This window comes from Vidua macroura, chromosome 18 (genome assembly GCF_024509145.1).
Source record: "Vidua macroura isolate BioBank_ID:100142 chromosome 18, ASM2450914v1, whole genome shotgun sequence".
In the NCBI taxonomy this organism is placed as follows: Eukaryota; Metazoa; Chordata; class Aves; order Passeriformes; family Viduidae; genus Vidua; species Vidua macroura.
This window is the reverse complement of record NC_071588.1, coordinates 14,805,498-14,877,586: the sequence shown is the minus strand read 5'-3', so window position 1 is coordinate 14,877,586 and position 72,089 is coordinate 14,805,498.

Sequence of the window (72,089 nt, the reverse complement as noted above, 5' to 3'; positions counted from 1 at the left end):
CTAATCTCCGTTCTTAAGCCCAATGAACTTTTGGGGTGACTCTCGCGGTCCTTCACTGAAGACCCCTCATCTGCCTCGTTACCACTGTGACAAAGAAAGAATGAGAACCCTCCTCCCAAGGACTGAGACTGAGACCCCTGCTATAGGGAGGAGGGGAAATTGGTGGTCTGACCACTAATGACATGACCTGTTTCCCTTCAGTGATTCAAATGGACTTATTCTTCATTGGATTCGTCTTGCTTTGGTGGTTTCTGTGGACTCACCCGTTCCCTCGGGGCGATTACAATGGACTTTCATTATTACACTTGTTCCCCCCCTCTCTCCTCTGTGGACTATAATTGGAGCCCCGAGTCGACCAGAACTTCGAAGACTCCCCCGACACGACAGACGGATCCCCATCGTCCGGAGCACTGAGGATCTCGCCTGTGTTGGTAGCTATTCCCATAGCCCTGTTCTCTCTCTAACCTTTTATCTCCTTTCAGATCCCCACTATCGCGTTTACTGTTTTGGCCCCTACTAAAGGTGCATTTGTTGTGATTAACTGATAGTCCCTTGTTGTTTGCCTTTGTTGCACTTTTGGGATGGGTGAAAAGAACCATCACGACACCCCGCAAGAAACGGATCGTGACATTAAAATTGGCGTCACGGACAGGATTTCTGTCTAGACAGAAGGGTTGCAGCTGAAAAGGCACCCATACTGTCTTTGGCAATTCATAAAGGATCCCTTAGTGCAAAGGGCGGGACACTGTTGTTTTGTTGTTGTTGTGTGTATGTGGTCTGGGAAGGAAGGGACAACTTGAAGCAACTAAGCAGAGCCTCCCAGGCAGATGATTGTCCTTTCACCCAGCCAGGGAAGCGAAGGGCGACACAGCGAGGGCTGTGTAGTTTTGTGGAACTTAAGTTTGTAGCTCCCTGTCGTGGTTTTGGTCCCTTCACAAAATGAGTGACAATCTTAGCCTTGAAATTAAAGCTGAATTTTATGCACTACTAGCCAAACACAATGCCAAACCTTCTACAGAAGGAGAAAAATGGGCACAGAGTAATTGGTTGAACTTAGAAAATGTTATTGATAGAATGTGTTCATTACAACATGAAACAAAATTCAAACTGGGCAAAAATAAAACTATCTTCTGCTCAGTTTTGGGAGCTTGTCTTATGGCAGCTATAGAAAATGGCTTCCAGCGAAGAAGTGAGGAACATGCTATAATAGACTCCCTTCAAAATCTAGTTGAAATTTTGCAAAAACAGTTCTATGAAGCAAAAAAATGTGATCTATGCATTGCGAGCTGCCTTAACAGAGGAACATATGAACAAATCACATCATGCTGATTCCTCTACAGAGCTTGAGGAGAAGGAAACTCCTCACATTAAACAAATCTATCCTCATCAAGAACTTGAAGCAGCAAGTAATTGTGGGGAACATTGCTGCCATCACTTGAGACCCTTGATTAAAACAGAGTAGAACTATCTCAGTGATGATGATCTGGAACCTCACATCACAACCAAACGCATACCATCACAACTAAACACGGCCACCGAGCTAGCTAAGCTTAAAAGGGAATACGGACAGCCTCCACATGAATCAGAAACAGAATATGTTTTCCGGGTGTCCCTCACTGGTGGTGATCAAATTCAATTCACTGAACAGGAAGCCAGTGGGTATTGGGGACATGGTGTCTTCTTAACAACAGGAGAGAAAGGTGACACATGGTCCCTGACACAGCGTGCAGCTTTTTGGGCCGGGGGAACAAGCCCCTTGGAAAGGGGAGATCCCATAGCTAGAATTAGTACCCCCGACCAGCTCTTGGAAAATGTGCACAAAGCTGCTTGCCTGCAAATGACTCACCAAAAGAAATGAATTCCTGGCTTTGAATCCCTGATGCAATTACCTGTGAAGCCCAAGATAATGACCCCTTGAATTTGTGGGCTTCCAGAATCACTCAAACCTACAGCAATTCTCCTTCCAAAAACGATAGCAGCTGTATCTCCTGTAGAAAGACCAGACAGATTTCCTAGTCACTGGAACGACCCATTTGTTCCCCTTTATGACTTGTTGAGGAAAGGGGTGAAATGGGATTGGAGTCTTTCTCAGGAGTCAGCATTGCAATTGCTGATTTTTGAAGCAACAGCTCATCAAGCACTGGGCCCTATCCATCCTACAGATCCTTTCCAGGTGGAATGGGCATTTGCCTCCTCAGGGCTGTCAGTACACATATGGCAGCGGGGTCCTGAGGCTCCGACAAGACCTGTTGGTTTTGATTCCCGTGGTTCCAAAGATGCTGAGAAAAGATACACTACCTGGGAAAAAGGATTGTTGATGGTTATCTTAGCTTTCCTAGAAGTAGAAAAAATTGCACAAAAACAACCAATTGTATTGAGAGGCCCCTTCAAGGTTATTAAGACAGTCACTAGTGGGACCCCCCCTCCTGACGGGGTGGCCCAGAGGGCCTCAGTGAGAAAGTGGTATGCTCAGGTTGAACATTACTGTAACTTCTTCTCAATGACAGAAGGAGCTGTAAAAACTTTAGCAATCCAAGAAACTGAGAGCTTGGACAAACCTGCCTCTGTAATCAAAGTAACCCCTCCTTTCTGCCCCGAACAATCAGCAAACTCTTGGTTTACTGATGCTTTTGCTAAAGGGGAAGGAAAAGTATGGAAATCTAGGGCAGAAGCCCTCCACTTTTCCTCTGGTGAGCAAATGATTACAGAGGGAGAAGGTAGTACACACAGTGGGGAGCTGATAGCTGTCTGGAGTGTTTTTCAACGAGAAGCACAGAATTCCTCTTTGGTCTGCATCTACACTGACTCCTATGCTCTGTACCAAATGATCCTAATAATCCAGCTCATGACCCTGGCCAACCTGTTCTGGTGGACCTCTCTTACTATAGGACTAGTAGCACTTGTGCTAAAACCCCCTCTGAAGAAATATGCATGGGAATCCTCTGGTGCTCTAGGGAAAGAGCATTGGACAAATACATGCTGGATAATTCCATCATTCTAACTTTTCTGCCTCTCGGCGGCAGAATTCTGTTGTGTTTACTTTCTCAGAAGAACTCCGAGGGACATGAAGACCACCTAATCCATGATAAAACTGGTAATACTTTTCTGCATCCTACCGCAACCCCATGGCCAGAAAGCAGCTGAGTGACCGTGGTCTGAACTAATTGTGGTAGCATGCAGAAAAAGTGAAAGGATCTCTTGAAGCACAAAAAGGTTTGTACGCAGCCAAGCATACAGGATTGTTGGCACAATTTCACATGAACACAAACTGTAGAAGTAGTTTGGTTTTGGTCCAAAAATACTGAAGCACTTTTTTTTTGTTTTGTTTTGTTTTTGTTTTTGTTTTTGTTTTTTAAGTTGAAAGTATTGATTCAAATACTGGAGTAGGACTTGATGTTAATGTTGTGACACCTACCACCCAACCACTGGTTACACTTAGCCCGAAAATTTTTGAAATTGGACCATATAGAATCAGGAAAACTGGCCAACAACAGATATTGTTTAATCTGTTATGGTCTCTTAAACAAGTCAAATTGCTGATGCAAAACAATATCTGAGAAATACAACCAGCTTGTTCACCCTTTTTGCAGACCTCTTTTCAGGCTTGGACAACCTGGCTGCGACAGTGGAAGCCTCCTAAAAACCGCGTGCCAAGAGACATAACTGGTCTTGTGGGAACAGGATTGGGAATCCTAAATAGTATTGATTCAGAAGTATGAATGAATAAATTGGCTTCCACAACTAAAGATTTAACCAAAATACAACAACCACTGCAATCATCCTTATCAGCCTTGGGAACACATCAGTGGTTGCTATCAAACATTCTAGCAAATTGGGAAAAGATAAATGTAAATAATAGCAAATTGATCATTGATGCACTTAATGCCGCACAAAGCAACGTTTCCTTAGCTCTTAGCCGTATCCAGGCTCAATGATGGATGCAGTCAGTTGCTGCCTCAATTATAAGAGAAGGTGAAGAAGGCACTTTTCCCACTGAAATTAGGAAAATAGTCTGGGACAGTGCCACTGACTTTGAAAGAGATTTCCAATCCTGGTGGAATTTAGTGAATTTTACCTATGACCCTAACACAAACACAGCCACAGCATTTGCGTTGACCATAAGAAATGCCTGGGTGCATTTGATATTCCCTATCATTGCACTAGGATTAAATCATGATGGACCCACTTTCTATCCTTCTGAACATAGAGAATGGGCCCGTCAAATTGATGACAAATGGCAAACTGTCAATTTAGAGTCCTGTACCATCTGAGAACAACTAGGGTTTATCTGTGAAGGTAATGCAATTGTAGCTCAAGATATTTGTCTGGAGACAGAACAAAATAGCTGTCATTTTGATATTCATCCTAACGAGACTTCTGAAACAGTCCTTGTATCTACAGACAATGGGTGTGCCTGCTTCAGAACCGCTTGGGATACTGTGTTTATAGAAAGTACAGTAGTAGCTACTAAAAATCATTCAAATATTTGTGCTTGCAACTTTACTAAAATTGCAGGATGTGATTTTTCTTTTGTAGCTCCAGTTACTTCACATGAACTTTTAGAATCCAATCTCACGTTGATTCACAAGCTACTGCCTACTCCCATTGGGATGAACCTTTCTCTGGTAAAGCAATTATTACTTCATCAAGATCTAATAGAGATCCTAGGAAAAATCAAGGGGAATGGACAGAAAACTCTGGTAACTGTTCATCATCATGTGCAAGAAATACATCGTGTTGTAGAAAGGGTGAAAAGTGATGCCGAGCACAAGTGGTGGGATACCCTTTTCGGGTGGTCACCCACCGCCACCGGTATCCTGAAGAAATTGTGTCATCCCATTGTTGTTCTTCTGATTTTAGTTATGATTGGTTTTGTTTTATCAGTAATCTTGCTTATTGTAAATTGGAGAATGATGAAACGATTAACAAAATTAACGTCTATAATTAATGCACACCACTTGGCCGACATCCTTTACACTAGAGATGTTCCCAGGACAGTAGACACAAGAAGATGATAAGGTTAGAAGATATGTTTTACATCATTTTCTTTTATGATTTGTTCTAATCGCTGTTTTAATTATTTTTGTTTATTGTTTATAAAATTGTACTGAGTAATATCGATTATACTAGGTTTATTACTTTACTGTTTAATATTGATGATACTGGTTTATTATTTGATCAATTTATTGTTTAATTGATTCATATTGATTATTATTTAAATAACTATTATTGATTTACTAATTGTATTTTGCTTATTGTTTAATTATAATTTGTTGTGATTACTAATATGTTGTGATTGTTTTAGTTTTCCCGTTTTCTCTTTCTTTCCCTTTTCCTCTTCTCTTTTCCCTGGGACCTGCTGCCAACACTTGACGAGTCCTGAAGACTCCACGACGACACCATGGAATCCTGCTGATGAAGATCTTTCGAGGGCAATCGTCAGTCACGGGGTGGTGTAAGAGCCCGTCAGAAGCCCCTCATTTTCCATTCTGCCTTCCGATTGCCACAAGAAAGAATCCCTTCCCCCACTGTAGTTCCGGCTTAGAACAGGACACAGCACAGGTGGGACCACTGAACCGTCATACTGGCTGTTCCCAACAAGGCCTGGTAAGAACTTGGCAAGGAGTTGGCAAGGACTTGGCAAAGACCTGACATGGAGCCAGCACGGGACAGCCTGATGCGCGGCCTGCTTCTAATCTCCGTTCTTAAGCCCAATGAACTTTTGGGGTGACTCTCGCGGTCCTTCACTGAAGACCCCTCATCTGCCTCGTTACCACTGTGACAAAGAAAGAATGAGAACCCTCCTCCCAAGGACTGAGACTGAGACCCCTGCTATAGGGAGGAGGGGAAATTGGTGGTCTGACCACTAATGACATGACCTGTTTCCCTTCAGTGATTCAAATGGACTTATTCTTCATTGGATTCGTCTTGCTTTGGTGGTTTCTGTGGACTCACCCGTTCCCTCGGGGCGATTACAATGGACTTTCATTATTACACTTGTTCCCCCCCTCTCTCCTCTGTGGACTATAATTGGAGCCCCGAGTCGACCAGAACTTCGAAGACTCCCCCGACACGACAGACGGATCCCCATCGTCCGGAGCACGGAGGATCTCGCCTGTGTTGGTAGCTATTCCCATATCCCTCTTCTCTCTCTAACCTTTTATCTCCTTTCAGATCCCCACTATCGCGTTTACTGTTTTGGCCCCTACTAAAGGTGCATTTGTTGTGATTAACTGATAGTCCCTTGTTGTTTGCCTTTGTTGCACTTTTGGGATGGGTGAAAAGAACCATCACGACACCCCGCAAGAAGCGGATCGTGACAGAGGCGGGCTGGTTACCCCAGACCTGCTAAGCGAGAGCGGCAGTCTCCCATGCTGCGTTTCCGTCTTTTTCGCGAGAAAAGCGGCCAGTAAAGAGACGAAGCAAGTAATAGAAAGAGTGAGAGAACCCCCCCTGGGACTGGGTCTCAGAGAAAGAGTGGGACCCCTTAGTGGGGGGGGGGGGGGGCGGAGTAAAAGGTAATTAATTAGAAAAAAAAATTAATGAAAAGGTAAAAAGAGGGTTTTCTTGGCATAATCTATTGGGGAAAAATAAAAGGTAAAATGTGTAGGAGGGGCCCCTAAAAATTCTGCTGGATTGAGGGATAAGAATGCCCGAGAACATCCAAGATCAAACCTGCTGGATTGAGGGATTAATATTCCAAGAGCATCCAGGGTTGATTCAAACCTGCTGGATTGAGGGATTAATGTTCCAAGAGCATCCAGGGTTGATTCAAACCTGCTGGATTGAGGGATTAATGTTCCAAGAGCATCCAGGGTTAAGTCAAACCTGCTGGGTTGAGGGATTAACATTCCAAGAGCACCCAGAATTAAGTTTGCTGGGTTGTTGAGAGCAGCCAAGATTGAGTAAAAATTTTGCCAGTTTGAAGAGAAGTCTGACAGGATCTAGAGTTGGGAACCACACAGCTAGATTGAGGGGTATCCAAGAACACTGGGACTAGCCAGGGACACCTACAAGTGTAATAGGTGTGTTGAAAAAGAAAAGGTACCTTGTTGTTGTGGTTGTTTTGTTATGTGTAAGAGTAAGTAAAATAAAGTTAAGTGAATGTAGACGAAGGAAAGTATATGTATGCATCCTGCCCTGTTAAGCAGCCTCACTGTGCTTCCCTGCTGTCACCGACAAACACAAGTTACGAACCCTCAGAACTGAAAAAGTTCCATCAAATATTGCTTCCATTGATGACCATGATATTGTCTATAATACCTTGTTCCAACTTATGTTATGTAAGTGTTAATACCCCTATCCTACCAGTTGGTAAACCTGATGGGTCATACCGGTTAGTACAGGATCTGCGGGCCATAAACAAGGTCACTGAGGATCTGTATCCTGTGGTGGCCAATCCCTACACGTTATTAACTTGCTTAACCCCCGAGCTAACTTGGTTTACCGTTTTAGATTTAAAAGATGCCTTCTTTTGCCTTCCTATCCACGAAGCCAGAAAATTTTTGCATTTGAATGGGAAAATCCTAAGAGCGGGCCAAGAACTCAACTGACATGGACCAGACTCCCACAAGGATTCAAAAACTCACCCACTTTGTTTGGAGAACAACTTGCAAAAGAATTAGAGACCTGAGAAGCCCCTCCAGAGGAAGGGAAGTTGCTAGAGTACGTAGATGACATCCTGATAGCCACACGGACAAGGGAAGCATGCACGGCCTGGACGATAAGCCTCTTGAACTTTTTGGGGCTCCAAGGGTACCGAGTATCAAAGAAAAAAGTCCAAGTAGTAAAACAGAAAGTAACTTATCTGGGTTACGAAGTCAGTGCTAGACAACGTACCTTGGGCCAAAGCCGGAAGGAGGCAATATGCCAGACCCCAAAACCTCAGACGGTAAAGGAACTACGAACTTTCCTGAGGATGACAGGGTGGTGCAGGTTATGGATCTGTAACTATGGACTGTTTGTTAAGCCCTTCTATGAACTGATTGCAATTGAAAGCAGGAACATCCAAGAGACAAAGGAAGCTACGCAAGCTTTCAACCAGCTGAAAAAAGCCCTCATGTCAGCTCCAGCCCTGAGATTGCCAGACGTGAGTAAGCCTTTCCTTTTATTCTCCCATGAGAAGCAAGGAATCGCCTTAGGAATACTAGCACAGGACCTGGGCCCATATCGGAGAGCAGTGGCTTACTTCTCTAAGCAATTGGATACAGCAGCTAAAGGGTGGCCTGGGTGCCTCAGAGCTGTTGCAGCAGTCGTCCTGAACATCCAAGAGGCACACAAATTCACCCTAGGCCAGAAAAGAACTGTGCTAGTGTCTCACACAGTGTCTGCAGTGCTAGAGGTAAAAGGTGGGCATTGGCTTTCCCCACAACGGCTCCTGAGATACCAAGCTATCATAGCGGAGCAAGATGATGTAGAGATAGTAGTGGCTAACATTGTCAATCCAGCCTCCTTCCTCAGTAGAAACCAAGGGATACCAGTGGAACATGACTGCCTGGAGACCATTGAAGCCACCTACTCCAGCTGCCCTGACTCGAAGGACACCCCTCTCGAGAATGCAGAAGTCTCGTTTACTGATGGAAGCAGTTATATCATCAGTGGAAAACGGCACGCCGGCTAGGCAGTTCCAACGTGCAAGGAAGTAATATCATCTGGGCCCCTGCCAACAAATACCTCTGCACAGAAGGCCGAGATAATTGCTCTAACTCGGGCCCTAGAATTGGCAAGAGGGAAAGAAATAAACATATACACGGACTCGAAGTATGCATTTGGAGTAGTGCATGCTCACAGAGCCATTTAGAAAGAGAGAGGACTGCTGAAGTCTCAAGGGAAAAATATTAAAGATGCATCAGAAGTACTGCGACTTCTAGCAGCAGTCCAGTTGCCAGAGAAAGTAGCGATCATGCACATTAAGGCACATCAGAAGATCAACTCCGAATTGGAAGAAGGAAACGAGCTGGCAGATAGGGAAGCAAAAGAAGCAGCAAGACGGGCAAATTTCCCCTAAAGGTAAGCCAAGATACAACAAACCAGAAAAAAAATTAATCTATGAGCAAAAAGGAGACTATAACCAAGAGGGATGGGCCACCATAGAAGGAAAATTAGTTCTACCCTCCTATTTATGATGGTCCCTAATAAAGGAAGAACACCAGAAAACCATTGGGGTATTGATGCTCTAGCATAACTAGACATTTACAACTCGACAATGTGACCTTTGCCTCCAGACCAACCCCAAAAATACTCCCAAACCAAAGCTTAGCCAGATTCGGAAGGGTCATGGGCCGGAGCAGCAATGGCAGATTGATTGTACAGAATTGCCAAGAAAAGGGGGGTATAAGTTTTTCCTGGTGCTAACAGATACCTTTTCAGGATGGCCAGAAGCATTCCCCACCAGGACTTCTAAAGCTCAAGAAGTAACTAAGGTATTGGTACAAGAAAACATACCACGCTTTAGAGTCCTGGCCACAATCTCCTCAAATAGAGGACCACATTTTATTGTAAAATTCGTGCAACAAGTTAGCCAATACTTGAACATAGACTGAGAACTTCGCACCCCATATAACCCACAATCAAGTGGTCAGGTAAAAAAAATGAATCATTTGATCAAACAACAAATTGTACAATTGGGACAAGAAGCTAATTTGTCATGGACTCAATCCCTCCCATTAGCACTACTGCAGATCCGAACCAAACCCAAGACTAAAGAAAAGCTAAACCACTTTGAATTGCTTTATGAAAAACCATATGGGGTGCGAAAGAGAATGTCTACCCAAGACATGTCACTAACCTCCTGTATGTTAAGTCTCTTAACTTGGTGTATCCAGCACCAATCACTAGCTAATAAACACAAGTCATAACTAGTGAAATACACTGTTTAGAAGACTTTATGTCACCCAATTATAATCCTATTAATTTTAGTTACTGTAAGTTTAATGATGTCTACTTTAACACTCATGTAGAATTCGAGGATGTTAAAACACATGGCCAGTCTGACATCACTCTCTAGAACTCCTAGAATCTTACTGAAAGAGGACGGTCATGATAGTAGATCAGAATTTAAATCAAGACCCCTGTAGTAAAAGAATTTAATCTATTTTAAGAAAAGGGGGGACTGAAGCAGAGATTTTTAGAGTTAGGTTAACAAAATGAATGAAGCATTTCTAATTTAGCTTGTAGAGTTATCTGTTCAATTTTCAACCTTTTACTTAAGAAACCTCTGCCTAGTACAAAGGGCATAGGAAAATGCAAATTTCTGAAGCTTCTTGCATAGAGAACAATACCAGAAGAAGGAAAGAACCCAGATAAAGAAGCTCCTCTGTCTCCAAGCCTATCAAGACTGACAGACGTACTCAGATAAGCACCAAAGGACCAAAGGCGCACGCGCAGAGAGGAAAAGTTAAAAAGTTCAATCATGAGGAAGACCACAATCTTCAGCCTCAGGACCACCAAGAGACCCCCGTACGACCACCACAGCAAACCACGCATGCCCAGAAGGGCGTGGACTTACTTCGCATGAGAAGCGAGGACAGGCGGGGCCAGGGGTGGAAGATGCATGAAAATGTTGTGCAATGTATTGCATATGGAACGCCTTTAAGAATAAAAGTGTGGGTCAGACTGAGGCTCGGGGCACAAGTTTTGGAGAGCTATCTCACTTGTGCCGGGCGCTGACATACGTACCCACTTCATAACTACCCCAGGTTATGGAGTCTATTGATTTCTTCCGCGTATCGTTTCAGAGGTTTCTTGCCTTCGCCAGGCTGCAACGTGCCCGCTAGTACCAAGAACTGGGCAGGAGTGGGCAGAGAGCACGGCCATCTGCCAGCAGGTTGCAGCTTGCCCAGGAAAATGCAGTGTCCTTGGAATGTGCAGCAAATCCTATTTCCTGGCAAGGTCGGGCTAAATGAGCAGTGCTGGGACACTTTCTCCTTGAGAACTGGAGCGGAAAAGCTTTGCGCTAAGATGTAGGCGACTAGAGAGGCAGAATACGGAGCTCCGCAGCTGGCCGAAAGCAAGTGCCGCTTCCCGGCGTCTTTCGGCAAAAGCGGCGCTTCGGAGCGCACCGCTGCCGCTCCAGTCATCTGTGCGCGAAGTTGCCGCTTCTTCGCCTCCGGCAGCCGGAGATCGCGGTAGCTTGCAAGAGGCGAAGAACGAAGCCGCGAAGAAGCCGGCTTGTGTGCGAAGCTCGCAGACTGCTGCAGGACGGTGGCTGCCGCTCTCCTGCCTGTTGAATTCACTCTTGGCATGCCAATGGGAGGTGTTCCAGGACAACCTTCCTGAGTTTTTATTTTAGTTTTCATGCATCCCACCTTGGAAATTCTTGTTGCTCCCCTGAGGCTCCGAGATGCAGAGAACACGGTGGCAGCTGCTGAGAAGAAGGGCAACTGTGAGTTGGTCAAGAAGCAAGAACACAGGCAGTTGACTGTGCTTGGCTAGGAGCAGCTGCTGGATTCTTGCAATTGCCTTCAGTGCGCACAGAAGCCCGCTGCTCTGCTGCTTGGTTTTTCGCCTTCAGTCAATTACACACTGCTGAAGTTGAGGCAGGCAGTTCAGCTTTGCTGCTTTTCAGCATCTCAGCTGCCCTTCTGCTCTGTGACAGCTCTCGAGGTTTCTTGCCTTCGCCAGGCTGCAACGTGCCCGCTACTACCCAGAGCTGGGATGGAGTGGGCAGAGAGCACGGCCATTTGCCAGCAGGTTGCAGCTTGCCCAGGAAAATGCAGTGTCCTTGGAATGTGCAGCAAATCTTATTTCCTGGCAAGGTCGGGCTAAGTGAGCAGTGCTGGGACACTTTCTCCTTGAGAACTGGAGCGGAAAAGCTTTGCGCTAAGATGTAGGCGACTCGAGAGGCAGAATACGCAGCTCCGCAGCTGGCCGAAAGCAAGTGCCGCTTCCCGGCGTCTTTCGGCAAAAGCGGCGCTTCGGAGCGCACCGCTGCCGCTCCAGTCATCTGTGCGCGAAGTTGCCGCTTCTTCGCCTCCGGCAGCCGGAGATCGCGGTAGCTTGCATAGGCGAAGAACGAAGCCGCGAAGAAGCCGGCTTGTGTGCGAAGCTCGCAGACAGCTGCAGGACGGTGGCTGCCGCTCTCCAAGCCTCTTGAATTCACTCTTGGCATGCGAGTGGAAGGTGTTCCAGGACAATTTTCCTGGGTTTTGACGTAGTCCTACTTCATCCCACCTTGGAAATTCTTGCTGCTCCCCAGAGGCTCCGAGATGCAGAGAACACGGTGGCAGCTGCTGAGAAGAAGGGCAACTGTGAGTTGGTCAAGAAGCAAGAACACAGGCAGTTGACTGTGCTTGGCGAGGAGCAGCTGCTGGATTCTAGCAATTGCCTTCAGTGCGCACAGAAGCCCGCTGTTCTGCTGCTTGGTTTTTCGCCTTCAGTCAATTACACACTGCTGAAGCTGAGGCAGGCAGTTCAGCTTTGCTGCTTTTCAGCATCTCAGCTGCCCTTCTGCTCTGTGACAGCTCTCGAGGTTTCTTGCCTTCGCCAGGCTGCAACGTGCCCGCTAGTACCAAGAACTGGGCAGGAGTGGGCAGAGAGCACGGCCATCTGCCAGCAGGTTGCAGCTTGCCCAGGAAAATGCAGTGTCCTTGGAATGTGCAGCAAATCCTATTTCCTGGCAAGGTCGGGCTAAGTGAGCAGTGCTGGTACACTTTCTCCTTGAGAACTGGAGCGGAAAAGCTTTTCGCTAAGATGTAGGCGACTCGAGAGGCAGAATACGGAGCTCCGCAGCTGGCCGAAAGCAAGTGCCGCTTCCCGGCGTCTTTCGGCAAAAGCGGCGCTTCGGAGCGCACCGCTGCCGCTCCAGTGATCTGTGCGCGAAGTTGCCGCTTCTTGGCCTCCGGCAGCCGGAGATCGCGGTAGCTTGCAAGAGGCGAAGAACGAAGCCGCGAAGAAGCCGGCTTGTGTGCGAAGCTCGCAGACAGCTGCAGGACGGTGGCTGCCGCTCTCCAAGCCTGTTGAATTCACTCTTGGCATGCGAGTGGAAAGTGTTCCAGGACAATTTTCCTGGGTTTTGACGTAGTCCTACTACATCCCACCTTGGAAATTCTTGCTGCTCCCCAGAGGCTCCGAGATGCAGAGAACACGGTGGCAGCTGCTGAGAAGAAGGGCAACTGTGAGTTGGTCAAGAAGCAAGAACACAGGCAGTTGACTGTGCTTGGCGAGGAGCAGCTGCTGGATTCTAGCAATTGCCTTCAGTGCGCACAGAAGCCCGCTGCTCTGCTGCTTGGTTTTTCGCCTTCAGTCAATTACACACTGCTGAAGCTGAGGCAGGCAGTTCAGCTTTGCTGCTTTTCAGCATCTCAGCTGCCCTTCTGCTCTGTGACAGCTCTCCAGGTTTCTTGCCTTCGCCAGGCTGCAACGTGCCCGCTAGTACCAAGAACTGGGCAGGAGTGGGCAGAGAACACGGCCATCTGCCAGCAGGTTGCAGCTTGCCCAGGAAAATGCAGTGTCCTTGGAATGTGCAGCAAATCCTATTTCCTGGCAAGGTCGGGCTAAGTGAGCAGTGCTGGGACACTTTCTCCTTGAGAACTGGAGCGGAAAAGCTTTGCGCTAAGATGTAGGCGACTAGAGAGGCAGAATACGGAGCTCCGCAGCTGGCCGAAAGCAAGTGCCGCTTCCCGGCGTCTTTCGGCAAAAGCGGCGCTTCGGAGCGCACCGCTGCCGCTCCAGTCATCTGTGCGCGAAGTTGCCGCTTCTTCGCCTCCGGCAGCCGGAGATCGCGGTAGCTTGCAAGAGGCGAAGAACGAAGCCGCGAAGAAGCCGGCTTGTGTGCGAAGCTCGCAGACAGCTGCAGGACGGTGGCTGCCGCTCTCCTGCCTGTTGAATTCACTCTTGGCATGCCAATGGGAGGTGTTCCAGGACAACCTTCCTGAGTTTTTATTTTAGTTTTCATGCATCCCACCTTGGAAATTCTTGTTGCTCCCCAGAGGCTCCGAGATGCAGAGAACACGGTGGCAGCTGCTGAAAAGAAAGGCAACTGTGAGTTGGTCAAGAAGCAAGAACCTAGGCAGTTGACTGTGCTTGGCGAGGAGCAGCTGCTGGATTCTTGCAATTGCCTTCAGTGCGCACAGAAGCCCGCTGCTCTGCTGCTTGGTTTTTCGCCTTCAGTCAATTACACACTGCTGAAGTTGAGGCAGGCAGTTCAGCTTTGCTGCTTTTCAGCATCTCAGCTGCCCTTCTGCTCTCTGACAGCTCTCCAGGTTTCTTGCCTTCGCCAGGCTGCAACGTGCCCGCTAGTAGCAAGAACTGGGCAGGAGTGGGCAGAGAGCACGGCCATTTGCCAGCAGGTTGCAGCTTGCCCAGGAAAATGCAGTGTCCTTGGAATGTGCAGCAAATCTCATTTCCTGGCAAGGTCGGGCTAAGTGAGCAGTGCTGGGACACTTTCTCCTTGAGAACTGGAGCGGAAAAGCTTTGCGCTAAGATGTAGGCGACTAGAGAGGCAGAATACGGAGCTCCGCAGCTGGCCGAAAGCAAGTGCCGCTTCCCGGCGTCTTTCGGCAAAAGCGGCGCTTCGGAGCGCACCGCTGCCGCTCCAGTCATCTGTGCGCGAAGTTGCCGCTTCTTCGCCTCAGGCAGCCGGAGATCGCGGTAGCTTGCAAGAGGCGAAGAACGAAGCCGCGAAGAAGCCGGCTTGTGTGCGAAGCTCGCAGACAGCTGCAGGACGGTGGCTGCCGCTCTCCAAGCCTGTTGAATTCACTCTTGGCATGCGAGTGGAAAGTGTTCCAGGACAATTTTCCTGGGTTTTGACGTAGTCCTACTACGTCCCACCTTGGAAATTCTTGTTGCTCCCCAGAGGCTCCGAGATGCAGAGAACACGGTGGCAGCTGCTGAGAAGAAGGGCAACTGTGAGTTGGTCAAGAAGCAAGAACACAGGCAGTTGACTGTGCTTGGCGAGGAGCAGCTGCTGGATTCTAGCAATTGCCTTCAGTGCGCACAGAAGCCCGCTGCTCTGCTGCTTGGTTTTTCGCCTTCAGTCAATTACACACTGCTGAAGTTGAGGCAGGCAGTTCAGCTTTGCTGCTTTTCAGCATCTCAGCTGCCCTTCTGCTCTGTGACAGCTTTCCAGGTTTCTTGCCTTCGCCAGGCTGCAACGTGCCCGCTAGTACCAAGAACTGGGCAGGAGTGGGCAGAGAGCACGGCCATCTGCCAGCAGGTTGCAGCTTGCCCAGGAAAATGCAGTGTCCTTGGAATGTGCAGCAAATCTCATTTCCTGGCAAGGTCGGGCTAAGTGAGCAGTGCTGGTACACTTTCTCCTTGAGAACTGGAGCGGAAAAGCTTTGCGCTAAGATGTAGGCGACTAGAGAGGCAGAATACGGAGCTCCGCAGCTGGCCGAAAGCAAGTGCCGCTTCCCGGCGTCTTTCGGCAAAAGCGGCGCTTCGGAGCGCACCGCTGCCGCTCCAGTCATCTGTGCGCGAAGTTGCCGCTTCTTCGCCTCAGGCAGCCGGAGATCGCGGTAGCTTGCAAGAGGCGAAGAACGAAGCCGCGAAGAAGCCGGCTTGTGTGCGAAGCTCGCAGACAGCTGCAGGACGGTGGCTACCGCTCTCCAAGCCTGTTGAATTCACTCTTGGCATGCGAGTGGAAAGTGTTCCAGGACAATTTTCCTGGGTTTTGACGTAGTCCTACTACGTCCCACCTTGGAAATTCTTGTTGCTCCCCAGAGGCTCCGAGATGCAGAGAACACGGTGGCAGCTGCTGAGAAGAAGGGCAACTGTGAGTTGGTCAAGAAGCAAGAACACAGGCAGTTGACTGTGCTTGGCGAGGAGCAGCTGCTGGATTCTAGCAATTGCCTTCAGTGCGCACAGAAGCCCGCTGCTCTGCTGCTTGGTTTTTCGCCTTCAGTCAATTACACACTGCTGAAGTTGAGGCAGGCAGTTCAGCTTTGCTGCTTTTCAGCATCTCAGCTGCCCTTCTGCTCTGTGACAGCTTTCCAGGTTTCTTGCCTTCGCCAGGCTGCAACGTGCCCGCTAGTACCAAGAACTGGGCAGGAGTGGGCAGAGAGCACGGCCATCTGCCAGCAGGTTGCAGCTTGCCCAGGAAAATGCAGTGTCCTTGGAATGTGCAGCAAATCTCATTTCCTGGCAAGGTCGGGCTAAGTGAGCAGTGCTGGTACACTTTCTCCTTGAGAACTGGAGCGGAAAAGCTTTGCGCTAAGATGTAGGCGACTAGAGAGGCAGAATACGGAGCTCCGCAGCTGGCCGAAAGCAAGTGCCGCTTCCCGGCGTCTTTCGGCAAAAGCGGCGCTTCGGAGCGCACCGCTGCCGCTCCAGTGATCTGTGCGCGAAGTTGCCGCTTCTTCGCCTCCGGCAGCCGGAGATCGCGGTAGCTTGCAAGAGGCGAAGAACGAAGCCGCGAAGAAGCCGGCTTGTGTGCGAAGCTCGCAGACAGCTGCAGGACGGTGGCTGCCGCTCTCCTGCCTGTTGAATTCACTCTTGGCATGCCAATAGAAGGTGTTCCAGGACAAACTTCCTGAGTTTTTATTTTAGTTTTCATGCATCCCACCTTGGAAATTCTTGCTGCTCCCCAGAGGCTCCGAGATGCAGAGAACACGGTGGCAGCTGCTGAGAAGAAGGGCAACTGTGAGTTGGTCAAGAAGCAAGAACACAGGCAGTTGACTGTGCTTGGCGAGGAGCAGCTGCTGGATTCTAGCAATTGCCTTCAGTGCGCACAGAAGCCCGCTGCTCTGCTGCTTGGTTTTTCGCCTTCAGTCAATTACACACTGCTGAAGTTGAGGCAGGCAGTTCAGCTTTGCTGCTTTTCAGCATCTCAGCTGCCCTTCTGCTCTGTGACAGCTCTCCAGGTTTCTTGCCTTCGCCAGGCTGCAACGTGCCCGCTAGTACCAGGAACTGGGCAGGAGTGGGCAGAGAGCACGGCCATCTGCCAGCAGGTTGCAGCTTGCCCAGGAAAATGCAGTGTCCTTGGAATGTGCAGCAAATCTCATTTCCTGGCAAGGTCGGGCTAAGTGAGCAGTGCTGGTACACTTTCTCCTTGAGAACTGGAGCGGAAAAGCTTTGCGCTAAGATGTAGGCGACTAGAGAGGCAGAATACGGAGCTCCGCAGCTGGCCGAAAGCAAGTGCCGCTTCCCGGCGTCTTTCGGCAAAAGCGGCGCTTCGGAGCGCACCGCTGCCGCTCCAGTCATCTGTGCGCGAAGTTGCCGCTTCTTCGCCTCCGGCAGCCGGAGATCGCGGTAGCTTGCAAGAGGCGAAGAACGAAGCCGCGAAGAAGCCGGCTTGTGTGCGAAGCTCGCAGACAGCTGCAGGACGGTGGCTGCCGCTCTCCTGCCTGTTGAATTCACTCTTGGCATGCCAATAGAAGGTGTTCCAGGACAAACTTCCTGAGTTTTTATTTTAGTTTTCATGCATCCCACCTTGGAAATTCTTGCTGCTCCCCAGAGGCTCCGAGATGCAGAGAACACGGTGGCAGCTGCTGAGAAGAAGGGCAACTGTGAGTTGGTCAAGAAGCAAGAACACAGGCAGTTGACTGTGCTTGGCGAGGAGCAGCTGCTGGATTCTAGCAATTGCCTTCAGTGCGCACAGAAGCCCGCTGCTCTGCTGCTTGGTTTTTCGCCTTCAGTCAATTACACACTGCTGAAGTTGAGGCAGGCAGTTCAGCTTTGCTGCTTTTCAGCATCTCAGCTGCCCTTCTGCTCTGTGACAGCTCTCCAGGTTTCTTGCCTTCGCCAGGCTGCAACGTGCCCGCTAGTACCAGGAACTGGGCAGGAGTGGGCAGAGAGCACGGCCATCTGCCAGCAGGTTGCAGCTTGCCCAGGAAAATGCAGTGTCCTTGGAATGTGCAGCAAATCTCATTTCCTGGCAAGGTCGGGCTAAGTGAGCAGTGCTGGTACACTTTCTCCTTGAGAACTGGAGCGGAAAAGCTTTGCGCTAAGATGTAGGCGACTAGAGAGGCAGAATACGGAGCTCCGCAGCTGGCCGAAAGCAAGTGCCGCTTCCCGGCGTCTTTCGGCAAAAGCGGCGCTTCGGAGCGCACCGCTGCCGCTCCAGTCATCTGTGCGCGAAGTTGCCGCTTCTTCGCCTCCGGCAGCCGGAGATCGCGGTAGCTTGCAAGAGGCGAAGAACGAAGCCGCGAAGAAGCCGGCTTGTGTGCGAAGCTCGCAGACAGCTGCAGGACGGTGGCTGCCGCTCTCCTGCCTGTTGAATTCACTCTTGGCATGCCAATAGAAGGTGTTCCAGGACAAACTTCCTGAGTTTTTATTTTAGTTTTCATGCATCCCACCTTGGAAATTCTTGCTGCTCCCCAGAGGCTCCGAGATGCAGAGAACACGGTGGCAGCTGCTGAGAAGAAGGGCAACTGTGAGTTGGTCAAGAAGCAAGAACACAGGCAGTTGACTGTGCTTGGCGAGGAGCAGCTGCTGGATTCTAGCAATTGCCTTCAGTGCGCACAGAAGCCCGCTGCTCTGCTGCTTGGTTTTTCGCCTTCAGTCAATTACACACTGCTGAAGTTGAGGCAGGCAGTTCAGCTTTGCTGCTTTTCAGCATCTCAGCTGCCCTTCTGCTCTGTGACAGCTCTCCAGGTTTCTTGCCTTCGCCAGGCTGCAACGTGCCCGCTAGTACCAGGAACTGGGCAGGAGTGGGCAGAGAGCACGGCCATCTGCCAGCAGGTTGCAGCTTGCCCAGGAAAATGCAGTGTCCTTGGAATGTGCAGCAAATCTCATTTCCTGGCAAGGTCGGGCTAAGTGAGCAGTGCTGGTACACTTTCTCCTTGAGAACTGGAGCGGAAAAGCTTTGCGCTAAGATGTAGGCGACTAGAGAGGCAGAATACGGAGCTCCGCAGCTGGCCGAAAGCAAGTGCCGCTTCCCGGCGTCTTTCGGCAAAAGCGGCGCTTCGGAGCGCACCGCTGCCGCTCCAGTCATCTGTGCGCGAAGTTGCCGCTTCTTCGCCTCCGGCAGCCGGAGATCGCGGTAGCTTGCAAGAGGCGAAGAACGAAGCCGCGAAGAAGCCGGCTTGTGTGCGAAGCTCGCAGACAGCTGCAGGACGGTGGCTGCCGCTCTCCTGCCTGTTGAATTCACTCTTGGCATGCCAATAGAAGGTGTTCCAGGACAAACTTCCTGAGTTTTTATTTTAGTTTTCATGCATCCCACCTTGGAAATTCTTGCTGCTCCCCAGAGGCTCCGAGATGCAGAGAACACGGTGGCAGCTGCTGAGAAGAAGGGCAACTGTGAGTTGGTCAAGAAGCAAGAACACAGGCAGTTGACTGTGCTTGGCGAGGAGCAGCTGCTGGATTCTAGCAATTGCCTTCAGTGCGCACAGAAGCCCGCTGCTCTGCTGCTTGGTTTTTCGCCTTCAGTCAATTACACACTGCTGAAGTTGAGGCAGGCAGTTCAGCTTTGCTGCTTTTCAGCATCTCAGCTGCCCTTCTGCTCTGTGACAGCTCTCCAGGTTTCTTGCCTTCGCCAGGCTGCAACGTGCCCGCTAGTACCAGGAACTGGGCAGGAGTGGGCAGAGAGCACGGCCATCTGCCAGCAGGTTGCAGCTTGCCCAGGAAAATGCAGTGTCCTTGGAATGTGCAGCAAATCTCATTTCCTGGCAAGGTCGGGCTAAGTGAGCAGTGTTGGGACACTTTCTCCTTGAGAACTGGAGCGGAAAAGCTTTGCGCTAGGATGTAGGCGACTAGAGAGGCAGAATACGGAGCTCCGCAGCTGGCCGAAAGCAAGTGCCGCTTCCCGGCGTCTTTCGGCAAAAGCGGCGCTTCGGAGCGCACCGCTGCCGCTCCAGTGATCTGTGCGCGAAGTTGCCGCTTCTTGGCCTCCGGCAGCCGGAGATCGCGGTAGCTTGCATAGGCGAAGAACGAAGCCGCGAAGAAGCCGGCTTGTGTGCGAAGCTCGCAGACAGCTGCAGGACGGTGGCTGCCGCTCTCCAAGCCTGTTGAATTCACTCTTGGCATGCGAGTGGAAGGTGTTCCAGGACAATTTTCCTGGGTTTTGACGTAGTCCTACTACATCCCACCTTGGAAATCCTTGCTGCTCCCCAGAGGCTCCGAGATGCAGAGAACACGGTGGCAGCTGCTGAGAAGAAGGGCAACTGTGAGTTGGTCAAGAAGCAAGAACACAGGCAGTTGACTGTGCTTGGCGAGGAGCAGCTGCTGGATTCTAGCAATTGCCTTCAGTGCGCACAGAAGCCCGCTGCTCTGCTGCTTGGTTTTTCGCCTTCAGTCAATTACACACTGCTGAAGTTGAGGCAGGCAGTTCAGCTTTGCTGCTTTTCAGCATCTCAGCTGCCCTTCTGCTCTGTGACAGCTCTCCAGGTTTCTTGCCTTCGCCAGGCTGCAACGTGCCCGCTAGTACCAAGAACTGGGCAGGAGTGGGCAGAGAGCACGGCCATCTGCCAGCAGGTTGCAGCTTGCCCAGGAAAATGCAGTGTCCTTGGAATGTGCAGCAAATCTCATTTCCTGGCAAGGTCGGGCTAAGTGAGCAGTGCTGGGACACTTTCTCCTTGAGAAGTGGAGCGGAAAAGCTTTGCTCTAAGATGTAGGCGACTAGAGAGGCAGAATACGGAGCTCCGCAGCTGGCCGAAAGCAAGTGCCGCTTCCCGGCGTCTTTCGGCAAAAGCGGCGCTTCGGAGCGCACCGCTGCCGCTCCAGTCATCTGTGCGCGAAGTTGCCGCTTCTTCGCCTCAGGCAGCCGGAGATCGCGGTAGCTTGCAAGAGGCGAAGAACGAAGCCGCGAAGAAGCCGGCTTGTGTGCGAAGCTCGCAGACAGCTGCAGGACGGTGGCTGCCGCTCTCCTGCCTGTTGAATTCACTCTTGGCATGCCAATAGAAGGTGTTCCAGGACAAACTTCCTGAGTTTTTATTTTAGTTTTCATGCATCCCACCTTGGAAATTCTTGTTGCTCCCCTGAGGCTCCGAGATGCAGAGAACACGATGGCAGCTGCTGAAAAGAAGGGCAACTGTGAGTTGGTCAAGAAGCAAGAACACAGGCAGCTGCCTGTGCTTGGCAAGGAGCAGCTGCTGGATTCTTGCAATTGCCTTCAGTGCGCACAGAAGCCCGCTGCTCTGCTGCTTCGTGTTTCGCCTTCAGTCAATTGCACATTGCTGAAGCTGAGGCAGGCAGTTCAGCTTTGCTGCTTTTCAGCATCTCAGCTGCTTTCTGCTCTGTGACAGCTCTCGAGGTGAAATAGAGATTTTTAGAGTTAGGTTAACAAAATGAATTAAGCATTTCTAATTTAGCTTGTAGAGTTATGTGTTGAATTTTCAACCTTTTGCTTAAGAAACCTCTGCCTAATACAAAGGGCAAAGGAAAATGCAAATTTCTGAAGCTTCTTGCATGAAGAACAATACCAGAAGAAGGAAAGAACCCTTTCCTTCTGAATTAAAATAAAGAAGCTCCTCTGTCTCCAAGCCTATCAAGACTGACAGACGTACTCAGATAAGCACCAAAGGACCAAAAGCGCACGCGCAGAGAGGAAAAGTTCAAAAGTTCAATCATGAGGAAGACCACAATCTTCAGCCTCAGGACCACCAAGAGACCCCCGTACGACCACCACAGCAAACCACACATGCCCAGAAGGGCGTGGACTTACTTCGCATGAGAAGCGAGGACAGGCGGGGCCAGGGGTGGAATATGCATGAAAAAGTTGTGCAATGTATTGCATATGGAACGTCTTTAAGAATAAAAGTGTGGGTCAGACTGAGGCTCGGGGCACAAGTTTTGGAGAGCTATCTCACTTGTGCCGGGCGCTGACATACGTACCCACTTCATAACTACCCCAGGTTATGGAGTCTATTGATTTCTTCCGCGTATCGTTTCAGTCGGGGCTTGCAAAGGTGCTTTAGGCGCGGCCCAGCTGATAGCGCAGCGGGCGCGCGGGCACAAGCCGCGGTTTGAGGAGCTGCTTTGAACGCCGCTAGCTGATAGCGCAGCTAGTGGGAGCGTGGTACAAGCTAGGAGTTACAAGCACCGCTTACAAGCATCGCTAGTTGGTAAAAAGCTTGCAAAAGTAGCCAGCGAGCCCGGCTGGGCTAAGAATTAAGTGTTTGTTATACAATAGCACTGCCCTTCAGTGTTAAAAGCTGTCACTGGTGCAGGGGGAGGGGTTGGGGAAGGCAGTCTAGGGTTGCCATGGGAAACAGCAGTTGTATGAGTTCTCCACCCCCTTTCGTAAGAGAATTGTACCCTCCCCCTGTCCTGTCAGTTGTTGTTCAAGTCTGCCCCTTAGCCTAGAATCTTCTCTGTTCCACGGTTCTTCCACCAAGAACACTCCTTTCCCTTTTCCCCACTGGTTAATGTTATATTTCCCCTCCCTTTAGCCTTCTCCCGATTGTACCCTCGAATGCTAAACCCTCCTACCCCTACGCAGTAAAAGAATCCTCACCCCGCCCTTCGGGGCTCTCGGAATCTGCCTCTCTACTGCTTCGTTGTCTCCCTGTTTGCCCCTTCTGCGACCCTTCAATCAACGAGCAGGATTTCAGCAGTCCGAGTGTCCCTCCCGTTCTTCTGGTGGACCCTCAGATGTACCAGCTACCCGAGCTTCGTGCCGAGCGGCTAAAAGCCCCCACGGCTCGGCAACTGGGAGATCCTTTGCATTACAGGGCGAATAAAGGGGGGATGAATGTGTGTGAATGCGAGGCTGTAAGAGCCCGTCAGAAGCCCCTCATTTTCCATTCTGCCTTCCGATTGCCACAAGAAAGAATCCCTTCCCCCACTGTAGTTCCGGCTTAGAACAGGACACAGCGCAGGTGGGACCACTGAACCGTCATGCTGGCTGTTCCCAACAAGGCCTGGTAAGAACTTGGCAAGGAGTTGGCAAGGACTTGGCAAAGACCTGACATGGAGCCAGCACGGGACAGCCTGATGCGCGGCCTGCTTCTAATCTCCGTTCTTAAGCCCAATGAACTTTTGGGGTGACTCTCGCGGTCCTTCACTGAAGACCCCTCATCTGCCTCGTTACCACTGTGACAAAGAAAGAATGAGAACCCTCCTCCCAAGGACTGAGACTGAGACCCCTGCTATAGGGAGGAGGGGAAATTGGTGGTCTGACCACTAATGACATGACCTGTTTCCCTTCAGTGATTCAAATGGACTTATTCTTCATTGGATTCGTCTTGCTTTGGTGGTTTCTGTGGACTTACCCGTTCCCTCGGGGCGATTACAATGGACTTTCATTATTACACTTGTTCCCCCCCTCTCTCCTCTGTGGACTATAATTGGAGCCCCGAGTCGACCAGAACTTCGAAGACTCCCCCGACACGACAGACGGATCCCCATCGTCCGGAGCACTGAGGATCTCGCCTGTGTTGGTAGCTATTCCCATATCCCTCTTCTCTCTCTAACCTTTTATCTCCTTTCAGATCCCCACTATCGCGTTTACTGTTTTGGCCCCTACTAAAGGTGCATTTGTTGTGATTAACTGATAGTCCCTTGTTGTTTGCCTTTGTTGCACTTTTGGGATGGGTGAAAAGAACCATCACGACACCCCGCAAGAAACGGATCGTGACATTAAAATTGGCGTCACGGACAGGATTTCTGTCTAGACAGAAGGGTTGCAGCTGAAAAGGCACCCATACTGTCTTTGGCAATTCATAAAGGATCCCTTAGTGCAAAGGGCGGGACACTGTTGTTTTGTTGTTGTTGTGTGTATGTGGTCTGGGAAGGAAGGGACAACTTGAAGCAACTAAGCAGAGCCTCCCAGGCAGATGATTGTCCTTTCACCCAGCCAGGGAAGCGAAGGGCGACACAGCGAGGGCTGTGTAGTTTTGTGGAACTTAAGTTTGTAGCTCCCTGTCGTGGTTTTGGTCCCTTCACAAAATGAGTGACAATCTTAGCCTTGAAATTAAAGCTGAATTTTATGCACTACTAGCCAAACACAATGCCAAACCTTCTACAGAAGGAGAAAAATGGGCACAGAGTAATTGGTTGAACTTAGAAAATGTTATTGATAGAGTGTGTTCATTACAACATGAAACAAAATTCAAACTGGGCAAAAATAAAACTATCTTCTGCTCAGTTTTGGGAGCTTGTCTTATGGCAGCTATAGAAAATGGCTTCCAGCGAAGAAGTGAGGAACATGCTATAATAGACTCCCTTCAAAATCTAGTTGAAATTTTGCAAAAACAGTTCTATGAAGCAAAAAAATGTGATCTATGCATTGCGAGCTGCCTTAACAGAGGAACATATTAACAAATCACATCATGCTGATTCCTCTACAGAGCTTGAGGAGAAGGAAACTCCTCACATTAAACAAATCTATCCTCATCAAGAACTTGAAGCAGCAAGTAATTGTGGGGAACATTGCTGCCATCACTTGAGACCCTTGATTAAAACAGAGTAGAACTATCTCAGTGATGATGATCTGGAACCTCACATCACAACCAAACGCATACCATCACAACTAAACACGGCCACCGAGCTAGCTAAGCTTAAAAGGGAATACGGACAGCCTCCACATGAATCAGAAACAGAATATGTTTTCCGGGTGTCCCTCACTGGTGGTGATCAAATTCAATTCACTGAACAGGAAGCCAGTGGGTATTGGGGACATGGTGTCTTCTTAACAACAGGAGAGAAAGGTGACACATGGTCCCTGACACAGCGTGCAGCTTTTTGGGCCGGGGGAACAAGCCCCTTGGAAAGGGGAGATCCCATAGCTAGAATTAGTACCCCCGACCAGCTCTTGGAAAATGTGCACAAAGCTGCTTGCCTGCAAATGACTCACAAAAAGAAATGAATTCCTGGCTTTGAATCCCTGATGCAATTACCTGTGAAGCCCAAGATAATGACCCCTTGAATTTGTGGGCTTCCAGAATCACTCAAACCTACAGCAATTCTCCTTCCAAAAACGATAGCAGCTGTATCTCCTGTAGAAAGACCAGACAGATTTCCTAGTCACTGGAACGACCCATTTGTTCCCCTTTATGACTTGTTGAGGAAAGGGGTGAAATGGGATTGGAGTCTTTCTCAGGAGTCAGCATTGCAATTGCTGATTTTTGAAGCAACAGCTCATCAAGCACTGGGCCCTATCCATCCTACAGATCCTTTCCAGGTGGAATGGGCATTTGCCTCCTCAGGGCTGTCAGTACACATATGGCAGCGGGGTCCTGAGGCTCCGACAAGACCTGTTGGTTTTGATTCCCGTGGTTCCAAAGATGCTGAGAAAAGATACACTACCTGGGAAAAAGGATTGTTGATGGTTATCTTAGCTTTCCTAGAAGTAGAAAAAATTGCACAAAAACAACCAATTGTATTGAGAGGCCCCTTCAAGGTTATTAAGACAGTCACTAGTGGGACTCCCCCTCCTGACGGGGTGGCCCAGAGGGCCTCAGTGAGAAAGTGGTATGCTCAGGTTGAACATTACTGTAACTTCTTCTCAATGACAGAAGGAGCTGTAAAAACTTTAGCAATCCAAGAAACTGAGAGCTTGGACAAACCTGCCTCTGTAATCAAAGTAACCCCTCCTTTCTGCCCCGAACAATCAGCAAACTCTTGGTTTACTGATGCTTTTGCTAAAGGGGAAGGAAAAGGATGGAAATCTAGGGCAGAAGCCCTCCACTTTTCCTCTGGTGAGCAAATGATTACAGAGGGAGAAGGTAGTACACACAGTGGGGAGCTGATAGCTGTCTGGAGTGTTTTTCAACGAGAAGCACAGAATTCCTCTTTGGTCTGCATCTACACTGACTCCTATGCTCTGTACCAAATGATCCTAATAATCCAGCTCATGACCCTGGCCAACCTGTTCTGGTGGACCTCTCTTACTATAGGACTAGTAGCACTTGTGCTAAAACCCCCTCTGAAGAAATATGCATGGGAATCCTCTGGTGCTCTAGGGAAAGAGCATTGGACAAATACATGCTGGATAATTCCATCATTCTAACTTTTCTGCCTCTCGGCGGCAGAATTCTGTTGTGTTTACTTTCTCAGAAGAACTCCGAGGGACATGAAGACCACCTAATCCATGATAAAACTGGTAATACTTTTCTGCATCCTACCGCAACCCCATGGCCAGAAAGCAGCTGAGTGACCGTGGTCTGAACTAATTGTGGTAGCATGCAGAAAAAGTGAAAGGATCTCTTGAAGCACAAAAAGGTTTGTACGCAGCCAAGCATACAGGATTGTTGGCACAATTTCACATGAACACAAACTGTAGAAGTAGTTTGGTTTTGGTCCAAAAATACTGAAGCACTTTTTTTTTGTTTTGTTTTGTTTTTGTTTTTGTTTTTGTTTTTTAAGTTGAAAGTATTGATTCAAATACTGGAGTAGGACTTGATGTTAATGTTGTGACACCTACCACCCAACCACTGGTTACACTTAGCCCGAAAATTTTTGAAATTGGACCATGTAGAATCAGGAAAACTGGCCAACAACAGATATTGTTTAATCTGTTATGGTCTCTTAAACAAGTCAAATTGCTGATGCAAAACAATATCTGAGAAATACAACCAGCTTGTTCACCCTTTTTGCAGACCTCTTTTCAGGCTTGGACAACCTGGCTGCGACAGTGGAAGCCTCCTAAAAACCGCGTGCCAAGAGACATAACTGGTCTTGTGGGAACAGGATTGGGAATCCTAAATAGTATTGATTCAGAAGTATGAATGAATAAATTGGCTTCCACAACTAAAGATTTAACCAAAATACAACAACCACTGCAATCGTCCTTATCAGCCTTGGGAACACATCAGTGGTTGCTATCAAACATTCTAGCAAATTGGGAAAAGATAAATGTAAATAATAGCAAATTGATCATTGATGCACTTAATGCCACACAAAGCAACGTTTCCTTAGCTCTTAGCCGTATCCAGGCTCAATGATGGATGCAGTCAGTTGCTGCCTCAATTATAAGAGAAGGTGAAGAAGGCACTTTTCCCACTGAAATTAGGAAAATAGTCTGGGACAGTGCCACTGACTTTGAAAGAGATTTCCAATCCTGGTGGAATTTAGTGAATTTTACCTATGACCCTAACACAAACACAGCCACAGCATTTGCGTTGACCATAAGAAATGCCTGGGTGCATTTGATATTCCCTATCATTGCACTAGGATTAAATCATGATGGACCCACTTTCTATCCTTCTGAACATAGAGAATGGGCCCGTCAAATTGATGACAAATGGCAAACTGTCAATTTAGAGTCCTGTACCATCTGAGAACAACTAGGGTTTATCTGTGAAGGTAATGCAATTGTAGCTCAAGATATTTGTCTGGAGACAGAACAAAATAGCTGTCATTTTGATATTCATCCTAACGAGACTTCTGAAACAGTCCTTGTATCTACAGACAATGGGTGTGCCTGCTTCAGAACCGCTTGGGATACTGTGTTTATAGAAAGTACAGTAGTAGCTACTAAAAATCATTCAAATTTTTGTGCTTGCAACTTTACTAAAATTGCAGGATGTGATTTTTCTTTTGTAGCTCCAGTTACTTCACATGAACTTTTAGAATCCAATCTCACGTTGATTCACAAGCTACTGCCTGCTCCCATTGGGATGAACCTTTCTCTGGTAAAGCAATTATTACTTCATCAAGATCTAATAGAGATCCTAGGAAAAATCAAGGGGAATGGACAGAAAACTCTGGTAACTGTTCATCATCATGTGCAAGAAATACATCGTGTTGTAGAAAGGGTGAAAAGTGATGCCGAGCACAAGTGGTGGGATACCCTTTTCGGGTGGTCACCCACCGCCACCGGTATCCTGAACAAATTGTGTCATCCCATTGTTGTTCTTCTGATTTTAGTTATGATTGGTTTTGTTTTATCAGTAATCTTGCTTATTGTAAATTGGAGAATGATGAAACGATGAACAAAATTAACATCTATAATTAATGCACACCACTTGGCCGACATCCTTTACACTAGAGATGTTCCCAGGAGAGTAGACACAAGAAGATGATAAGGTTAGAAGATATGTTTTACATCATTTTCTTTTATGATTTGTTCTAATCGCTGTTTTAATTATTTTTGTTTATTGTTTATAAAATTGTACTGAGTAATATCGATTATACTAGGTTTATTACTTTACTGTTTAATATTGATGATACTGGTTTATTATTTGATCAATTTATTGTTTAATTGATTCATATTGATTATTATTTAAATAACTATTATTGATTTACTAATTGTATTTTGCTTATTGTTTAATTATAATTTGTTGTGATTACTAATATGTTGTGATTGTTTTAGTTTTCCCGTTTTCTCTTTCTTTCCCTTTTCCTCTTCTCTTTTCCCTGGGACCTGCTGCCAACACTTGACGAGTCCTGAAGACTCCACGACGACACCATGGAATCCTGCTGATGAAGATCTTTCGAGGGCAATCGTCAGTCACGGGGTGGTGTAAGAGCCCGTCAGAAGCCCCTCATTTTCCATTCTGCCTTCCGATTGCCACAAGAAAGAATCCCTTCCCCCACTGTAGTTCCGGCTTAGAACAGGACACAGCACAGGTGGGACCACTGAACCGTCATGCTGGCTGTTCCCAACAAGGCCTGGTAAGAACTTGGCAAGGAGTTGGCAAGGACTTGGCAAAGACCTGACATGGAGCCAGCACGGGACAGCCTGATGCGCGGCCTGCTTCTAATCTCCGTTCTTAAGCCCAATGAACTTTTGGGGTGACTCTCGCGGTCCTTCACTGAAGACCCCTCATCTGCCTCGTTACCACTGTGACAAAGAAAGAATGAGAACCCTCCTCCCAAGGACTGAGACTGAGACCCCTGCTATAGGGAGGAGGGGAAATTGGTGGTCTGACCACTAATGACATGACCTGTTTCCCTTCAGTGATTCAAATGGACTTATTCTTCATTGGATTCGTCTTGCTTTGGTGGTTTCTGTGGACTCACCCGTTCCCTCGGGGCGATTACAATGGACTTTCATTATTACACTTGTTCCCCCCCTCTCTCCTCTGTGGACTATAATTGGAGCCCCGAGTCGACCAGAACTTCGAAGACTCCCCCGACACGACAGACGGATCCCCATCGTCCGGAGCACTGAGGATCTCGCCTGTGTTGGTAGCTATTCCCATATCCCTCTTCTCTCTCTAACCTTTTATCTCCTTTCAGATCCCCACTATCGCGTTTACTGTTTTGGCCCCTACTAAAGGTGCATTTGTTGTGATTAACTGATAGTCCCTTGTTGTTTGCCTTTGTTGCACTTTTGGGATGGGTGAAAAGAACCATCACGACACCCCGCAAGAAACGGATCGTGACATTAAAATTGGCGTCACGGACAGGATTTCTGTCTAGACAGAAGGGTTGCAGCTGAAAAGGCACCCATACTGTCTTTGGCAATTCATAAAGGATCCCTTAGTGCAAAGGGCGGGACACTGTTGTTTTGTTGTTGTTGTGTGTATGTGGTCTGGGAAGGAAGGGACAACTTGAAGCAACTAAGCAGAGCCTCCCAGGCAGATGATTGTCCTTTCACCCAGCCAGGGAAGCGAAGGGCGACACAGCGAGGGCTGTGTAGTTTTGTGGAACTTAAGTTTGTAGCTCCCTGTCGTGGTTTTGGTCCCTTCACAAAATGAGTGACAATCTTAGCCTTGAAATTAAAGCTGAATTTTATGCACTACTAGCCAAACACAATGCCAAACCTTCTACAGAAGGAGAAAAATGGGCACAGAGTAATTGGTTGAACTTAGAAAATGTTATTGATAGAGTGTGTTCATTACAACATGAAACAAAATTCAAACTGGGCAAAAATAAAACTATCTTCTGCTCAGTTTTGGGAGCTTGTCTTATGGCAGCTATAGAAAATGGCTTCCAGCGAAGAAGTGAGGAACATGCTATAATAGACTCCCTTCAAAATCTAGTTGAAATTTTGCAAAAACAGTTCTATGAAGCAAAAAAATGTGATCTATGCATTGCGAGCTGCCTTAACAGAGGAACATATGAACAAATCACATCATGCTGATTCCTCTACAGAGCTTGAGGAGAAGGAAACTCCTCACATTAAACAAATCTATCCTCATCAAGAACTTGAAGCAGCAAGTAATTGTGGGGAACATTGCTGCCATCACTTGAGACCCTTGATTAAAACAGAGTAGAACTATCTCAGTGATGATGATCTGGAACCTCACATCACAACCAAACGCATACCATCACAACTAAACACGGCCACCGAGCTAGCTAAGCTTAAAAGGGAATACGGACAGCCTCCACATGAATCAGAAACAGAATATGTTTTCCGGGTGTCCCTCACTGGTGGTGATCAAATTCAATTCACTGAACAGGAAGCCAGTGGGTATTGGGGACATGGTGTCTTCTTAACAACAGGAGAGAAAGGTGACACATGGTCCCTGACACAGCGTGCAGCTTTTTGGGCCGGGGGAACAAGCCCCTTGGAAAGGGGAGATCCCATAGCTAGAATTAGTACCCCCGACCAGCTCTTGGAAAATGTGCACAAAGCTGCTTGCCTGCAAATGACTCACAAAAAGAAATGAATTCCTGGCTTTGAATCCCTGATGCAATTACCTGTGAAGCCCAAGATAATGACCCCTTGAATTTGTGGGCTTCCAGAATCACTCAAACCTACAGCAATTCTCCTTCCAAAAACGATAGCAGCTGTATCTCCTGTAGAAAGACCAGACAGATTTCCTAGTCACTGGAACGACCCATTTGTTCCCCTTTATGACTTGTTGAGGAAAGGGGTGAAATGGGATTGGAGTCTTTCTCAGGAGTCAGCATTGCAATTGCTGATTTTTGAAGCAACAGCTCATCAAGCACTGGGCCCTATCCATCCTACAGATCCTTTCCAGGTGGAATGGGCATTTGCCTCCTCAGGGCTGTCAGTACACATATGGCAGCGGGGTCCTGAGGCTCCGACAAGACCTGTTGGTTTTGATTCCCGTGGTTCCAAAGATGCTGAGAAAAGATACACTACCTGGGAAAAAGGATTGTTGATGGTTATCTTAGCTTTCCTAGAAGTAGAAAAAATTGCACAAAAACAACCAATTGTATTGAGAGGCCCCTTCAAGGTTATTAAGACAGTCACTAGTGGGAGTCCCCCTCCTGACGGGGTGGCCCAGAGGGCCTCAGTGAGAAAGTGGTATGCTCAGGTTGAACATTACTGTAACTTCTTCTCAATGACAGAAGGAGCTGTAAAAACTTTAGCAATCCAAGAAACTGAGAGCTTGGACAAACCTGCCTCTGTAATCAAAGTAACCCCTCCTTTCTGCCCCGAACAATCAGCAAACTCTTGGTTTACTGATGCTTTTGCTAAAGGGGAAGGAAAAGGATGGAAATCTAGGGCAGAAGCCCTCCACTTTTCCTCTGGTGAGCAAATGATTACAGAGGGAGAAGGTAGTACACACAGTGGGGAGCTGATAGCTGTCTGGAGTGTTTTTCAACGAGAAGCACAGAATTCCTCTTTGGTCTGCATCTACACTGACTCCTATGCTCTGTACCAAATGATCCTAATAATCCAGCTCATGACCCTGGCCAACCTGTTCTGGTGGACCTCTCTTACTATAGGACTAGTAGCACTTGTGCTAAAACCCCCTCTGAAGAAATATGCATGGGAATCCTCTGGTGCTCTAGGGAAAGAGCATTGGACAAATACATGCTGGATAATTCCATCATTCTAACTTTTCTGCCTCTCGGCGGCAGAATTCTGTTGTGTTTACTTTCTCAGAAGAACTCCGAGGGACATGAAGACCACCTAATCCATGATAAAACTGGTAATACTTTTCTGCATCCTACCGCAACCCCATGGCCAGAAAGCAGCTGAGTGACCGTGGTCTGAACTAATTGTGGTAGCATGCAGAAAAAGTGAAAGGATCTCTTGAAGCACAAAAAGGTTTGTACGCAGCCAAGCATACAGGATTGTTGGCACAATTTCACATGAACACAAACTGTAGAAGTAGTTTGGTTTTGGTCCAAAAATACTGAAGCACTTTTTTTTTGTTTTGTTTTGTTTTTGTTTTTGTTTTTGTTTTTTAAGTTGAAAGTATTGATTCAAATACTGGAGTAGGACTTGATGTTAATGTTGTGACACCTACCACCCAACCACTGGTTACACTTAGCCCGAAAATTTTTGAAATTGGACCATGTAGAATCAGGAAAACTGGCCAACAACAGATATTGTTTAATCTGTTATGGTCTCTTAAACAAGTCAAATTGCTGATGCAAAACAATATCTGAGAAATACAACCAGCTTGTTCACCCTTTTTGCAGACCTCTTTTCAGGCTTGGACAACCTGGCTGCGACAGTGGAAGCCTCCTAAAAACCGCGTGCCAAGAGACATAACTGGTCTTGTGGGAACAGGATTGGGAATCCTAAATAGTATTGATTCAGAAGTATGAATGAATAAATTGGCTTCCACAACTAAAGATTTAACCAAAATACAACAACCACTGCAATCGTCCTTATCAGCCTTGGGAACACATCAGTGGTTGCTATCAAACATTCTAGCAAATTGGGAAAAGATAAATGTAAATAATAGCAAATTGATCATTGATGCACTTAATGCCGCACAAAGCAACGTTTCCTTAGCTCTTAGCCGTATCCAGGCTCAATGATGGATGCAGTCAGTTGCTGCCTCAATTATAAGAGAAGGTGAAGAAGGCACTTTTCCCACTGAAATTAGGAAAATAGTCTGGGACAGTGCCACTGACTTTGAAAGAGATTTCCAATCCTGGTGGAATTTAGTGAATTTTACCTATGACCCTAACACAAACACAGCCACAGCATTTGCGTTGACCATAAGAAATGCCTGGGTGCATTTGATATTCCCTATCATTGCACTAGGATTAAATCATGATGGACCCACTTTCTATCCTTCTGAACATAGAGAATGGGCCCGTCAAATTGATGACAAATGGCAAACTGTCAATTTAGAGTCCTGTACCATCTGAGAACAACTAGGGTTTATCTGTGAAGGTAATGCAATTGTAGCTCAAGATATTTGTCTGGAGACAGAACAAAATAGCTGTCATTTTGATATTCATCCTAACGAGACTTCTGAAACAGTCCTTGTATCTACAGACAATGGGTGTGCCTGCTTCAGAACCGCTTGGGATACTGTGTTTATAGAAAGTACAGTAGTAGCTACTAAAAATCATTCAAATTTTTGTGCTTGCAACTTTACTAAAATTGCAGGATGTGATTTTTCTTTTGTAGCTCCAGTTACTTCACATGAACTTTTAGAATCCAATCTCACGTTGATTCACAAGCTACTGCCTGCTCCCATTGGGATGAACCTTTCTCTGGTAAAGCAATTATTACTTCATCAAGATCTAATAGAGATCCTAGGAAAAATCAAGGGGAATGGACAGAAAACTCTGGTAACTGTTCATCATCATGTGCAAGAAATACATCGTGTTGTAGAAAGGGTGAAAAGTGATGCCGAGCACAAGTGGTGGGATACCCTTTTCGGGTGGTCACCCACCGCCACCGGTATCCTGAACAAATTGTGTCATCCCATTGTTGTTCTTCTGATTTTAGTTATGATTGGTTTTGTTTTATCAGTAATCTTGCTTATTGTAAATTGGAGAATGATGAAACGATTAACAAAATTAACATCTATAATTAATGCACACCACTTGGCCGACATCCTTTACACTAGAGATGTTCCCAGGACAGTAGACACAAGAAGATGATAAGGTTAGAAGATATGTTTTACATCATTTTCTTTTATGATTTGTTCTAATCGCTGTTTTAATTATTTTTGTTTATTGTTTATAAAATTGTACTGAGTAATATCGATTATACTAGGTTTATTACTTTACTGTTTAATATTGATGATACTGGTTTATTATTTGATCAATTTATTGTTTAATTGATTCATATTGATTATTATTTATATAACTATTATTGATTTACTAATTGTATTTTGCTTATTGTTTAATTATAATTTGTTGTGATTACTAATATGTTGTGATTGTTTTAGTTTTCCCGTTTTCTCTTTCTTTCCCTTTTCCTCTTCTCTTTTCCCTGGGACCTGCTGCCAACACTTGACGAGTCCTGAAGACTCCACGACGACACCATGGAATCCTGCTGATGAAGATCTTTCGAGGGCAATCGTCAGTCACGGGGTGGTGTAAGAGCCCGTCAGAAGCCCCTCATTTTCCATTCTGCCTTCCGATTGCCACAAGAAAGAATCCCTTCCCCCACTGTAGTTCCGGCTTAGAACAGGACACAGCACAGGTGGGACCACTGAACCGTCATGCTGGCTGTTCCCAACTAGGCCTGGTAAGAACTTGGCAAGGAGTTGGCAAGGACTTGGCAAAGACCTGACATGGAGCCAGCACGGGACAGCCTGATGCGCGGCCTGCTTCTAATCTCCGTTCTTAAGCCCAATGAACTTTTGGGGTGACTCTCGCGGTCCTTCACTGAAGACCCCTCATCTGCCTCGTTACCACTGTGACAAAGAAAGAATGAGAACCCTCCTCCCAAGGACTGAGACTGAGACCCCTGCTATAGGGAGGAGGGGAAATTGGTGGTCTGACCACTAATGACATGACCTGTTTCCCTTCAGTGATTCAAATGGACTTATTCTTCATTGGATTCGTCTTGCTTTGGTGGTTTCTGTGGACTCACCCGTTCCCTCGGGGCGATTACAATGGACTTTCATTATTACACTTGTTCCCCCCCTCTCTCCTCTGTGGACTATAATTGGAGCCCCGAGTCGACCAGAACTTCGAAGACTCCCCCGACACGACAGACGGATCCCCATCGTCCGGAGCACTGAGGATCTCGCCTGTGTTGGTAGCTATTCCCATATCCCTCTTCTCTCTCTAACCTTTTATCTCCTTTCAGATCCCCACTATCGCGTTTACTGTTTTGGCCCCTACTAAAGGTGCATTTGTTGTGATTAACTGATAGTCCCTTGTTGTTTGCCTTTGTTGCACTTTTGGGATGGGTGAAAAGAACCATCACGACACCCCGCAAGAAACGGATCGTGACATTAAAATTGGCGTCACGGACAGGATTTCTGTCTAGACAGAAGGGTTGCAGCTGAAAAGGCACCCATACTGTCTTTGGCAATTCATAAAGGATCCCTTAGTGCAAAGGGCGGGACACTGTTGTTTTGTTGTTGTTGTGTGTATGTGGTCTGGGAAGGAAGGGACAACTTGAAGCAACTAAGCAGAGCCTCCCAGGCAGATGATTGTCCTTTCACCCAGCCAGGGAAGCGAAGGGCGACACAGCGAGGGCTGTGTAGTTTTGTGGAACTTAAGTTTGTAGCTCCCTGTCGTGGTTTTGGTCCCTTCACAAAATGAGTGACAATCTTAGCCTTGAAATTAAAGCTGAATTTTATGCACTACTAGCCAAACACAATGCCAAACCTTCTACAGAAGGAGAAAAATGGGCACAGAGTAATTGGTTGAACTTAGAAAATGTTCTTGATAGAGTGTGTTCATTACAACATGAAACAAAATTCAAACTGGGCAAAAATAAAACTATCTTCTGCTCAGTTTTGGGAGCTTGTCTTATGGCAGCTATAGAAAATGGCTTCCAGCGAAGAAGTGAGGAACATGCTATAATAGACTCCCTTCAAAATCTAGTTGAAATTTTGCAAAAACAGTTCTATGAAGCAAAAAAATGTGATCTATGCATTGCGAGCTGCCTTAACAGAGGAACATATGAACAAATCACATCATGCTGATTCCTCTACAGAGCTTGAGGAGAAGGAAACTCCTCACATTAAACAAATCTATCCTCATCAAGAACTTGAAGCAGCAAGTAATTGTGGGGAACATTGCTGCCATCACTTGAGACCCTTGATTAAAACAGAGTAGAACTATCTCAGTGATGATGATCTGGAACCTCACATCACAACCAAACGCATACCATCACAACTAAACACGGCCACCGAGCTAGCTAAGCTTAAAAGGGAATACGGACAGCCTCCACATGAATCAGAAACAGAATATGTTTTCCGGGTGTCCCTCACTGGTGGTGATCAAATTCAATTCACTGAACAGGAAGCCAGTGGGTATTGGGGACATGGTGTCTTCTTAACAACAGGAGAGAAAGGTGACACATGGTCCCTGACACAGCGTGCAGCTTTTTGGGCCGGGGGAACAAGCCCCTTGGAAAGGGGAGATCCCATAGCTAGAATTAGTACCCCCGACCAGCTCTTGGAAAATGTGCACAAAGCTGCTTGCCTGCAAATGACTCACAAAAAGAAATGAATTCCTGGCTTTGAATCCCTGATGCAATTACCTGTGAAGCCCAAGATAATGACCCCTTGAATTTGTGGGCTTCCAGAATCACTCAAACCTACAGCAATTCTCCTTCCAAAAACGATAGCAGCTGTATCTCCTGTAGAAAGACCAGACAGATTTCCTAGTCACTGGAACGACCCATTTGTTCCCCTTTATGACTTGTTGAGGAAAGGGGTGAAATGGGATTGGAGTCTTTCTCAGGAGTCAGCATTGCAATTGCTGATTTTTGAAGCAACAGCTCATCAAGCACTGGGCCCTATCCATCCTACAGATCCTTTCCAGGTGGAATGGGCATTTGCCTCCTCAGGGCTGTCAGTACACATATGGCAGCGGGGTCCTGAGGCTCCGACAAGACCTGTTGGTTTTGATTCCCGTGGTTCCAAAGATGCTGAGAAAAGATACACTACCTGGGAAAAAGGATTGTTGATGGTTATCTTAGCTTTCCTAGAAGTAGAAAAAATTGCACAAAAACAACCAATTGTATTGAGAGGCCCCTTCAAGGTTAGTAAGACAGTCACTAGTGGGAGTCCCCCTCCTGACGGGGTGGCCCAGAGGGCCTCAGTGAGAAAGTGGTATGCTCAGGTTGAACATTACTGTAACTTCTTCTCAATGACAGAAGGAGCTGTAAAAACTTTAGCAATCCAAGAAACTGAGAGCTTGGACAAACCTGCCTCTGTAATCAAAGTAACCCCTCCTTTCTGCCCCGAACAATCAGCAAACTCTTGGTTTACTGATGCTTTTGCTAAAGGGGAAGGAAAAGGATGGAAATCTAGGGCAGAAGCCCTCCACTTTTCCTCTGGTGAGCAAATGATTACAGAGGGAGAAGGTAGTACACACAGTGGGGAGCTGATAGCTGTCTGGAGTGTTTTTCAACGAGAAGCACAGAATTCCTCTTTGGTCTGCATCTACACTGACTCCTATGCTCTGTACCAAATGATCCTAATAATCCAGCTCATGACCCTGGCCAACCTGTTCTGGTGGACCTCTCTTACTATAGGACTAGTAGCACTTGTGCTAAAACCCCCTCTGAAGAAATATGCATGGGAATCCTCTGGTGCTCTAGGGAAAGAGCATTGGACAAATACATGCTGGATAATTCCATCATTCTAACTTTTCTGCCTCTCGGCGGCAGAATTCTGTTGTGTTTACTTTCTCAGAAGAACTCCGAGGGACATGAAGACCACCTAATCCATGATAAAACTGGTAATACTTTTCTGCATCCTACCGCAACCCCATGGCCAGAAAGCAGCTGAGTGACCGTGGTCTGAACTAATTGTGGTAGCATGCAGAAAAAGTGAAAGGATCTCTTGAAGCACAAAAAGGTTTGTACGCAGCCAAGCATACAGGATTGTTGGCACAATTTCACATGAACACAAACTGTAGAAGTAGTTTGGTTTTGGTCCAAAAATACTGAAGCACTTTTTTTTTGTTTTGTTTTGTTTTTGTTTTTGTTTTTGTTTTTTAAGTTGAAAGTATTGATTCAAATACTGGAGTAGGACTTGATGTTAATGTTGTGACACCTACCACCCAACCACTGGTTACACTTAGCCCGAAAATTTTTGAAATTGGACCATGTAGAATCAGGAAAACTGGCCAACAACAGATATTGTTTAATCTGTTATGGTCTCTTAAACAAGTCAAATTGCTGATGCAAAACAATATCTGAGAAATACAACCAGCTTGTTCACCCTTTTTGCAGACCTCTTTTCAGGCTTGGACAACCTGGCTGCGACAGTGGAAGCCTCCTAAAAACCGCGTGCCAAGAGACATAACTGGTCTTGTGGGAACAGGATTGGGAATCCTAAATAGTATTGATTCAGAAGTATGAATGAATAAATTGGCTTCCACAACTAAAGATTTAACCAAAATACAACAACCACTGCAATCGTCCTTATCAGCCTTGGGAACACATCAGTGGTTGCTATCAAACATTCTAGCAAATTGGGAAAAGATAAATGTAAATAATAGCAAATTGATCATTGATGCACTTAATGCCACACAAAGCAACGTTTCCTTAGCTCTTAGCCGTATCCAGGCTCAATGATGGATGCAGTCAGTTGCTGCCTCAATTATAAGAGAAGGTGAAGAAGGCACTTTTCCCACTGAAATTAGGAAAATAGTCTGGGACAGTGCCACTGACTTTGAAAGAGATTTCCAATCCTGGTGGAATTTAGTGAATTTTACCTATGACCCTAACACAAACACAGCCACAGCATTTGCGTTGACCATAAGAAATGCCTGGGTGCATTTGATATTCCCTATCATTGCACTAGGATTAAATCATGATGGACCCACTTTCTATCCTTCTGAACATAGAGAATGGGCCCGTCAAATTGATGACAAATGGCAAACTGTCCATTTAGAGTCCTGTACCATCTGAGAACAACTAGGGTTTATCTGTGAAGGTAATGCAATTGTAGCTCAAGATATTTGTCTGGAGACAGAACAAAATAGCTGTCATTTTGATATTCATCCTAACGAGACTTCTGAAACAGTCCTTGTATCTACAGACAATGGGTGTGCCTGCTTCAGAACCGCTTGGGATACTGTGTTTATAGAAAGTACAGTAGTAGCTACTAAAAATCATTCAAATTTTTGTGCTTGCAACTTTACTAAAATTGCAGGATGTGATTTTTCTTTTGTAGCTCCAGTTACTTCACATGAACTTTTAGAATCCAATCTCACGTTGATTCACAAGCTACTGCCTGCTCCCATTGGGATGAACCTTTCTCTGGTAAAGCAATTATTACTTCATCAAGATCTAATAGAGATCCTAGGAAAAATCAAGGGGAATGGACAGAAAACTCTGGTAACTGTTCATCATCATGTGCAAGAAATACATCGTGTTGTAGAAAGGGTGAAAAGTGATGCCGAGCACAAGTGGTGGGATACCCTTTTCGGGTGGTCACCCACCGCCACCGGTATCCTGAACAAATTGTGTCATCCCATTGTTGTTCTTCTGATTTTAGTTATGATTGGTTTTGTTTTATCAGTAATCTTGCTTATTGTAAATTGGAGAATGATGAAACGATTAACAAAATTAACATCTATAATTAATGCACACCACTTGGCCGACATCCTTTACACTAGAGATGTTCCCAGGAGAGTAGACACAAGAAGATGATAAGGTTAGAAGATATGTTTTACATCATTTTCTTTTATGATTTGTTCTAATCGCTGTTTTAATTATTTTTGTTTATTGTTTATAAAATTGTACTGAGTAATATCGATTATACTAGGTTTATTACTTTACTGTTTAATATTGATGATACTGGTTTATTATTTGATCAATTTATTGTTTAATTGATTCATATTGATTATTATTTAAATAACTATTATTGATTTACTAATTGTATTTTGCTTATTGTTTAATTATAATTTGTTGTGATGACTAATATGTTGTGATTGTTTTAGTTTTCCCGTTTTCTCTTTCTTCCCTTTTCCTCTTCTCTTTTCCCTGGGACCTGCTGCCAACACTTGACGAGTCCTGAAGACTCCACGACGACACCATGGAATCCTGCTGATGAAGATCTTTCGAGGGCAATCGTCAGTCACGGGGTGGTGTAAGAGCCCGTCAGAAGCCCCTCATTTTCCATTCTGCCTTCCGATTGCCACAAGAAAGAATCCCTTCCCCCACTGTAGTTCCGGCTTAGAACAGGACACAGCACAGGTGGGACCACTGAACCGTCATGCTGGCTGTTCCCAACAAGGCCTGGTAAGAACTTGGCAAGGAGTTGGCAAGGACTTGGCAAAGACCTGACATGGAGCCAGCACGGGACAGCCTGATGCGCGGCCTGCTTCTAATCTCCGTTCTTAAGCCCAATGAACTTTTGGGGTGACTCTCGCGGTCCTTCACTGAAGACCCCTCATCTGCCTCGTTACCACTGTGACAAAGAAAGAATGAGAACCCTCCTCCCAAGGACTGAGACTGAGACCCCTGCTATAGGGAGGAGGGGAAATTGGTGGTCTGACCACTAATGACATGACCTGTTTCCCTTCAGTGATTCAAATGGACTTATTCTTCATTGGATTCGTCTTGCTTTGGTGGTTTCTGTGGACTCACCCGTTCCCTCGGGGCGATTACAATGGACTTTCATTATTACACTTGTTCCCCCCCTCTCTCCTCTGTGGACTATAATTGGAGCCCCGAGTCGACCAGAACTTCGAAGACTCCCCCGACACGACAGACGGATCCCCATCGTCCGGAGCACTGAGGATCTCGCCTGTGTTGGTAGCTATTCCCATATCCCTCTTCTCTCTCTAACCTTTTATCTCCTTTCAGATCCCCACTATCGCGTTTACTGTTTTGGCCCCTACTAAAGGTGCATTTGTTGTGATTAACTGATAGTCCCTTGTTGTTTGCCTTTGTTGCACTTTTGGGATGGGTGAAAAGAACCATCACGACACCCCGCAAGAAACGGATCGTGACATTAAAATTGGCGTCACGGACAGGATTTCTGTCTAGACAGAAGGGTTGCAGCTGAAAAGGCACCCATACTGTCTTTGGCAATTCATAAAGGATCCCTTAGTGCAAAGGGCGGGACACTGTTGTTTTGTTGTTGTTGTGTGTATGTGGTCTGGGAAGGAAGGGACAACTTGAAGCAACTAAGCAGAGCCTCCCAGGCAGATGATTGTCCTTTCACCCAGCCAGGGAAGCGAAGGGCGACACAGCGAGGGCTGTGTAGTTTTGTGGAACTTAAGTTTGTAGCTCCCTGTCGTGGTTTTGGTCCCTTCACAAAATGAGTGACAATCTTAGCCTTGAAATTAAAGCTGAATTTTATGCACTACTAGCCAAACACAATGCCAAACCTTCTACAGAAGGAGAAAAATGGGCACAGAGTAATTGGTTGAACTTAGAAAATGTTATTGATAGAGTGTGTTCATTACAACATGAAACAAAATTCAAACTGGGCAAAAATAAAACTATCTTCTGCTCAGTTTTGGGAGCTTGTCTTATGGCAGCTATAGAAAATGGCTTCCAGCGAAGAAGTGAGGAACATGCTATAATAGACTCCCTTCAAAATCTAGTTGAAATTTTGCAAAAACAGTTCTATGAAGCAAAAAAATGTGATCTATGCATTGCGAGCTGCCTTAACAGAGGAACATATGAACAAATCACATCATGCTGATTCCTCTACAGAGCTTGAGGAGAAGGAAACTCCTCACATTAAACAAATCTATCCTCATCAAGAACTTGAAGCAGCAAGTAATTGTGGGGAACATTGCTGCCATCACTTGAGACCCTTGATTAAAACAGAGTAGAACTATCTCAGTGATGATGATCTGGAACCTCACATCACAACCAAACGCATACCATCACAACTAAACACGGCCACCGAGCTAGCTAAGCTTAAAAGGGAATACGGACAGCCTCCACATGAATCAGAAACAGAATATGTTTTCCGGGTGTCCCTCACTGGTGGTGATCAAATTCAATTCACTGAACAGGAAGCCAGTGGGTATTGGGGACATGGTGTCTTCTTAACAACAGGAGAGAAAGGTGACACATGGTCCCTGACACAGCGTGCAGCTTTTTGGGCCGGGGGAACAAGCCCCTTGGAAAGGGGAGATCCCATAGCTAGAATTAGTACCCCCGACCAGCTCTTGGAAAATGTGCACAAAGCTGCTTGCCTGCAAATGACTCACAAAAAGAAATGAATTCCTGGCTTTGAATCCCTGATGCAATTACCTGTGAAGCCCAAGATAATGACCCCTTGAATTTGTGGGCTTCCAGAATCACTCAAACCTACAGCAATTCTCCTTCCAAAAACGATAGCAGCTGTATCTCCTGTAGAAAGACCAGACAGATTTCCTAGTCACTGGAACGACCCATTTGTTCCCCTTTATGACTTGTTGAGGAAAGGGGTGAAATGGGATTGGAGTCTTTCTCAGGAGTCAGCATTGCAATTGCTGATTTTTGAAGCAACAGCTCATCAAGCACTGGGCCCTATCCATCCTACAGATCCTTTCCAGGTGGAATGGGCATTTGCCTCCTCAGGGCTGTCAGTACACATATGGCAGCGGGGTCCTGAGGCTCCGACAAGACCTGTTGGTTTTGATTCCCGTGGTTCCAAAGATGCTGAGAAAAGATACACTACCTGGGAAAAAGGATTGTTGATGGTTATCTTAGCTTTCCTAGAAGTAGAAAAAATTGCACAAAAACAACCAATTGTATTGAGAGGCCCCTTCAAGGTTATTAAGACAGTCACTAGTGGGAGTCCCCCTCCTGACGGGGTGGCCCAGAGGGCCTCAGTGAGAAAGTGGTATGCTCAGGTTGAACATTACTGTAACTTCTTCTCAATGACAGAAGGAGCTGTAAAAACTTTAGCAATCCAAGAAACTGAGAGCTTGGACAAACCTGCCTCTGTAATCAAAGTAACCCCTCCTTTCTGCCCCGAACAATCAGCAAACTCTTGGTTTACTGATGCTTTTGCTAAAGGGGAAGGAAAAGGATGGAAATCTAGGGCAGAAGCCCTCCACTTTTCCTCTGGTGAGCAAATGATTACAGAGGGAGAAGGTAGTACACACAGTGGGGAGCTGATAGCTGTCTGGAGTGTTTTTCAACGAGAAGCACAGAATTCCTCTTTGGTCTGCATCTACACTGACTCCTATGCTCTGTACCAAATGATCCTAATAATCCAGCTCATGACCCTGGCCAACCTGTTCTGGTGGACCTCTCTTACTATAGGACTAGTAGCACTTGTGCTAAAACCCCCTCTGAAGAAATATGCATGGGAATCCTCTGGTGCTCTAGGGAAAGAGCATTGGACAAATACATGCTGGATAATTCCATCATTCTAACTTTTCTGCCTCTCGGCGGCAGAATTCTGTTGTGTTTACTTTCTCAGAAGAACTCCGAGGGACATGAAGACCACCTAATCCATGATAAAACTGGTAATACTTTTCTGCATCCTACCGCAACCCCATGGCCAGAAAGCAGCTGAGTGACCGTGGTCTGAACTAATTGTGGTAGCATGCAGAAAAAGTGAAAGGATCTCTTGAAGCACAAAAAGGTTTGTACGCAGCCAAGCATACAGGATTGTTGGCACAATTTCACATGAACACAAACTGTAGAAGTAGTTTGGTTTTGGTCCAAAAATACTGAAGCACTTTTTTTTTGTTTTGTTTTGTTTTTGTTTTTGTTTTTGTTTTTTAAGTTGAAAGTATTGATTCAAATACTGGAGTAGGACTTGATGTTAATGTTGTGACACCTACCACCCAACCACTGGTTACACTTAGCCCGAAAATTTTTGAAATTGGACCATGTAGAATCAGGAAAACTGGCCAACAACAGATATTGTTTAATCTGTTATGGTCTCTTAAACAAGTCAAATTGCTGATGCAAAACAATATCTGAGAAATACAACCAGCTTGTTCACCCTTTTTGCAGACCTCTTTTCAGGCTTGGACAACCTGGCTGCGACAGTGGAAGCCTCCTAAAAACCGCGTGCCAAGAGACATAACTGGTCTTGTGGGAACAGGATTGGGAATCCTAAATAGTATTGATTCAGAAGTATGAATGAATAAATTGGCTTCCACAACTAAAGATTTAACCAAAATACAACAACCACTGCAATCGTCCTTATCAGCCTTGGGAACACATCAGTGGTTGCTATCAAACATTCTAGCAAATTGGGAAAAGATAAATGTAAATAATAGCAAATTGATCATTGATGCACTTAATGCCACACAAAGCAACGTTTCCTTAGCTCTTAGCCGTATCCAGGCTCAATGATGGATGCAGTCAGTTGCTGCCTCAATTATAAGAGAAGGTGAAGAAGGCACTTTTCCCACTGAAATTAGGAAAATAGTCTGGGACAGTGCCACTGACTTTGAAAGAGATTTCCAATCCTGGTGGAATTTAGTGAATTTTACCTATGACCCTAACACAAACACAGCCACAGCATTTGCGTTGACCATAAGAAATGCCTGGGTGCATTTGATATTCCCTATCATTGCACTAGGATTAAATCATGATGGACCCACTTTCTATCCTTCTGAACATAGAGAATGGGCCCGTCAAATTGATGACAAATGGCAAACTGTCCATTTAGAGTCCTGTACCATCTGAGAACAACTAGGGTTTATCTGTGAAGGTAATGCAATTGTAGCTCAAGATATTTGTCTGGAGACAGAACAAAATAGCTGTCATTTTGATATTCATCCTAACGAGACTTCTGAAACAGTCCTTGTATCTACAGACAATGGGTGTGCCTGCTTCAGAACCGCTTGGGATACTGTGTTTATAGAAAGTACAGTAGTAGCTACTAAAAATCATTCCAATTTTTGTGCTTGCAACTTTACTAAAATTGCAGGATGTGATTTTTCTTTTGTAGCTCCAGTTACTTCACATGAACTTTTAGAATCCAATCTCACGTTGATTCACAAGCTACTGCCTGCTCCCATTGGGATGAACCTTTCTCTGGTAAAGCAATTATTACTTCATCAAGATCTAATAGAGATCCTAGGAAAAATCAAGGGGAATGGACAGAAAACTCTGGTAACTGTTCATCATCATGTGCAAGAAATACATCGTGTTGTAGAAAGGGTGAAAAGTGATGCCGAGCACAAGTGGTGGGATACCCTTTTCGGGTGGTCACCCACCGCCACCGGTATCCTGAACAAATTGTGTCATCCCATTGTTGTTCTTCTGATTTTAGTTATGATTGGTTTTGTTTTATCAGTAATCTTGCTTATTGTAAATTGGAGAATGATGAAACGATGAACAAAATTAACATCTATAATTAATGCACACCACTTGGCCGACATCCTTTACACTAGAGATGTTCCCAGGAGAGTAGACACAAGAAGATGATAAGGTTAGAAGATATGTTTTACATCATTTTCTTTTATGATTTGTTCTAATCGCTGTTTTAATTATTTTTGTTTATTGTTTATAAAATTGTACTGAGTAATATCGATTATACTAGGTTTATTACTTTACTGTTTAATATTGATGATACTGGTTTATTATTTGATCAATTTATTGTTTAATTGATTCATATTGATTATTATTTAAATAACTATTATTGATTTACTAATTGTATTTTGCTTATTGTTTAATTATAATTTGTTGTGATTACTAATATGTTGTGATTGTTTTAGTTTTCCCGTTTTCTCTTTCTTTCCCTTTTCCTCTTCTCTTTTCCCTGGGACCTGCTGCCAACACTTGACGAGTCCTGAAGACTCCACGACGACACCATGGAATCCTGCTGATGAAGATCTTTCGAGGGCAATCGTCAGTCACGGGGTGGTGTAAGAGCCCGTCAGAAGCCCCTCATTTTCCATTCTGCCTTCCGATTGCCACAAGAAAGAATCCCTTCCCCCACTGTAGTTCCGGCTTAGAACAGGACACAGCACAGGTGGGACCACTGAACCGTCATGCTGGCTGTTCCCAACAAGGCCTGGTAAGAACTTGGCAAGGAGTTGGCAAGGACTTGGCAAAGACCTGACATGGAGCCAGCACGGGACAGCCTGATGCGCGGCCTGCTTCTAATCTCCGTTCTTAAGCCCAATGAACTTTTGGGGTGACTCTCGCGGTCCTTCACTGAAGACCCCTCATCTGCCTCGTTACCACTGTGACAAAGAAAGAATGAGAACCCTCCTCCCAAGGACTGAGACTGAGACCCCTGCTATAGGGAGGAGGGGAAATTGGTGGTCTGACCACTAATGACATGACCTGTTTCCCTTCAGTGATTCAAATGGACTTATTCTTCATTGGATTCGTCTTGCTTTGGTGGTTTCTGTGGACTCACCCGTTCCCTCGGGGCGATTACAATGGACTTTCATTATTACACTTGTTCCCCCCCTCTCTCCTCTGTGGACTATAATTGGAGCCCCGAGTCGACCAGAACTTCGAAGACTCCCCCGACACGACAGACGGATCCCCATCGTCCGGAGCACTGAGGATCTCGCCTGTGTTGGTAGCTATTCCCATAGCCCTGTTCTCTCTCTAACCTTTTATCTCCTTTCAGATCCCCACTATCGCGTTTACTGTTTTGGCCCCTACTAAAGGTGCATTTGTTGTGATTAACTGATAGTCCCTTGTTGTTTGCCTTTGTTGCACTTTTGGGATGGGTGAAAAGAACCATCACGACACCCCGCAAGAAACGGATCGTGACATTAAAATTGGCGTCACGGACAGGATTTCTGTCTAGACAGAAGGGTTGCAGCTGAAAAGGCACCCATACTGTCTTTGGCAATTCATAAAGGATCCCTTAGTGCAAAGGGCGGGACACTGTTGTTTTGTTGTTGTTGTGTGTATGTGGTCTGGGAAGGAAGGGACAACTTGAAGCAACTAAGCAGAGCCTCCCAGGCAGATGATTGTCCTTTCACCCAGCCAGGGAAGCGAAGGGCGACACAGCGAGGGCTGTGTAGTTTTGTGGAACTTAAGTTTGTAGCTCCCTGTCGTGGTTTTGGTCCCTTCACAAAATGAGTGACAATCTTAGCCTTGAAATTAAAGCTGAATTTTATGCACTACTAGCCAAACACAATGCCAAACCTTCTACAGAAGGAGAAAAATGGGCACAGAGTAATTGGTTGAACTTAGAAAATGTTATTGATAGAGTGTGTTCATTACAACATGAAACAAAATTCAAACTGGGCAAAAATAAAACTATCTTCTGCTCAGTTTTGGGAGCTTGTCTTATGGCAGCTATAGAAAATGGCTTCCAGCGAAGAAGTGAGGAACATGCTATAATAGACTCCCTTCAAAATCTAGTTGAAATTTTGCAAAAACAGTTCTATGAAGCAAAAAAATGTGATCTATGCATTGCGAGCTGCCTTAACAGAGGAACATATGAACAAATCACATCATGCTGATTCCTCTACAGAGCTTGAGGAGAAGGAAACTCCTCACATTAAACAAATCTATCCTCATCAAGAACTTGAAGCAGCAAGTAATTGTGGGGAACATTGCTGCCATCACTTGAGACCCTTGATTAAAACAGAGTAGAACTATCTCAGTGATGATGATCTGGAACCTCACATCACAACCAAACGCATACCATCACAACTAAACACGGCCACCGAGCTAGCTAAGCTTAAAAGGGAATACGGACAGCCTCCACATGAATCAGAAACAGAATATGTTTTCCGGGTGTCCCTCACTGGTGGTGATCAAATTCAATTCACTGAACAGGAAGCCAGTGGGTATTGGGGACATGGTGTCTTCTTAACAACAGGAGAGAAAGGTGACACATGGTCCCTGACACAGCGTGCAGCTTTTTGGGCCGGGGGAACAAGCCCCTTGGAAAGGGGAGATCCCATAGCTAGAATTAGTACCCCCGACCAGCTCTTGGAAAATGTGCACAAAGCTGCTTGCCTGCAAATGACTCACAAAAAGAAATGAATTCCTGGCTTTGAATCCCTGATGCAATTACCTGTGAAGCCCAAGATAATGACCCCTTGAATTTGTGGGCTTCCAGAATCACTCAAACCTACAGCAATTCTCCTTCCAAAAACGATAGCAGCTGTATCTCCTGTAGAAAGACCAGACAGATTTCCTAGTCACTGGAACGACCCATTTGTTCCCCTTTATGACTTGTTGAGGAAAGGGGTGAAATGGGATTGGAGTCTTTCTCAGGAGTCAGCATTGCAATTGCTGATTTTTGAAGCAACAGCTCATCAAGCACTGGGCCCTATCCATCCTACAGATCCTTTCCAGGTGGAATGGGCATTTGCCTCCTCAGGGCTGTCAGTACACATATGGCAGCGGGGTCCTGAGGCTCCGACAAGACCTGTTGGTTTTGATTCCCGTGGTTCCAAAGATGCTGAGAAAAGATACACTACCTGGGAAAAAGGATTGTTGATGGTTATCTTAGCTTTCCTAGAAGTAGAAAAAATTGCACAAAAACAACCAATTGTATTGAGAGGCCCCTTCAAGGTTAGTAAGACAGTCACTAGTGGGAGTCCCCCTCCTGACGGGGTGGCCCAGAGGGCCTCAGTGAGAAAGTGGTATGCTCAGGTTGAACATTACTGTAACTTCTTCTCAATGACAGAAGGAGCTGTAAAAACTTTAGCAATCCAAGAAACTGAGAGCTTGGACAAACCTGCCTCTGTAATCAAAGTAACCCCTCCTTTCTGCCCCGAACAATCAGCAAACTCTTGGTTTACTGATGCTTTTGCTAAAGGGGAAGGAAAAGGATGGAAATCTAGGGCAGAAGCCCTCCACTTTTCCTCTGGTGAGCAAATGATTACAGAGGGAGAAGGTAGTACACACAGTGGGGAGCTGATAGCTGTCTGGAGTGTTTTTCAACGAGAAGCACAGAATTCCTCTTTGGTCTGCATCTACACTGACTCCTATGCTCTGTACCAAATGATCCTAATAATCCAGCTCATGACCCTGGCCAACCTGTTCTGGTGGACCTCTCTTACTATAGGACTAGTAGCACTTGTGCTAAAACCCCCTCTGAAGAAATATGCATGGGAATCCTCTGGTGCTCTAGGGAAAGAGCATTGGACAAATACATGCTGGATAATTCCATCATTCTAACTTTTCTGCCTCTCGGCGGCAGAATTCTGTTGTGTTTACTTTCTCAGAAGAACTCCGAGGGACATGAAGACCACCTAATCCATGATAAAACTGGTAATACTTTTCTGCATCCTACCGCAACCCCATGGCCAGAAAGCAGCTGAGTGACCGTGGTCTGAACTAATTGTGGTAGCATGCAGAAAAAGTGAAAGGATCTCTTGAAGCACAAAAAGGTTTGTACGCAGCCAAGCATACAGGATTGTTGGCACAATTTCACATGAACACAAACTGTAGAAGTAGTTTGGTTTTGGTCCAAAAATACTGAAGCACTTTTTTTTTGTTTTGTTTTGTTTTTGTTTTTGTTTTTGTTTTTTAAGTTGAAAGTATTGATTCAAATACTGGAGTAGGACTTGATGTTAATGTTGTGACACCTACCACCCAACCACTGGTTACACTTAGCCCGAAAATTTTTGAAATTGGACCATGTAGAATCAGGAAAACTGGCCAACAACAGATATTGTTTAATCTGTTATGGTCTCTTAAACAAGTCAAATTGCTGATGCAAAACAATATCTGAGAAATACAACCAGCTTGTTCACCCTTTTTGCAGACCTCTTTTCAGGCTTGGACAACCTGGCTGCGACAGTGGAAGCCTCCTAAAAACCGCGTGCCAAGAGACATAACTGGTCTTGTGGGAACAGGATTGGGAATCCTAAATAGTATTGATTCAGAAGTATGAATGAATAAATTGGCTTCCACAACTAAAGATTTAACCAAAATACAACAACCACTGCAATCGTCCTTATCAGCCTTGGGAACACATCAGTGGTTGCTATCAAACATTCTAGCAAATTGGGAAAAGATAAATGTAAATAATAGCAAATTGATCATTGATGCACTTAATGCCACACAAAGCAACGTTTCCTTAGCTCTTAGCCGTATCCAGGCTCAATGATGGATGCAGTCAGTTGCTGCCTCAATTATAAGAGAAGGTGAAGAAGGCACTTTTCCCACTGAAATTAGGAAAATAGTCTGGGACAGTGCCACTGACTTTGAAAGAGATTTCCAATCCTGGTGGAATTTAGTGAATTTTACCTATGACCCTAACACAAACACAGCCACAGCATTTGCGTTGACCATAAGAAATGCCTGGGTGCATTTGATATTCCCTATCATTGCACTAGGATTAAATCATGATGGACCCACTTTCTATCCTTCTGAACATAGAGAATGGGCCCGTCAAATTGATGACAAATGGCAAACTGTCCATTTAGAGTCCTGTACCATCTGAGAACAACTAGGGTTTATCTGTGAAGGTAATGCAATTGTAGCTCAAGATATTTGTCTGGAGACAGAACAAAATAGCTGTCATTTTGATATTCATCCTAACGAGACTTCTGAAACAGTCCTTGTATCTACAGACAATGGGTGTGCCTGCTTCAGAACCGCTTGGGATACTGTGTTTATAGAAAGTACAGTAGTAGCTACTAAAAATCATTCAAATTTTTGTGCTTGCAACTTTACTAAAATTGCAGGATGTGATTTTTCTTTTGTAGCTCCAGTTACTTCACATGAACTTTTAGAATCCAATCTCACGTTGATTCACAAGCTACTGCCTGCTCCCATTGGGATGAACCTTTCTCTGGTAAAGCAATTATTACTTCATCAAGATCTAATAGAGATCCTAGGAAAAATCAAGGGGAATGGACAGAAAACTCTGGTAACTGTTCATCATCATGTGCAAGAAATACATCGTGTTGTAGAAAGGGTGAAAAGTGATGCCGAGCACAAGTGGTGGGATACCCTTTTCGGGTGGTCACCCACCGCCACCGGTATCCTGAACAAATTGTGTCATCCCATTGTTGTTCTTCTGATTTTAGTTATGATTGGTTTTGTTTTATCAGTAATCTTGCTTATTGTAAATTGGAGAATGATGAAACGATGAACAAAATTAACATCTATAATTAATGCACACCACTTGGCCGACATCCTTTACACTAGAGATGTTCCCAGGACAGTAGACACAAGAAGATGATAAGGTTAGAAGATATGTTTTACATCATTTTCTTTTATGATTTGTTCTAATCGCTGTTTTAATTATTTTTGTTTATTGTTTATAAAATTGTACTGAGTAATATCGATTATACTAGGTTTATTACTTTACTGTTTAATATTGATGATACTGGTTTATTATTTGATCAATTTATTGTTTAATTGATTCATATTGATTATTATTTATATAACTATTATTGATTTACTAATTGTATTTTGCTTATTGTTTAATTATAATTTGTTGTGATTACTAATATGTTGTGATTGTTTTAGTTTTCCCGTTTTCTCTTTCTTTCCCTTTTCCTCTTCTCTTTTCCCTGGGACCTGCTGCCAACACTTGACGAGTCCTGAAGACTCCACGACGACACCATGGAATCCTGCTGATGAAGATCTTTCGAGGGCAATCGTCAGTCACGGGGTGGTGTAAGAGCCCGTCAGAAGCCCCTCATTTTCCATTCTGCCTTCCGATTGCCACAAGAAAGAATCCCTTCCCCCACTGTAGTTCCGGCTTAGAACAGGACACAGCACAGGTGGGACCACTGAACCGTCATGCTGGCTGTTCCCAACTAGGCCTGGTAAGAACTTGGCAAGGAGTTGGCAAGGACTTGGCAAAGACCTGACATGGAGCCAGCACGGGACAGCCTGATGCGCGGCCTGCTTCTAATCTCCGTTCTTAAGCCCAATGAACTTTTGGGGTGACTCTCGCGGTCCTTCACTGAAGACCCCTCATCTGCCTCGTTACCACTGTGACAAAGAAAGAATGAGAACCCTCCTCCCAAGGACTGAGACTGAGACCCCTGCTATAGGGAGGAGGGGAAATTGGTGGTCTGACCACTAATGACATGACCTGTTTCCCTTCAGTGATTCAAATGGACTTATTCTTCATTGGATTCGTCTTGCTTTGGTGGTTTCTGTGGACTCACCCGTTCCCTCGGGGCGATTACAATGGACTTTCATTATTACACTTGTTCCCCCCCTCTCTCCTCTGTGGACTATAATTGGAGCCCCGAGTCGACCAGAACTTCGAAGACTCCCCCGACACGACAGACGGATCCCCATCGTCCGGAGCACTGAGGATCTCGCCTGTGTTGGTAGCTATTCCCATATCCCTCTTCTCTCTCTAACCTTTTATCTCCTTTCAGATCCCCACTATCGCGTTTACTGTTTTGGCCCCTACTAAAGGTGCATTTGTTGTGATTAACTGATAGTCCCTTGTTGTTTGCCTTTGTTGCACTTTTGGGATGGGTGAAAAGAACCATCACGACACCCCGCAAGAAACGGATCGTGACATTAAAATTGGCGTCACGGACAGGATTTCTGTCTAGACAGAAGGGTTGCAGCTGAAAAGGCACCCATACTGTCTTTGGCAATTCATAAAGGATCCCTTAGTGCAAAGGGCGGGACACTGTTGTTTTGTTGTTGTTGTGTGTATGTGGTCTGGGAAGGAAGGGACAACTTGAAGCAACTAAGCAGAGCCTCCCAGGCAGATGATTGTCCTTTCACCCAGCCAGGGAAGCGAAGGGCGACACAGCGAGGGCTGTGTAGTTTTGTGGAACTTAAGTTTGTAGCTCCCTGTCGTGGTTTTGGTCCCTTCACAAAATGAGTGACAATCTTAGCCTTGAAATTAAAGCTGAATTTTATGCACTACTAGCCAAACACAATGCCAAACCTTCTACAGAAGGAGAAAAATGGGCACAGAGTAATTGGTTGAACTTAGAAAATGTTATTGATAGAGTGTGTTCATTACAACATGAAACAAAATTCAAACTGGGCAAAAATAAAACTATCTTCTGCTCAGTTTTGGGAGCTTGTCTTATGGCAGCTATAGAAAATGGCTTCCAGCGAAGAAGTGAGGAACATGCTATAATAGACTCCCTTCAAAATCTAGTTGAAATTTTGCAAAAACAGTTCTATGAAGCAAAAAAATGTGATCTATGCATTGCGAGCTGCCTTAACAGAGGAACATATGAACAAATCACATCATGCTGATTCCTCTACAGAGCTTGAGGAGAAGGAAACTCCTCACATTAAACAAATCTATCCTCATCAAGAACTTGAAGCAGCAAGTAATTGTGGGGAACATTGCTGCCATCACTTGAGACCCTTGATTAAAACAGAGTAGAACTATCTCAGTGATGATGATCTGGAACCTCACATCACAACCAAACGCATACCATCACAACTAAACACGGCCACCGAGCTAGCTAAGCTTAAAAGGGAATACGGACAGCCTCCACATGAATCAGAAACAGAATATGTTTTCCGGGTGTCCCTCACTGGTGGTGATCAAATTCAATTCACTGAACAGGAAGCCAGTGGGTATTGGGGACATGGTGTCTTCTTAACAACAGGAGAGAAAGGTGACACATGGTCCCTGACACAGCGTGCAGCTTTTTGGGCCGGGGGAACAAGCCCCTTGGAAAGGGGAGATCCCATAGCTAGAATTAGTACCCCCGACCAGCTCTTGGAAAATGTGCACAAAGCTGCTTGCCTGCAAATGACTCACAAAAAGAAATGAATTCCTGGCTTTGAATCCCTGATGCAATTACCTGTGAAGCCCAAGATAATGACCCCTTGAATTTGTGGGCTTCCAGAATCACTCAAACCTACAGCAATTCTCCTTCCAAAAACGATAGCAGCTGTATCTCCTGTAGAAAGACCAGACAGATTTCCTAGTCACTGGAACGACCCATTTGTTCCCCTTTATGACTTGTTGAGGAAAGGGGTGAAATGGGATTGGAGTCTTTCTCAGGAGTCAGCATTGCAATTGCTGATTTTTGAAGCAACAGCTCATCAAGCACTGGGCCCTATCCATCCTACAGATCCTTTCCAGGTGGAATGGGCATTTGCCTCCTCAGGGCTGTCAGTACACATATGGCAGCGGGGTCCTGAGGCTCCGACAAGACCTGTTGGTTTTGATTCCCGTGGTTCCAAAGATGCTGAGAAAAGATACACTACCTGGGAAAAAGGATTGTTGATGGTTATCTTAGCTTTCCTAGAAGTAGAAAAAATTGCACAAAAACAACCAATTGTATTGAGAGGCCCCTTCAAGGTTAGTAAGACAGTCACTAGTGGGAGTCCCCCTCCTGACGGGGTGGCCCAGAGGGCCTCAGTGAGAAAGTGGTATGCTCAGGTTGAACATTACTGTAACTTCTTCTCAATGACAGAAGGAGCTGTAAAAACTTTAGCAATCCAAGAAACTGAGAGCTTGGACAAACCTGCCTCTGTAATCAAAGTAACCCCTCCTTTCTGCCCCGAACAATCAGCAAACTCTTGGTTTACTGATGCTTTTGCTAAAGGGGAAGGAAAAGGATGGAAATCTAGGGCAGAAGCCCTCCACTTTTCCTCTGGTGAGCAAATGATTACAGAGGGAGAAGGTAGTACACACAGTGGGGAGCTGATAGCTGTCTGGAGTGTTTTTCAACGAGAAGCACAGAATTCCTCTTTGGTCTGCATCTACACTGACTCCTATGCTCTGTACCAAATGATCCTAATAATCCAGCTCATGACCCTGGCCAACCTGTTCTGGTGGACCTCTCTTACTATAGGACTAGTAGCACTTGTGCTAAAACCCCCTCTGAAGAAATATGCATGGGAATCCTCTGGTGCTCTAGGGAAAGAGCATTGGACAAATACATGCTGGATAATTCCATCATTCTAACTTTTCTGCCTCTCGGCGGCAGAATTCTGTTGTGTTTACTTTCTCAGAAGAACTCCGAGGGACATGAAGACCACCTAATCCATGATAAAACTGGTAATACTTTTCTGCATCCTACCGCAACCCCATGGCCAGAAAGCAGCTGAGTGACCGTGGTCTGAACTAATTGTGGTAGCATGCAGAAAAAGTGAAAGGATCTCTTGAAGCACAAAAAGGTTTGTACGCAGCCAAGCATACAGGATTGTTGGCACAATTTCACATGAACACAAACTGTAGAAGTAGTTTGGTTTTGGTCCAAAAATACTGAAGCACTTTTTTTTTGTTTTGTTTTGTTTTTGTTTTTGTTTTTGTTTTTTAAGTTGAAAGTATTGATTCAAATACTGGAGTAGGACTTGATGTTAATGTTGTGACACCTACCACCCAACCACTGGTTACACTTAGCCCGAAAATTTTTGAAATTGGACCATGTAGAATCAGGAAAACTGGCCAACAACAGATATTGTTTAATCTGTTATGGTCTCTTAAACAAGTCAAATTGCTGATGCAAAACAATATCTGAGAAATACAACCAGCTTGTTCACCCTTTTTGCAGACCTCTTTTCAGGCTTGGACAACCTGGCTGCGACAGTGGAAGCCTCCTAAAAACCGCGTGCCAAGAGACATAACTGGTCTTGTGGGAACAGGATTGGGAATCCTAAATAGTATTGATTCAGAAGTATGAATGAATAAATTGGCTTCCACAACTAAAGATTTAACCAAAATACAACAACCACTGCAATCGTCCTTATCAGCCTTGGGAACACATCAGTGGTTGCTATCAAACATTCTAGCAAATTGGGAAAAGATAAATGTAAATAATAGCAAATTGATCATTGATGCACTTAATGCCACACAAAGCAACGTTTCCTTAGCTCTTAGCCGTATCCAGGCTCAATGATGGATGCAGTCAGTTGCTGCCTCAATTATAAGAGAAGGTGAAGAAGGCACTTTTCCCACTGAAATTAGGAAAATAGTCTGGGACAGTGCCACTGACTTTGAAAGAGATTTCCAATCCTGGTGGAATTTAGTGAATTTTACCTATGACCCTAACACAAACACAGCCACAGCATTTGCGTTGACCATAAGAAATGCCTGGGTGCATTTGATATTCCCTATCATTGCACTAGGATTAAATCATGATGGACCCACTTTCTATCCTTCTGAACATAGAGAATGGGCCCGTCAAATTGATGACAAATGGCAAACTGTCCATTTAGAGTCCTGTACCATCTGAGAACAACTAGGGTTTATCTGTGAAGGTAATGCAATTGTAGCTCAAGATATTTGTCTGGAGACAGAACAAAATAGCTGTCATTTTGATATTCATCCTAACGAGACTTCTGAAACAGTCCTTGTATCTACAGACAATGGGTGTGCCTGCTTCAGAACCGCTTGGGATACTGTGTTTATAGAAAGTACAGTAGTAGCTACTAAAAATCATTCAAATTTTTGTGCTTGCAACTTTACTAAAATTGCAGGATGTGATTTTTCTTTTGTAGCTCCAGTTACTTCACATGAACTTTTAGAATCCAATCTCACGTTGATTCACAAGCTACTGCCTGCTCCCATTGGGATGAACCTTTCTCTGGTAAAGCAATTATTACTTCATCAAGATCTAATAGAGATCCTAGGAAAAATCAAGGGGAATGGACAGAAAACTCTGGTAACTGTTCATCATCATGTGCAAGAAATACATCGTGTTGTAGAAAGGGTGAAAAGTGATGCCGAGCACAAGTGGTGGGATACCCTTTTCGGGTGGTCACCCACCGCCACCGGTATCCTGAACAAATTGTGTCATCCCATTGTTGTTCTTCTGATTTTAGTTATGATTGGTTTTGTTTTATCAGTAATCTTGCTTATTGTAAATTGGAGAATGATGAAACGATTAACAAAATTAACATCTATAATTAATGCACACCACTTGGCCGACATCCTTTACACTAGAGATGTTCCCAGGAGAGTAGACACAAGAAGATGATAAGGTTAGAAGATATGTTTTACATCATTTTCTTTTATGATTTGTTCTAATCGCTGTTTTAATTATTTTTGTTTATTGTTTATAAAATTGTACTGAGTAATATCGATTATACTAGGTTTATTACTTTACTGTTTAATATTGATGATACTGGTTTATTATTTGATCAATTTATTGTTTAATTGATTCATATTGATTATTATTTAAATAACTATTATTGATTTACTAATTGTATTTTGCTTATTGTTTAATTATAATTTGTTGTGATGACTAATATGTTGTGATTGTTTTAGTTTTCCCGTTTTCTCTTTCTTTCCCTTTTCCTCTTCTCTTTTCCCTGGGACCTGCTGCCAACACTTGACGAGTCCTGAAGACTCCACGACGACACCATGGAATCCTGCTGATGAAGATCTTTCGAGGGCAATCGTCAGTCACGGGGTGGTGTAAGAGCCCGTCAGAAGCCCCTCATTTTCCATTCTGCCTTCCGATTGCCACAAGAAAGAATCCCTTCCCCCACTGTAGTTCCGGCTTAGAACAGGACACAGCACAGGTGGGACCACTGAACCGTCATGCTGGCTGTTCCCAACAAGGCCTGGTAAGAACTTGGCAAGGAGTTGGCAAGGACTTGGCAAAGACCTGACATGGAGCCAGCACGGGACAGCCTGATGCGCGGCCTGCTTCTAATCTCCGTTCTTAAGCCCAATGAACTTTTGGGGTGACTCTCGCGGTCCTTCACTGAAGACCCCTCATCTGCCTCGTTACCACTGTGACAAAGAAAGAATGAGAACCCTCCTCCCAAGGACTGAGACTGAGACCCCTGCTATAGGGAGGAGGGGAAATTGGTGGTCTGACCACTAATGACATGACCTGTTTCCCTTCAGTGATTCAAATGGACTTATTCTTCATTGGATTCGTCTTGCTTTGGTGGTTTCTGTGGACTCACCCGTTCCCTCGGGGCGATTACAATGGACTTTCATTATTACACTTGTTCCCCCCCTCTCTCCTCTGTGGACTATAATTGGAGCCCCGAGTCGACCAGAACTTCGAAGACTCCCCCGACACGACAGACGGATCCCCATCGTCCGGAGCACTGAGGATCTCGCCTGTGTTGGTAGCTATTCCCATATCCCTCTTCTCTCTCTAACCTTTTATCTCCTTTCAGATCCCCACTATCGCGTTTACTGTTTTGGCCCCTACTAAAGGTGCATTTGTTGTGATTAACTGATAGTCCCTTGTTGTTTGCCTTTGTTGCACTTTTGGGATGGGTGAAAAGAACCATCACGACACCCCGCAAGAAACGGATCGTGACATTAAAATTGGCGTCACGGACAGGATTTCTGTCTAGACAGAAGGGTTGCAGCTGAAAAGGCACCCATACTGTCTTTGGCAATTCATAAAGGATCCCTTAGTGCAAAGGGCGGGACACTGTTGTTTTGTTGTTGTTGTGTGTATGTGGTCTGGGAAGGAAGGGACAACTTGAAGCAACTAAGCAGAGCCTCCCAGGCAGATGATTGTCCTTTCACCCAGCCAGGGAAGCGAAGGGCGACACAGCGAGGGCTGTGTAGTTTTGTGGAACTTAAGTTTGTAGCTCCCTGTCGTGGTTTTGGTCCCTTCACAAAATGAGTGACAATCTTAGCCTTGAAATTAAAGCTGAATTTTATGCACTACTAGCCAAACACAATGCCAAACCTTCTACAGAAGGAGAAAAATGGGCACAGAGTAATTGGTTGAACTTAGAAAATGTTATTGATAGAGTGTGTTCATTACAACATGAAACAAAATTCAAACTGGGCAAAAATAAAACTATCTTCTGCTCAGTTTTGGGAGCTTGTCTTATGGCAGCTATAGAAAATGGCTTCCAGCGAAGAAGTGAGGAACATGCTATAATAGACTCCCTTCAAAATCTAGTTGAAATTTTGCAAAAACAGTTCTATGAAGCAAAAAAATGTGATCTATGCATTGCGAGCTGCCTTAACAGAGGAACATATGAACAAATCACATCATGCTGATTCCTCTACAGAGCTTGAGGAGAAGGAAACTCCTCACATTAAACAAATCTATCCTCATCAAGAACTTGAAGCAGCAAGTAATTGTGGGGAACATTGCTGCCATCACTTGAGACCCTTGATTAAAACAGAGTAGAACTATCTCAGTGATGATGATCTGGAACCTCACATCACAACCAAACGCATACCATCACAACTAAACACGGCCACCGAGCTAGCTAAGCTTAAAAGGGAATACGGACAGCCTCCACATGAATCAGAAACAGAATATGTTTTCCGGGTGTCCCTCACTGGTGGTGATCAAATTCAATTCACTGAACAGGAAGCCAGTGGGTATTGGGGACATGGTGTCTTCTTAACAACAGGAGAGAAAGGTGACACATGGTCCCTGACACAGCGTGCAGCTTTTTGGGCCGGGGGAACAAGCCCCTTGGAAAGGGGAGATCCCATAGCTAGAATTAGTACCCCCGACCAGCTCTTGGAAAATGTGCACAAAGCTGCTTGCCTGCAAATGACTCACAAAAAGAAATGAATTCCTGGCTTTGAATCCCTGATGCAATTACCTGTGAAGCCCAAGATAATGACCCCTTGAATTTGTGGGCTTCCAGAATCACTCAAACCTACAGCAATTCTCCTTCCAAAAACGATAGCAGCTGTATCTCCTGTAGAAAGACCAGACAGATTTCCTAGTCACTGGAACGACCCATTTGTTCCCCTTTATGACTTGTTGAGGAAAGGGGTGAAATGGGATTGGAGTCTTTCTCAGGAGTCAGCATTGCAATTGCTGATTTTTGAAGCAACAGCTCATCAAGCACTGGGCCCTATCCATCCTACAGATCCTTTCCAGGTGGAATGGGCATTTGCCTCCTCAGGGCTGTCAGTACACATATGGCAGCGGGGTCCTGAGGCTCCGACAAGACCTGTTGGTTTTGATTCCCGTGGTTCCAAAGATGCTGAGAAAAGATACACTACCTGGGAAAAAGGATTGTTGATGGTTATCTTAGCTTTCCTAGAAGTAGAAAAAATTGCACAAAAACAACCAATTGTATTGAGAGGCCCCTTCAAGGTTATTAAGACAGTCACTAGTGGGAGTCCCCCTCCTGACGGGGTGGCCCAGAGGGCCTCAGTGAGAAAGTGGTATGCTCAGGTTGAACATTACTGTAACTTCTTCTCAATGACAGAAGGAGCTGTAAAAACTTTAGCAATCCAAGAAACTGAGAGCTTGGACAAACCTGCCTCTGTAATCAAAGTAACCCCTCCTTTCTGCCCCGAACAATCAGCAAACTCTTGGTTTACTGATGCTTTTGCTAAAGGGGAAGGAAAAGGATGGAAATCTAGGGCAGAAGCCCTCCACTTTTCCTCTGGTGAGCAAATGATTACAGAGGGAGAAGGTAGTACACACAGTGGGGAGCTGATAGCTGTCTGGAGTGTTTTTCAACGAGAAGCACAGAATTCCTCTTTGGTCTGCATCTACACTGACTCCTATGCTCTGTACCAAATGATCCTAATAATCCAGCTCATGACCCTGGCCAACCTGTTCTGGTGGACCTCTCTTACTATAGGACTAGTAGCACTTGTGCTAAAACCCCCTCTGAAGAAATATGCATGGGAATCCTCTGGTGCTCTAGGGAAAGAGCATTGGACAAATACATGCTGGATAATTCCATCATTCTAACTTTTCTGCCTCTCGGCGGCAGAATTCTGTTGTGTTTACTTTCTCAGAAGAACTCCGAGGGACATGAAGACCACCTAATCCATGATAAAACTGGTAATACTTTTCTGCATCCTACCGCAACCCCATGGCCAGAAAGCAGCTGAGTGACCGTGGTCTGAACTAATTGTGGTAGCATGCAGAAAAAGTGAAAGGATCTCTTGAAGCACAAAAAGGTTTGTACGCAGCCAAGCATACAGGATTGTTGGCACAATTTCACATGAACACAAACTGTAGAAGTAGTTTGGTTTTGGTCCAAAAATACTGAAGCACTTTTTTTTTGTTTTGTTTTGTTTTTGTTTTTGTTTTTGTTTTTTAAGTTGAAAGTATTGATTCAAATACTGGAGTAGGACTTGATGTTAATGTTGTGACACCTACCACCCAACCACTGGTTACACTTAGCCCGAAAATTTTTGAAATTGGACCATGTAGAATCAGGAAAACTGGCCAACAACAGATATTGTTTAATCTGTTATGGTCTCTTAAACAAGTCAAATTGCTGATGCAAAACAATATCTGAGAAATACAACCAGCTTGTTCACCCTTTTTGCAGACCTCTTTTCAGGCTTGGACAACCTGGCTGCGACAGTGGAAGCCTCCTAAAAACCGCGTGCCAAGAGACATAACTGGTCTTGTGGGAACAGGATTGGGAATCCTAAATAGTATTGATTCAGAAGTATGAATGAATAAATTGGCTTCCACAACTAAAGATTTAACCAAAATACAACAACCACTGCAATCGTCCTTATCAGCCTTGGGAACACATCAGTGGTTGCTATCAAACATTCTAGCAAATTGGGAAAAGATAAATGTAAATAATAGCAAATTGATCATTGATGCACTTAATGCCACACAAAGCAACGTTTCCTTAGCTCTTAGCCGTATCCAGGCTCAATGATGGATGCAGTCAGTTGCTGCCTCAATTATAAGAGAAGGTGAAGAAGGCACTTTTCCCACTGAAATTAGGAAAATAGTCTGGGACAGTGCCACTGACTTTGAAAGAGATTTCCAATCCTGGTGGAATTTAGTGAATTTTACCTATGACCCTAACACAAACACAGCCACAGCATTTGCGTTGACCATAAGAAATGCCTGGGTGCATTTGATATTCCCTATCATTGCACTAGGATTAAATCATGATGGACCCACTTTCTATCCTTCTGAACATAGAGAATGGGCCCGTCAAATTGATGACAAATGGCAAACTGTCAATTTAGAGTCCTGTACCATCTGAGAACAACTAGGGTTTATCTGTGAAGGTAATGCAATTGTAGCTCAAGATATTTGTCTGGAGACAGAACAAAATAGCTGTCATTTTGATATTCATCCTAACGAGACTTCTGAAACAGTCCTTGTATCTACAGACAATGGGTGTGCCTGCTTCAGAACCGCTTGGGGATACTGTGTTATAGAAAGTACAGTAGTAGCTACTAAAAATCATTCCAATTTTTGTGCTTGCAACTTTACTAAAATTGCAGGATGTGATTTTTCTTTTGTAGCTCCAGTTACTTCACATGAACTTTTAGAATCCAATCTCACGTTGATTCACAAGCTACTGCCTGCTCCCATTGGGATGAACCTTTCTCTGGTAAAGCAATTATTACTTCATCAAGATCTAATAGAGATCCTAGGAAAAATCAAGGGGAATGGACAGAAAACTCTGGTAACTGTTCATCATCATGTGCAAGAAATACATCGTGTTGTAGAAAGGGTGAAAAGTGATGCCGAGCACAAGTGGTGGGATACCCTTTTCGGGTGGTCACCCACCGCCACCGGTATCCTGAACAAATTGTGTCATCCCATTGTTGTTCTTCTGATTTTAGTTATGATTGGTTTTGTTTTATCAGTAATCTTGCTTATTGTAAATTGGAGAATGATGAAACGATGAACAAAATTAACATCTATAATTAATGCACACCACTTGGCCGACATCCTTTACACTAGAGATGTTCCCAGGACAGTAGACACAAGAAGATGATAAGGTTAGAAGATATGTTTTACATCATTTTCTTTTATGATTTGTTCTAATCGCTGTTTTAATTATTTTTGTTTATTGTTTATAAAATTGTACTGAGTAATATCGATTATACTAGGTTTATTACTTTACTGTTTAATATTGATGATACTGGTTTATTATTTGATCAATTTATTGTTTAATTGATTCATATTGATTATTATTTATATAACTATTATTGATTTACTAATTGTATTTTGCTTATTGTTTAATTATAATTTGTTGTGATTACTAATATGTTGTGATTGTTTTAGTTTTCCCGTTTTCTCTTTCTTTCCCTTTTCCTCTTCTCTTTTCCCTGGGACCTGCTGCCAACACTTGACGAGTCCTGAAGACTCCACGACGACACCATGGAATCCTGCTGATGAAGATCTTTCGAGGGCAATCGTCAGTCACGGGGTGGTGTAAGAGCCCGTCAGAAGCCCCTCATTTTCCATTCTGCCTTCCGATTGCCACAAGAAAGAATCCCTTCCCCCACTGTAGTTCCGGCTTAGAACAGGACACAGCACAGGTGGGACCACTGAACCGTCATGCTGGCTGTTCCCAACTAGGCCTGGTAAGAACTTGGCAAGGAGTTGGCAAGGACTTGGCAAAGACCTGACATGGAGCCAGCACGGGACAGCCTGATGCGCGGCCTGCTTCTAATCTCCGTTCTTAAGCCCAATGAACTTTTGGGGTGACTCTCGCGGTCCTTCACTGAAGACCCCTCATCTGCCTCGTTACCACTGTGACAAAGAAAGAATGAGAACCCTCCTCCCAAGGACTGAGACTGAGACCCCTGCTATAGGGAGGAGGGGAAATTGGTGGTCTGACCACTAATGACATGACCTGTTTCCCTTCAGTGATTCAAATGGACTTATTCTTCATTGGATTCGTCTTGCTTTGGTGGTTTCTGTGGACTCACCCGTTCCCTCGGGGCGATTACAATGGACTTTCATTATTACACTTGTTCCCCCCCTCTCTCCTCTGTGGACTATAATTGGAGCCCCGAGTCGACCAGAACTTCGAAGACTCCCCCGACACGACAGACGGATCCCCATCGTCCGGAGCACTGAGGATCTCGCCTGTGTTGGTAGCTATTCCCATAGCCCTGTTCTCTCTCTAACCTTTTATCTCCTTTCAGATCCCCACTATCGCGTTTACTGTTTTGGCCCCTACTAAAGGTGCATTTGTTGTGATTAACTGATAGTCCCTTGTTGTTTGCCTTTGTTGCACTTTTGGGATGGGTGAAAAGAACCATCACGACACCCCGCAAGAAACGGATCGTGACATTAAAATTGGCGTCACGGACAGGATTTCTGTCTAGACAGAAGGGTTGCAGCTGAAAAGGCACCCATACTGTCTTTGGCAATTCATAAAGGATCCCTTAGTGCAAAGGGCGGGACACTGTTGTTTTGTTGTTGTTGTGTGTATGTGGTCTGGGAAGGAAGGGACAACTTGAAGCAACTAAGCAGAGCCTCCCAGGCAGATGATTGTCCTTTCACCCAGCCAGGGAAGCGAAGGGCGACACAGCGAGGGCTGTGTAGTTTTGTGGAACTTAAGTTTGTAGCTCCCTGTCGTGGTTTTGGTCCCTTCACAAAATGAGTGACAATCTTAGCCTTGAAATTAAAGCTGAATTTTATGCACTACTAGCCAAACACAATGCCAAACCTTCTACAGAAGGAGAAAAATGGGCACAGAGTAATTGGTTGAACTTAGAAAATGTTATTGATAGAGTGTGTTCATTACAACATGAAACAAAATTCAAACTGGGCAAAAATAAAACTATCTTCTGCTCAGTTTTGGGAGCTTGTCTTATGGCAGCTATAGAAAATGGCTTCCAGCGAAGAAGTGAGGAACATGCTATAATAGACTCCCTTCAAAATCTAGTTGAAATTTTGCAAAAACAGTTCTATGAAGCAAAAAAATGTGATCTATGCATTGCGAGCTGCCTTAACAGAGGAACATATGAACAAATCACATCATGCTGATTCCTCTACAGAGCTTGAGGAGAAGGAAACTCCTCACATTAAACAAATCTATCCTCATCAAGAACTTGAAGCAGCAAGTAATTGTGGGGAACATTGCTGCCATCACTTGAGACCCTTGATTAAAACAGAGTAGAACTATCTCAGTGATGATGATCTGGAACCTCACATCACAACCAAACGCATACCATCACAACTAAACACGGCCACCGAGCTAGCTAAGCTTAAAAGGGAATACGGACAGCCTCCACATGAATCAGAAACAGAATATGTTTTCCGGGTGTCCCTCACTGGTGGTGATCAAATTCAATTCACTGAACAGGAAGCCAGTGGGTATTGGGGACATGGTGTCTTCTTAACAACAGGAGAGAAAGGTGACACATGGTCCCTGACACAGCGTGCAGCTTTTTGGGCCGGGGGAACAAGCCCCTTGGAAAGGGGAGATCCCATAGCTAGAATTAGTACCCCCGACCAGCTCTTGGAAAATGTGCACAAAGCTGCTTGCCTGCAAATGACTCACAAAAAGAAATGAATTCCTGGCTTTGAATCCCTGATGCAATTACCTGTGAAGCCCAAGATAATGACCCCTTGAATTTGTGGGCTTCCAGAATCACTCAAACCTACAGCAATTCTCCTTCCAAAAACGATAGCAGCTGTATCTCCTGTAGAAAGACCAGACAGATTTCCTAGTCACTGGAACGACCCATTTGTTCCCCTTTATGACTTGTTGAGGAAAGGGGTGAAATGGGATTGGAGTCTTTCTCAGGAGTCAGCATTGCAATTGCTGATTTTTGAAGCAACAGCTCATCAAGCACTGGGCCCTATCCATCCTACAGATCCTTTCCAGGTGGAATGGGCATTTGCCTCCTCAGGGCTGTCAGTACACATATGGCAGCGGGGTCCTGAGGCTCCGACAAGACCTGTTGGTTTTGATTCCCGTGGTTCCAAAGATGCTGAGAAAAGATACACTACCTGGGAAAAAGGATTGTTGATGGTTATCTTAGCTTTCCTAGAAGTAGAAAAAATTGCACAAAAACAACCAATTGTATTGAGAGGCCCCTTCAAGGTTAGTAAGACAGTCACTAGTGGGAGTCCCCCTCCTGACGGGGTGGCCCAGAGGGCCTCAGTGAGAAAGTGGTATGCTCAGGTTGAACATTACTGTAACTTCTTCTCAATGACAGAAGGAGCTGTAAAAACTTTAGCAATCCAAGAAACTGAGAGCTTGGACAAACCTGCCTCTGTAATCAAAGTAACCCCTCCTTTCTGCCCCGAACAATCAGCAAACTCTTGGTTTACTGATGCTTTTGCTAAAGGGGAAGGAAAAGGATGGAAATCTAGGGCAGAAGCCCTCCACTTTTCCTCTGGTGAGCAAATGATTACAGAGGGAGAAGGTAGTACACACAGTGGGGAGCTGATAGCTGTCTGGAGTGTTTTTCAACGAGAAGCACAGAATTCCTCTTTGGTCTGCATCTACACTGACTCCTATGCTCTGTACCAAATGATCCTAATAATCCAGCTCATGACCCTGGCCAACCTGTTCTGGTGGACCTCTCTTACTATAGGACTAGTAGCACTTGTGCTAAAACCCCCTCTGAAGAAATATGCATGGGAATCCTCTGGTGCTCTAGGGAAAGAGCATTGGACAAATACATGCTGGATAATTCCATCATTCTAACTTTTCTGCCTCTCGGCGGCAGAATTCTGTTGTGTTTACTTTCTCAGAAGAACTCCGAGGGACATGAAGACCACCTAATCCATGATAAAACTGGTAATACTTTTCTGCATCCTACCGCAACCCCATGGCCAGAAAGCAGCTGAGTGACCGTGGTCTGAACTAATTGTGGTAGCATGCAGAAAAAGTGAAAGGATCTCTTGAAGCACAAAAAGGTTTGTACGCAGCCAAGCATACAGGATTGTTGGCACAATTTCACATGAACACAAACTGTAGAAGTAGTTTGGTTTTGGTCCAAAAATACTGAAGCACTTTTTTTTTGTTTTGTTTTGTTTTTGTTTTTGTTTTTGTTTTTTAAGTTGAAAGTATTGATTCAAATACTGGAGTAGGACTTGATGTTAATGTTGTGACACCTACCACCCAACCACTGGTTACACTTAGCCCGAAAATTTTTGAAATTGGACCATGTAGAATCAGGAAAACTGGCCAACAACAGATATTGTTTAATCTGTTATGGTCTCTTAAACAAGTCAAATTGCTGATGCAAAACAATATCTGAGAAATACAACCAGCTTGTTCACCCTTTTTGCAGACCTCTTTTCAGGCTTGGACAACCTGGCTGCGACAGTGGAAGCCTCCTAAAAACCGCGTGCCAAGAGACATAACTGGTCTTGTGGGAACAGGATTGGGAATCCTAAATAGTATTGATTCAGAAGTATGAATGAATAAATTGGCTTCCACAACTAAAGATTTAACCAAAATACAACAACCACTGCAATCGTCCTTATCAGCCTTGGGAACACATCAGTGGTTGCTATCAAACATTCTAGCAAATTGGGAAAAGATAAATGTAAATAATAGCAAATTGATCATTGATGCACTTAATGCCACACAAAGCAACGTTTCCTTAGCTCTTAGCCGTATCCAGGCTCAATGATGGATGCAGTCAGTTGCTGCCTCAATTATAAGAGAAGGTGAAGAAGGCACTTTTCCCACTGAAATTAGGAAAATAGTCTGGGACAGTGCCACTGACTTTGAAAGAGATTTCCAATCCTGGTGGAATTTAGTGAATTTTACCTATGACCCTAACACAAACACAGCCACAGCATTTGCGTTGACCATAAGAAATGCCTGGGTGCATTTGATATTCCCTATCATTGCACTAGGATTAAATCATGATGGACCCACTTTCTATCCTTCTGAACATAGAGAATGGGCCCGTCAAATTGATGACAAATGGCAAACTGTCCATTTAGAGTCCTGTACCATCTGAGAACAACTAGGGTTTATCTGTGAAGGTAATGCAATTGTAGCTCAAGATATTTGTCTGGAGACAGAACAAAATAGCTGTCATTTTGATATTCATCCTAACGAGACTTCTGAAACAGTCCTTGTATCTACAGACAATGGGTGTGCCTGCTTCAGAACCGCTTGGGATACTGTGTTTATAGAAAGTACAGTAGTAGCTACTAAAAATCATTCAAATTTTTGTGCTTGCAACTTTACTAAAATTGCAGGATGTGATTTTTCTTTTGTAGCTCCAGTTACTTCACATGAACTTTTAGAATCCAATCTCACGTTGATTCACAAGCTACTGCCTGCTCCCATTGGGATGAACCTTTCTCTGGTAAAGCAATTATTACTTCATCAAGATCTAATAGAGATCCTAGGAAAAATCAAGGGGAATGGACAGAAAACTCTGGTAACTGTTCATCATCATGTGCAAGAAATACATCGTGTTGTAGAAAGGGTGAAAAGTGATGCCGAGCACAAGTGGTGGGATACCCTTTTCGGGTGGTCACCCACCGCCACCGGTATCCTGAACAAATTGTGTCATCCCATTGTTGTTCTTCTGATTTTAGTTATGATTGGTTTTGTTTTATCAGTAATCTTGCTTATTGTAAATTGGAGAATGATGAAACGATGAACAAAATTAACATCTATAATTAATGCACACCACTTGGCCGACATCCTTTACACTAGAGATGTTCCCAGGACAGTAGACACAAGAAGATGATAAGGTTAGAAGATATGTTTTACATCATTTTCTTTTATGATTTGTTCTAATCGCTGTTTTAATTATTTTTGTTTATTGTTTATAAAATTGTACTGAGTAATATCGATTATACTAGGTTTATTACTTTACTGTTTAATATTGATGATACTGGTTTATTATTTGATCAATTTATTGTTTAATTGATTCATATTGATTATTATTTAAATAACTATTATTGATTTACTAATTGTATTTTGCTTATTGTTTAATTATAATTTGTTGTGATTACTAATATGTTGTGATTGTTTTAGTTTTCCCGTTTTCTCTTTCTTTCCCTTTTCCTCTTCTCTTTTCCCTGGGACCTGCTGCCAACACTTGACGAGTCCTGAAGACTCCACGACGACACCATGGAATCCTGCTGATGAAGATCTTTCGAGGGCAATCGTCAGTCACGGGGTGGTGTAAGAGCCCGTCAGAAGCCCCTCATTTTCCATTCTGCCTTCCGATTGCCACAAGAAAGAATCCCTTCCCCCACTGTAGTTCCGGCTTAGAACAGGACACAGCACAGGTGGGACCACTGAACCGTCATGCTGGCTGTTCCCAACTAGGCCTGGTAAGAACTTGGCAAGGAGTTGGCAAGGACTTGGCAAAGACCTGACATGGAGCCAGCACGGGACAGCCTGATGCGCGGCCTGCTTCTAATCTCCGTTCTTAAGCCCAATGAACTTTTGGGGTGACTCTCGCGGTCCTTCACTGAAGACCCCTCATCTGCCTCGTTACCACTGTGACAAAGAAAGAATGAGAACCCTCCTCCCAAGGACTGAGACTGAGACCCCTGCTATAGGGAGGAGGGGAAATTGGTGGTCTGACCACTAATGACATGACCTGTTTCCCTTCAGTGATTCAAATGGACTTATTCTTCATTGGATTCGTCTTGCTTTGGTGGTTTCTGTGGACTCACCCGTTCCCTCGGGGCGATTACAATGGACTTTCATTATTACACTTGTTCCCCCCCTCTCTCCTCTGTGGACTATAATTGGAGCCCCGAGTCGACCAGAACTTCGAAGACTCCCCCGACACGACAGACGGATCCCCATCGTCCGGAGCACTGAGGATCTCGCCTGTGTTGGTAGCTATTCCCATAGCCCTGTTCTCTCTCTAACCTTTTATCTCCTTTCAGATCCCCACTATCGCGTTTACTGTTTTGGCCCCTACTAAAGGTGCATTTGTTGTGATTGACTGATAGTCCCTTGTTGTTTGCCTTTGTTGCACTTTTGGGATGGGTGAAAAGAACCATCACGACACCCCGGAAGAAGCGGATCGTGACAGAGGCGGGCTGGTTACCCCAGACCTGCTAAGCGAGAGCGGCAGTCTCCCATGCTGCGTTTCCGTCTTTTTCGCGAGAAAAGCGGCCAGTAAAGAGACGAAGCGAGTAATAGAAAGAGTGAGAGAACCCCCCCTGGGACTGGGTCTCAGAGAAAGAGTGGGACCCCTTAGTGGGGGGGGGGGGGGGGGAGTAAAAGGTAATTAATTAGGAAAAAAAATTAATGAAAAGGTAAAAAGAGGGTTTTCTTGGCATAATCTATTGGGGAAAAATAAAAGGTAAAATGTGTAGGAGGGGCCCCTAAAAATTCTGCTGGATTGAGGGATAAGAATGCCCGAGAACATCCAAGATCAAACCTGCTGGATTGAGGGATTAATATTCCAAGAGCATCCAGGGTTGATTCAAACCTGCTGGATTGAGGGATTAATGTTCCAAGAGCATCCAGGGTTGATTCAAACCTGCTGGATTGAGGGATTAATGTTCCAAGAGCATCCAGGGTTAAGTCAAACCTGCTGGGTTGAGGGATTAACATTCCAAGAGCACCCAGAATTAAGTTTGCTGGGTTGTTGAGAGCAGCCAAGATTGAGTAAAAATTTTGCCAGTTTGAAGAGAAGTCTGACAGGATCTAGAGTTGGGAACCACACAGCTAGATTGAGGGGTATCCAAGAACACTGGGACTAGCCAGGGACACCTACAAGTGTAATAGGTGTGTTGAAAAAGAAAAGGTACCTTGTTGTTGTGGTTGTTTTGTTATGTGTAAGAGTAAGTAAAATAAAGTTAAGTGAATGTAGACGAAGGAAAGTATATGTATGCATCCTGCCCTGTTAAGCAGCCTCACTGTGCTTCCCTGCTGTCACCGACAAACACAAGTTACGAACCCTCAGAACTGAAAAAGTTCCATCAAATATTGCTTCCATTGATGACCATGATATTGTCTATAATACCTTGTTCCAACTTATGTTATGTAAGTGTTAATACCCCTATCCTACCAGTTGGTAAACCTGATGGGTCATACCGGTTAGTACAGGATCTGCGGGCCATAAACAAGGTCACTGAGGATCTGTATCCTGTGGTGGCCAATCCCTACACGTTATTAACTTGCTTAACCCCCGAGCTAACTTGGTTTACCGTTTTAGATTTAAAAGATGCCTTCTTTTGCCTTCCTATCCACGAAGCCAGAAAATTTTTGCATTTGAATGGGAAAATCCTAAGAGCGGGCCAAGAACTCAACTGACATGGACCAGACTCCCACAAGGATTCAAAAACTCACCCACTTTGTTTGGAGAACAACTTGCAAAAGAATTAGAGACCTGAGAAGCCCCTCCAGAGGAAGGGAAGTTGCTAGAGTACGTAGATGACATCCTGATAGCCACACGGACAAGGGAAGCATGCACGGCCTGGACGATAAGCCTCTTGAACTTTTTGGGGCTCCAAGGGTACCGAGTATCAAAGAAAAAAGCCCAAGTAGTAAAACAGAAAGTAACTTATCTGGGTTACGAAGTCAGTGCTAGACAACGTACCTTGGGCCAAAGCCGGAAGGAGGCAATATGCCAGACCCCAAAACCTCAGACGGTAAAGGAACTACGAACTTTCCTGAGGATGACAGGGTGGTGCAGGTTATGGATCTGTAACTATGGACTGTTTGTTAAGCCCTTCTATGAACTGATTGCAATTGAAAGCAGGAACATCCAAGAGACAAAGGAAGCTACGCAAGCTTTCAACCAGCTGAAAAAAGCCCTCATGTCAGCTCCAGCCCTGAGATTGCCGGACGTGAGTAAGCCTTTCCTTTTATTCTCCCATGAGAAGCAAGGAATCGCCTTAGGAATACTAGCACAGGACCTGGGCCCATATCGGAGAGCAGTGGCTTACTTCTCTAAGCAATTGGATACAGCAGCTAAAGGGTGGCCTGGGTGCCTCAGAGCTGTTGCAGCAGTCGTCCTGAACATCCAAGAGGCACACAAATTCACCCTAGGCCAGAAAAGAACTGTGCTAGTGTCTCACACAGTGTCTGCAGTGCTAGAGGTAAAAGGTGGGCATTGGCTTTCCCCACAACGGCTCCTGAGATACCAAGCTATCATAGCGGAGCAAGATGATGTAGAGATAGTAGTGGCTAACATTGTCAATCCAGCCTCCTTCCTCAGTAGAAACCAAGGGATACCAGTGGAACATGACTGCCTGGAGACCATTGAAGCCACCTACTCCAGCTGCCCTGACTCGAAGGACACCCCTCTTGAGAATGCAGAAGTCTCGTTTACTGATGGAAGCAGTTATATCATCAGTGGAAAACGGCACGCCGGCTAGGCAGTTCCAACGTGCAAGGAAGTAATATCATCTGGGCCCCTGCCAACAAATACCTCTGCACAGAAGGCCGAGATAATTGCTCTAACTCGGGCCCTAGAATTGGCAAGAGGGAAAGAAATAAACATATACACGGACTCGAAGTATGCATTTGGAGTAGTGCATGCTCACAGAGCCATTTAGAAAGAGAGAGGACTGCTGAAGTCTCAAGGGAAAAATATTAAAGATGCATCAGAAGTACTGCGACTTCTAGCAGCAGTCCAGTTGCCAGAGAAAGTAGCGATCATGCACATTAAGGCACATCAGAAGATCAACTCCGAATTGGAAGAAGGAAACGAGCTGGCAGATAGGGAAGCAAAAGAAGCAGCAAGACGGGCAAATTTCCCCTAAAGGTAAGCCAAGATACAACAAACCAGAAAAAAAATTAATCTATGAGCAAAAAGGAGACTATAACCAAGAGGGATGGGCCACCATAGAAGGAAAATTAGTTCTACCCTCCTATTTATGATGGTCCCTAATAAAGGAAGAACACCAGAAAACCATTGGGGTATTGATGCTCTAGCATAACTAGACATTTACAACTCGACAATGTGACCTTTGCCTCCAGACCAACCCCAAAAATACTCCCAAACCAAAGCTTAGCCAGATTCGGAAGGGTCATGGGCCGGAGCAGCAATGGCAGATTGATTGTACAGAATTGCCAAGAAAAGGGGGGTATAAGTTTTTCCTGGTGCTAACAGATACCTTTTCAGGATGGCCAGAAGCATTCCCCACCAGGACTTCTAAAGCTCAAGAAGTAACTAAGG